The sequence below is a fragment of the Heloderma suspectum genome, chromosome 5, assembly GCF_057233095.1.
Source record: "Heloderma suspectum isolate Gila_16-S chromosome 5, 16-S_ref, whole genome shotgun sequence".
NCBI classification, from domain to species: Eukaryota; Metazoa; Chordata; class Lepidosauria; order Squamata; family Helodermatidae; genus Heloderma; species Heloderma suspectum.
Window position 1 is genome coordinate 221,322,709 of NC_139462.1, and position 71,934 is coordinate 221,394,642.

The window sequence follows — 71,934 nt, forward strand, 5'->3', positions numbered from 1 at the left end:
TCTACAGATACAGAAATTTCCCCTATTGTCAAGCATATCAGGGACAATTCGTAAGCATTACACCAATCCCTTGTTTTACCTCGTAAGGAACTTTCATCTCCAGGCATTCTAAACTGCCACTCCTGATACCCAGTTAACAGCACAGCTACCGATGAGGGCGGAAGCCGAAACATTTAGCTTAAAATATATATATATTGTAATGTTAGTCCTATCTTTCTTGTACATTTTACCTTAAGGCTGACTGCATCCACAGCGGATCCAGAGCCTCCTTGCAGCTTTGCCGTTGTGCCGCTTCAGACCAGCCTCGTCCTCTCTCTCTATACACGCAAACACGCGCGCGCGCGCACGTGTGAACGACCGTTTTGGCCTCAGTCTTCCCACTTCTGGCCGATCGTTTACTCATCTTCATGTAACTTAGTGCTTTGACGGTTATCTCTCTAGCACCCAGAGCCTCCTAGTAGTGCTGCTGGGCTGCTTATAATACATTAGAATATAATCTATAATGAAATGCGTCCGGGGGAGCCAAGCGTTTCGGACGCGATCCTCCGGGGAGCGCCGCCTCCAGCGTGAGCGCGGGCCTTGTATCGCCCCTGCACCTTCTTAGACGGGGGGAGGCGAAGCGGAGGCGCCGCAGCTTCTCGTGCCTCCAGCGCCGCCGCCGCCGCCGCCCACGGCTCAGAGCGGGGACCGGAGCGCCCGGCAACGGTCCGCCCGCGCCGCGCTTCCGCGCGCAAGGCCGCCCCGCCCCTCGCGGAGAAGCAGCCGCCGCGCACCCGCCCCTTCTCAGCCTCCCGCTCGGGATTTGGCCAATAGCGGAGACTGGCCGAACAATCGCGGGAACAATCAATAAGCAAAGAGGAGGAGGCGGGGGGGGGAGACGAGCCGCGAAGCCGCCAATGAGCGCCGGCCCCGCCGCGGCGAAGAAGGCGCCCGACCGAGGGGCGGCGCGGCCTTCCGGGAAGTATGACGCAGCGAGATTTCCACGGCGAGCGAGCTCGCTGGCCGGCCCGTCCAATGGGCGAAAGACCCCTTCCCCGTGACGTGATCACGTCAAGCGTACGTGGGCGAGGGAATGAGGGAGTGAAGACCCATGCGCGCGCAGGGGGGGGAGGAAACGAGCGGGCGGGCTGTCATCGTCACGTGAAGGAAGCGGCTGGTGTCGCGCCGCCAAGTCCCTCAATCAGCCAGCGAGTCCCGCGCAGTTGGTCGCCCCCGCGTGCCGCGCGCTGTCGCCCCCTGTCGCCGCCATCGCCTCCTCCTCCTCCGCCGCCGCCGCCACCTGGCCCGGCCCCGCCTCGCCTCAGGCCAGGCCGCCGCGGTGCCCCCTCGCCGCCGCCTCTCCGCGGTCGCAGGAGCGGCGCGCCCCGTTCTTCCCCTCGCTGCCCCCCGCGGCCGGAGCCCTTGATGTGGTTCGGGGCCCGGCGGGGACAAGATGCCGCCGTCCAAGTCCCGTAAGATCGCCATCCTGGGCTACAGGAGCGTGGGTGAGTCCTTCCCTGAGGGAGAAAGCGGCGCGGGGCACGTACTGCGCGCGGTCGCGCCTCGCCGGGGGCGGCGCCTGAGCCCCCCGCACCTTCGGGCGCGCCCGGCCTCTGCCTGCGGCCCTCGGCCCGAGCGAGGCGCCGCGGCCGGGCGGGCGGACGTGCGCGCGCGCGCCCCTCCTCCCGCGTGGGCTGCCCGGCGAGGCCGGGCGCCGGAGGCTGCCGGCGCTCGGAAGCCCAACGCAGGTGCGGGCCTGCCAGCCGTTTCCCCAGCGGGAAGGAGGCCGCCGCTGCCGCATCCTCGGCGCGGGAAGCGCGTGGGGAGGGCGGCGTGTTCTGTGCGTTTCCCCCGAGGCTGAGCGGGTTGTGCTCGTTGATCCCGCCGCCCTCCTCTGGAGCCGTCGAATGCCGAAGTCCAATAAACGGGCGCATTCCCCGCCAACGGGAGACGCTTGAAACGGCTTTTGCATTTCCCGCGTCTCCACACCCTGCCTTGGCTCGGATATAAATCCCATTTAAAACTGACTCTCCCGCGATCTGGCCCTCCGGAACACTGTTCCGGCTCCTAACTAACACGAGAGCTTTCTCTCTCTCTCTCCCCTCACCCCCACCCCCAGAAGTGTTTTCATGGATAATGACGGATTCCGTGGTGGTAGCTCTGAGCCTGGCCTTCTCCTTCCCGCTCCCTTCGCCTTGCATTGCATATCCCGGGTCGCCCCTTCGTATTAATGAATTTGGTGTAGCTGTCACTCTATGGATGGCAGTTGTCTGTTCTAGCCCATGTATTTGCAGTGAAGGTGGAGAGCATCCATTTTCAGAGACCAGCCACATCCAGAAAGTCGGGTTGTGGTGCTCTATTTTATGCCCCTTGTTTAGTTATTGTAGGCACAAACTTGTATGGAGTGGGTTGAAATAGCAGAGTGGCTGAAGGGGTAATGCATGTAATGTTGTGTTTTGCTTCCTCAAACTATACCACCATAACTCTTCCCCCCTCCCTTCTCAGTCTAATTTGGAGTAGGCATGGTGGGCTAGTGTTTTCATCTGGACAACATCAAATAGAAACAGTATTTCAGCTTCTTAAGGTTTGGAGTGCCAACAGTGTGTTGGTTACTCTACAGAAACAGTAGTGCTGCATTACTAACGCCATTGTGCAGTTTTTCTGGACTAATCCTATGAGGAAAACAGCTAGTGCATTCAATTGCCTGCGTTAAGTTAGGACCTGAGTTCAGATCTCACTTCAGATATTTATTCTGGTGCAAACTTCAGGAAATGGTTTCCTGCGTGTAATGAAATGGGGAAGTAGTTGGTTAGTTCTGGCATGACTAGTTCTGATAGTCTTCTGTTGTGTCTGCAGGTTTATTCTGTCTCTTCTTGAGTATAGTCCATGCACCTGCTTTGCTTCAGTGCAGAAGGACTGTTCTTGGATGTAAAACTAATCCACGCAAATTTCCCAAAATGTCAATAGGAGTTCAGTGTTTTTCACAGAAGCATAGTTAATGCCCCTAAAAGAGACTGACTTCAAGTAGCACTTAGTAAATAATTGTACAATTGCTTAAAGTAGATTAAATTAGGAGGTCTCAAGGTTTGTCATCTTGAGCCTCCCTAAATCAGATTAAAGACTGCTCGAGCTTTGCAAAATGTAACGTGGGGAGGGTGCGATAGAGTAGCAGTTTTGTTGTCTGGATGTAAGAAAACTAAGTGAGCAACCAGAGCCCAGGCTAGAGAAAGTAGACTAGAAAATAGTTATCCCAGACCATTTGACATGAAAATCTTGTTGGAGCATGGAATGAGGGAGATTTTGGAAGAAGCTTACCCACCCATTCTCTAGCAGCTGCCCTAAGGAGGCTACAATCAACTTTAAGAACAATGGGATCAAAGTTATCTTATTCTGCTTACATGAACATTTAGCAGTTCATCTAGTTTCAGACAGGTAAACATAGTAAAGGGTGTGATGTGTGTGTGTGCGTGCTCTTCCATTGACTACTGTACATAAAAGTGCCTGTCTAAGCAAAGTGGTGAAGTGTATTGAATAATAGTGTATTTGCTTGTGTCAGCAAAGCCATCAATGTGATCACAAGGTTGCCATTGGCGACCACAAACCTCTTCCTAGTAACTGCATTTGTGGATGAGCATGAAGCAAGAACCCCCACTCCCTCCAAGTCCTTTCAGTATACTAGAGGGCTCGGGGGCAGCCACAAGCAATGGCCAGCTACTTTGCCAGCCAAAAGGAGCACCAGATCTTTCTCAGATAAATGGGATCACTTTCAAAATATGGTTTAAGGGCATAGAACATTGAACTACTTAATTCTTTTAGGGCTGACATGGTTGGAGACGCATCACACATTCTCTTTTGTAGCTGTACACCTACAAAACAAAGTGGGAATGATGGGTTTTTGCACATGTGTATCATACATGTACATTTGCCAGAGAGATCTGATTGGCTGTAGCTTCCCATTGAACATATGTTTGGTGGCAGACCTTGGTTTGCCTCTATGTAATGTGTGAAATAAGACTGCTTAGCAAAGGTCTCCTGGTAGAGGAATAAATCAACCATGCAGTTTGCCACCCACCTGCTTGCCTGAGACATCTAGCAAATGTTTTTGGATGCCCCTCCATCCACCTGCTATTCATGCCTGTCAGATCAGCAGTTCATAGGTGCCTGACCCAACCATTTAAAGCTAGGACTGAACACCGCCTTAATGTTGTACTCTCTGCTTTCTCCCTTTTGCCCTTAAGGGCCCAAAGACCTTTAAACACTGAAATGATGGCATTCTTTACATATTTTGCTCTATTGTAAACAAGAGTGATGTTAAAGAGCGAGGTGAATTGGAAAATAGATTCAAAGTCCAGCTAAGCATATAAACAAACTGAGGGGCAGCATCCACAGTATAAATCACTTGTGAGTTATATCATAGCATGTATTCAAAGAGCAACTATTTTTAACTAAACTAGGGAGAAAGTCCAAAGTGAAGATGCTGTCAGTGTTCACTTTTGCAGTATGATTTCTGGTACTTAATCTGTATTTCAATTTATCATATAACGTGGAGAGAAAAGAGATACTTAGATAAGCAGGTTACTTTGAGACTTCTTACCTTTAAGCCATAATGATTTTTTTAAAGGCATCATGTTTTCAATTTCTTTTTCATTCATCTGAATTATATCTTACAGCGCGACTTCATTTGTCCTGATGACTCTCCAAAGGTTTCTAAAACCTTATGTTGAGATACATAGGAGTATTTGATTTATAGGTTTGCACTGTTTGGGGGACTTAATGAGAAAAGTATATGAGGGTATACATGAGGTCAGACAGTATTTTCATATCTGCTCACTCAAGCAGGCATTTTATTGATACTCATTTAATACGGGTACCGTCCTACAGAGATAGTTCTGAACTTGGAGGCTGATGACTATCCAATGCAAAGCAGCTGGAGCACAGAAGTGATCTTTGCCTCTGTGCTATGGCTGCCCTGCATTTTTGGCTAGACAGGTGATTTCGCCTGTCTAGCCTGGGAGCTTTGGGGGGTGGGGAGAGACTGCATGGCACATAGGAAGCTGTGTAATATGGCTTCCTCAGTCTCTGTCCTGTCCCCAGGACTGCCCTCTTTTCCCCATCTCCCACGCCAGCTACAAGGGGGATGGGAGCGCTGTTTCTGAGAACCGAGGTTGGTTCCCAGAGATCAAAAAATGCTATGGCTGTCTAGACAGTGTCTAGTGGCCGTAGGATTGCTCCCTAAAACACATGTGAATTGTGTCTGAAAAAATACAATAGTTGTAGCTTTAATCAAATCTTTTCTTTGAAATGGGTGTGGGATCCTATTTATTTTATTACATTTGTTAAACATCTCATAGCAGAGAGACTTTTTCTATCTTTAAAATGGTATATTCAATTCAGAACCCTAATTCCACGTTCAAGTCATTATTGTGCCAGAGTTCTGTTGTACCATTTAGCATATTCTTTGGGGAGAAAGGGGTCTTGAGTTAGTTACCATAGCAATTCCTCCTTCCTTCCTTCTAGTGAGAATGAAGAGAGGATCCAGTGATGCAATGGGGTGAAGCGATATAAGACTGACTTCTGCTGTGCTATGGCATTAATAGTCACTTTTGGTTTCAAAAACCCTTGAGATGCGTTCTCAGTGTATAAAAGAGGCATACCTTAAGGGTTTCTGCATGCCTGGATCAAGTTCTAGTTGTTGTCATTCTCTTTCTCCCCCACCCCCCCAGTCATAGATTATGAATCAGTCAATCAGAATGTAGCTTCTTCATACTCCTTGTTCAAGGAGATATTCAGCATTACTCTGTAACTGAACACAGGAATTTGTCCTACATGTTTGGGCTTTTAAAGTTAATATTGCAGAGAGATTTCAGGGGATGTAGGATAACCTCCACATGGAAGGCTCAAACTAGAGAGACTGTAAGGCAAACAAGTTCTAACTGTGAGGAAATTGAATACCTGGTGAACAACTAATAGGCATGGAAAGTCGATCCAAAAGGTGGTTGTTGTTGTTGTTCAGTCGTTCAGTCGTGTCCGACTCTTCGTGACCCCATGGACCATAGCACGCCAGGCCTTCCTGTCCTGCGCTCTCTCCCGGAGCGTGCTCAAGTTCATATTCATTGCATCTGTGATGCTATCTAGCCATCTCATCCTCTGCCGTCCCCTTCTCCTTTTGCCTTCAGTCTTTCCCAGCATCAGGGTCTTTTCCAGGGAGGTTTCTCTTCGCATTAGGTGGCCAAAATATTGGAGCTTCAGCTTCATTATCTGTCCTTCCAATGAGCACTCAGGGTTGATTTCCTTTAGGATGGACTGATTTGACCTCCTTGCAGTCCAGGGGACTCGTAAGAGTCTTCTCCAGCACCACAGCTCGAAAGCATCAATTCTTTGGCGCTCAGCCTTCCTTATAGTCCAGCTCTCACAGCCATACATTACTACTGGGAAAACCATAGCTTTGATTAGACGGACCTTTGTCGGCAAGGTGATGTCTCTGCTTCTTACTATGCTGTCTAGGTTGGCCATAGCTTTCCTCCCAAGGAGCAAGCGTCTTTTAATTTCATGGCTACAGTCACCGTCTGCGGTGATCTTGGAGCCCAAGAAAGTAAAATCTGTCACTGCTTCCATTTCTTCCCCTTCTATATGCCAGGAAGTGATGGGGCCAGATGCCATGATCTTCGTTTTTTTAATGTTGAGTTTCAAACCAGCTTTTGCACTCTCCTCTTTCACCTTGAGGCTCTTGAGATCCTCTTCGCTTTCTGCCATTAGGGTGGTATCGTCTGCATATCGGAGGTTATTGATAATTCTCCCAGCAATCTTAATTCCGACCTCTGATTCATCCAACCCGGCATTTCTCATGATGTACTCTGCATATAAGTTAAATAAGCAGGGTGACAATATGCAGCCTTGTCGTACTCCTTTCCCAATTTGGAACCACTCGGTTGTTCCATGTCTGGTTCTTACTGTTGCTTCTTGACCCTCGTACAGGTTTCTCAGGAGACAGGTAAGGTGGTCTGGTACTCCCATCACTTTAAGAATTTGCCAGAGGTGGAGTTTTTTAATTCATCGATGTACCTGGACAGTCTGAAAATAGCGATCCTACAACATTTTGCTTATTGATATGTGTTCTGCTTGGACTATGATCTGAAAATGGTCCACAAAACTCTCCAAAGGATGAAAAATATTCCTGAAAAACATTGAACAAATACAGTGAGGAATTTTTTTAGAAGGCTTAAGGTGAGTTGGGGCTCTTATGCTGGCATTCTGAGTTTGAGGTGACGAGAAAGGCAGAAGTAGATTTGTTCCATGGAGGGAATATCTGTATCTTCAAATTTCCTTGATTTTCTGGATGTATCTCAATCCAAAAAAGCAAAAGTAGCCATGTTGGCCTTTAAGAAACAACCTAAAATCATATTGGGGCAATATTATTAGGCCAACTCAAAGGTCACCAAAAATGTGCAGTCAGGATATACTGATCTTGAGGCATTAGTGCTAGTGGTCTTTTAAAGACAGGTTTATGTTTGTGTAAGATTCTGTCGCTTAGTAGTGTATCTTTCCTTAATTATGTGGATGGGCCCAGAAGCATTAGACACATTTTTAAGTGAAAATGATCAGTTGATTCATGAGTAGATTCTGCAACTAAAAGTTACCGAATCCTTAATAATGTAACTAAAACAGCTGCTGAAACATGACTTAAAAGAAGACCTCGATCATTTGTGAGGGGTTTACATTAAGTGCCTGCATTGCTAGAGTCTAGATCTTGCTGTTGAACAGAATGGCTACTCCTGAATAGTAGTCTGAAATGCCAGCTTTAATTAAAAGCTTCATTTTATGCCCGCCCATTTAGTGGCAAATCTTACTGCAGTGAACTTGTTAATGGTAACAGTAAACACTAGAGGCAGTACGCTTGACTATAATATCAAGCCGCTGGAAGGGTTGTTTAAGGACACTGTGCTAGAATTAACTCCTGAGTTGCCTGCCTTGCATTTCTTAGTTTTTCTGTTTTCACTTGCGACAATACTTACTCAGGTAAACAGCTAACATATTTACTTAGAATGCCTTGTTCAAGCAGCAAGTTCTTAATACTCTTGCTGAATTTATATAACGATCAGTTTCTTTAAGCAACTCTATAGTCTACGAATATAGACTCTGATGTAATTATATCTTGCACGTCTGTTCTGTGGAAGCCTGAAATATTTCTGGCTCCTACAATAAAGCAATTTGACACTGTCAAATTCAACTTAGTCCTGACCTTCCAATTTGGTGTATTTGAATAATGTGCACTAGTTCTCTTCCTAAGCTTAGCATGCTGTCACTTATTTTGCATACCTTTGCAGTGAAGAGCAATATAAACACTGGATTGCTTATTCAGGACTGTCTTAAATATTGTGAGCCAGAAGTCTTCAGCAAATTTGCATGTTTCAATTTCTATTTTTCATAATATGGATTTGCATGTATATTGTGAATAAGTGGCCTTGGCTAATGAATATATTACACTTTGCCTGAAATGCGATTTGTGTTCTGGGGATGATAAATCAAGTTATGCAACTCTGAGCTTGCACTCTACTAGCATTCAACAGAGCTTGAAGAGAGAAGAGGCCCCACCTTAGAACCTGTTTTCAAAGTTTGCTCTTGGTTTGGAGAACACACTAATTGGACCATTAATGTATTTGTTTGATACCTCCTGCCAAAGTAAGGTGTGCTGATTTCTTTTTCAGATGCTGCTTTTCCTACAGGGATATAGTGAGAGTTCATTTAGTTCAGTTTCTGTCCTGCCCTTCAGAGACTTTGGTTGAGTGACAGCAGTTTAAGATGGTGGGGAAACAGAATAAAATAGAATATCCTATTTAAATGTAAAGTATATTGAAATTAAAATAGACCCTCTGTATGCCCACTTAATATTGCTAGTTCACTGCCAGTTCTATGTAGTTCCAGAAAATATTCAATCTTAGATCTCTACAAGAATGGAGTCTCTCAGTTTGAAGGCAGCTGTTGAGAGCAACCCTCCATATTGGGCTTCCCCGACCATGTGCCCTCCGGATGTCTTGGACTGCAACTCCCATCATTCCCAGCCAGCATGGGAATGATGGCAGTAGCAGTCCGAGACATCTGGTGGGGCACCTGGCTGGGGAAGGTTGCTCTATATGTCTTTGCTATTTGAACGTGGTACATAGGTAGCAGAGTTAAGAGAGAGCTCTCATCAGTTGTAAAGGCTAAGATATAACACAGGAGAGCCAGCAGTCTTTGAGGTGTGTAGGGCCTCCTTTGAAATGCCGTCACAAATCAGCCCAGTTCACATGTCACAGCAGCAAATCGTGGGTTATGTAACACACGATTTTCAGGGATGCAAGCCACTTCTGGTTTCTGTAAACAACCTCCAATAGGCACAGTCTGAGGTTGTCAGTGTGACGTGTGAACCCAGACTGATTGGTTGTTTAGGGGCTAAACAACCCAGCGGTTAATGCCTGGTTTGTTGGGTTAACCACTGGGTTGTATTGCCCCTAAACCCATTTGTCTGGGTTTGCATGTGACACTGACAACCTCTAATCGCACCCATCGCAGGTTGCTTACAGAAAATGGAAGCAACTCATGTGCAGCACACATCCCCACAAACCGAGGGTTAATTAACCCATGATATGCTGCCATGACATGGGAACAGCCTCATCAAGATCAAGCACCTTGAATTGGGTTCCTCAAATGTTTAAGCCATGGTGGGCTGCAGTATGTATGGTGGCCATGTTGAATATTGAAGCCAATACCACAGCTTGTCATGTCATCCAAACCCAGCGGGGGTGAGTTGTGCAAGGGTTAAACAATGCTTGCATAACCCATGGTCCATTTTAGGGTTATGTGAGGGTTGTTTAAACCTCATACAACCCACCCCTACCAGCTTCAGACAACTCAACAAACTGCAGTTGTGGCTTGAATATTCAAAAGCTGCCCAACATGCACCACAAGTCACCATGGCTTAAGCCACGTTATCATAGATACCAGGTCAGTGTCTTATCTCACTTGCTGTAGCTTCAGATTTGCATTTTGCATATAGTAGCCCTTCTTCCTCATGCTGTATGGAAAACTATTGCAAAAGTGAGGGTCTTTCAGAGCAGTTTGTGGCATGGCGTGATGATCTGTTAAGAAAAGCTCTAAAAATCCTTCTCGACATACCTAAAGAAGTTAATTTTGATCCTGGTGTTAGTGTTCGCACATTTGTTCCAATGCTACTTAGACTTCCAGTGTTACAAGAGAAAGTTCACTAAGAATAAGATCGGGAAGTTTAAGCTGCATTTCAATCTTTCAGAATTACTTAAAATTTTTGGCACAATGATCTGCAATGTTGTTCCATCAAGCCATTTTTAATTCTACCGTCTGATTTGTTCAAAATGTAGCTTTTCCCACATTCTAAGAGACGAGCTTGGGCTACCAGAGACAGCCTGTAGATTGTGAGTAACGTGAGGGGCTTTTGTTGTGGTCTTCATGTTGCTTGCTTCGAACAGAGCAACTTTGCACTTATTCCAGATTTGGAGCTCTCTTATAATTATATAATCTTTAGGGTGTTTTGCAGTATTCTTCTCTGGGAGAGTAAGCTATTGTATTTATAGTTTGCGGGGGGGAGATCCAGAGTAAGTTAGTCACACTGATTTCAGTGGGACTTAAATCATGACTGACTGATGGCTAACTTAAGTCCCTTTGATTCCAAATGGGTCTTATTATGACTTAATCTGGATACAAACCGATTGCTTTCAATGAGACAAGTTCAACTAGCATATTCTAGATCCAACCCATAGTCTGTATTTACTCTTGTGTACTTAAAAAGAGATGTAGGTAGGTAGTGTTCTTTTCCACCAGTGACGGGCTCTTTAAACCTAAGTCATGAGGTCATCTAAAATAATAGAAGAGGCTGCCCAACATTAGAAGAATGTAAAAAGTTGTAAGTTAGAGTGACATGGATATGGGGAATAACAGAGAAAAGTAGCTAGGGGACATGGGGAAAGCCAGAAACACTACAGGGCACAGAAGCAGTTCCCCAAGAGGGGAAGGTCATGTCAGACCTTCCCTCTGACCTAAAAACTGTGCCTACATCCTTGTGAACTGTTCCCTCCAACTATGACTACTACAAACTTTTTTTAAAAAAAGATAAGGAAGGGGAGGAAAGCAGCATTCCAAATTTTAACTTCTAGGTTGTGCCCTAGCAGTTCTCTGTGTCCTCTTGCAGTCCCTCTTTTACTATACTGTCATCACTGCCTTTGTGGTGTTGTAAGAACTGCATGCAGTGTCTTCCCAAAAAAAAGACAAAAAAATCATAGTGTTCATATTCGCAGACTGATGACAGAAGACCAGTGTACACTCCTTCTTAATTTGGTAGTGGATTATAACTGACAGAGGTTTGCTGGAAGCAAAACTGTCTTAGAATATAAAACTCTGTGAAGTTATGGATAATCATGTTAGATTGTCCAGTGCTGTGGCTGTTAAAGTTGAAGAACAGTTATAGTGGAAACACGAAGGGAGAAGTTGTTGAGAATCATGCATTTGGATTATGAAGTGTAGTGATGAGTGTAAAGGGGGTAATCACTTTAAGGTAACGTTCAACTTTCTGGTGAGATTGGATGATATTAGGAGTGGCAAAATAAGACCAGGCTAGAAGTATTGAGCACACATGTTCAGTATTTCCATTGTATATGGTGTGCAGTAGTATAATGCAGAGATGTATTTCACTACTTGCTTGACGGCAAGCGAGAGTGTTAAACTGCCCTGTCCCTTCTGCTGCTGAGGCCTCTGCTGCTGAGGCCGCTACTGCCAAGCTGTTGCAGGTGCCTTTCCCATGCCATTATGTCTGGGAAAGACAGCTCGAATAGCCTTGCACTGTTCCTGGCTACTACCACTTTTTTTGGTAATGCTTCATTAACAAGTAATGAGAAGCTAAAGAACGCAAGGGTTTTAGAGGTGCTTAAAGTGACTTTCTGAAATTTACTTCTGCATACTTCAGTAACCCAAGAACTATTTATAAGTTTTCAAGAATTTATGGGGGAGACAGATAATGGGAACAGGTTGCTTAGAATCAGTGAGGACCTAAATTGTTAAAGACCAGTAAGCATAACATCAGAATAGTTACTGCCTTGAAACATTCCAAACAATCCTGTAAAGTTTAGAAAGAATCCATCTGCAATTTCTATCAGTGTGTGAGAAAGTGCAAGAGGGTATAGTGCCCAAATGATTCCTAGCCTTTTTGCCTTTCCTGCCTATCTCTGTGCTTCCTGCTGCAAGGAGAAAAGATGGGCTTGGAGAAAAAAAGGAGGACATGAGAAAATTAGACCTCCAAAGAAGACTCAAGAAATAAGAAACTGACAGGGTACTTTCTCTCACACATTATCTCTGCTGCTGCAGCATATAGATATATGCTTCAAATCAAAGCTATTCTTTTTAGAAGCATGACATTTACTTGAAGTTCCTGTGCTATCAACAAAACTTCTGAAATTGATCTAAGTGATACTTTTTGTTGAAGGCTATCTAGATGCTTCAGGTTTAATAACTTCAAATCTCTGCGTCCATCAGCAGCTGAATCAGAATAGAGATTAAAATGCTTATTTGATAGGAAGGGAAGGGATACAAGTGCTTCAACTCCACAAGGTTAAGGGCTAAAATCTGGCTGCAGTTGCTTCCCTCTTTCTACTACTGCTATTGCTTTTTTAAATGGCAGTGTTCAAAGAAGTTCACTCTTGGACTTCTCTAAGGGTGCAGTCCTATGCATGTTTAGACAGAGAAAAGGTCTACAACTCTTGTAGGCCTTTTCTCTGTCTAAACATGCAAAGGATTGCATCCTAAATGTACTAAAGGATGAGTTACTTGCTGTATGTTGAGTTAAAGCAACTTTGAAGGCTGTTCCAATTTTGATTCACAGATGGCAGCCTATCATGAAGACAAACTATGCCAACAGTCTTGGTACAGGCAAACATTTCAAACTTAAAGATGCAGTGTTCTCTCCCTCTTCCCACTCAAAATTGAAAGTAGTCAGGAACTATTGTGCTGTTATCCTGTTTGACTACAGTTTTATAATATATGCCAATGCCAGGTGGTCATCTCTGAACTATAGCCGAGCATGCTGCTTGCCTGCCCACCCCTTGGCAAAGAGCCTGGAAGTGTGAATGTTGCATAACTGGCATCTTCTTTAATGAAACTCTTTTTCATGCTAATCGGGTTTGCTGCTTGTTGAGTAGGTAATTCGAGTTGTATTGTCATAGATTGTAAATTAGGATTCCTATTTTTGCTCTAGTTTTTCTAAAGGATCACACTCTTTCTAGAGTGATTGGCAGAATGTTTTGATCTCAGATTTTTGCTGTCTCTGCACCACCCACAAAGTAACTCTAAACATTGAATGCCCCTGACCTTAATATATACACTATTTGGATTTCTGCTTGTTGTTGATTGCTTAAAAATATGTGATAAATGCTACCAAGCCCTGTGAATGAAAAATTGGATTCAGTTCAAAGGGGGAAATGCAGCATTTAAAAGATGTTTTTATAATTAGACCAGCAATAAATATTTTGGTGCCCACCAAACTGAACATAAGCATTTCTGCCAAAATGACCTCTGAAATAATTGTACAATTTCTTTGGTGTATCTATAGGCATTGAAATAATTGTAATAGAAATGCAGGGAGAAGCATGTTTCTTCTTAGTCTCCCCTTCTTCCCTTGCCTAGTTCTTTCAGGGAAGAACCAAAGCTCCCTCTGTCACCAAAGCAATCACGTGCAAGGGAAGGAGGATTGGCTGAGACAAAAATTGAATTAGCCTTTCTTGCACCACTGAAACAAATGTGAGTGGGAATTCCACATGTATTTTTTGTCAGTTCCCAGTTAAATTAGCAATATTAGCAGTGATATTGTATATTGACCACGCATCTCACACTCCCCGCCCCCCCGGTAAACTGGTATACGTAGAATGGTGTTGTCAATATGGAATAATTTTAAAAATCCAGGCTTTATACATCAGGAATTGTGCAAATAGTGCCTATTGTTTGCTGGGATCCTTAAAAAAAATCTTCTGTTAGCTGGACCTTGATCAGACCCAGCATGGTACCAATGATGATGTTATGCAAGAGGATGCTACAGATCACTTAACAATAATAACTGTTACGTAATAGTTAAGAAATCGCAAGTATACCATCTTGCTTTGTATACTTAAACACATTTGTATAACATGGGGTGGGGGGGGGAGGTTCTAATTTTTTTAAGTCATTATGCAGGTCTGAAGTTAGCCCACCCCATTGCTCTATAATAGTATATTGAAATGTTATTTGTTATCCTGAGTTCAATTAAAGTTTTATTTTCAATGAACTGTTAGAAACATGTTTAAAACACAGCTACAGTGTGGAGTACGATAGTGCTTGAAAAGCATAAACGTCGGCCCAAAGTACCCAGCATACCTTGTGACATTTAATGTTGGATCATATTGCTTGGTCTTGGCAAACATATCAGGCAGATTCTAGCAGCTATTTCACATTACTGCAAGTGCAGCTATATCATAAAAGTTTTTCCAAGTGCTTAAAATGATGGCGGGTGACTTATGGTCTACTTAGCACTGATGTTACAGTGCTCCATTTTGCAGTATCTTGAAATCTGTAATTAACTGACTGGGCAGAGACCCAAGTTTGGAAGTAGGCATAACACCTGGTCATAATGGGTCAAAAAACTAAAGCCCAGTGTATGGCCTACATCCCATTACATATAGAGTAGCCTTCATAATTAATAATAAAGTGGCTAAAGCAGTGCTTGGATACAATCCAAAAAACAACAGAATGATCTCAATTCGAATTCAGGGTAAGCCATTTAACATCACAGTGATCCAAATATACGCCCCAACCACAGATGCTGAAGAAGCAGAAGTAGATCAGTTCTATGAGGAACTGCAGCACCTACTGGATAATACGCCAAAATGAGATGTTATTTTCATTACAGGAGTCTGGAATGCTAAGGTGGGTAGTCAGACGTCACCTGGAATTACAGGCAAGCATGGTCTGGGAGAACAAAATGAAGCAGGACATAGGCTGATAGAATTTTGTCAAGACAACTCACTGTGCATTACAAACACTCTCTTCGAACAACCTAAGAGACGACTTTATACATGGACTTCACCAGACGGTCGACACCGAAATCAGATTGACTACATCCTTTGTAGCCAAAGGTGGCGGACATCTATACAGTCAGTAAAAACAAGACCTGGAGCTGACTGTAGTTCAGATCACAAACTTCTTATTGCACAATTTAGAATCAGACTAAAGAGAATAGGGAAGACCCAGAGAGCAGTTAGATATGAGCTCCCTAATATTCCTCAAGAATATGCAGTGGAGGTGAAGAATAGATTTAAGGGACTAGATTTAGTAGATAGGGTCCCGGAAGAACTATGGACAGAAGTTCACAACATTGTTCAGGAGAAAAACATCCCAAAGAAAAAGAAAACCAAGAAGGCAAGATGGCTGTCTGCTGAGACGCTGGAAGTAGCCCAAGAAAGAAGGAAAGCAACAGTGATAGGGGGAGATATGCCCAATTAAATGCAAAATTCCAGAGGTTAGCCAGAAGAGATAAGGAATTATTTTTAAACAAGCAATGCGCGGAAGTGGAAGAAGATAATAGAATAGGAAGGACAAGAGGCCTCTTCCAGAAAATTAGAAACATCGGAGGTAAATTCCGGGGGAAAATGGGTATGATCAAAAACAAAAATGGCAAGGACCTAACAGAAGCAGAAGAGAGCAAGAAAGGTGGCAAGGATATACGGCAGATCTGTATAGGAAGGATAATAATATCGGGGATAGATTTGACAGTGTGGTCAGTGAGTTAGAGCCAGACATCCTGAAGAGTGAGGTTGAATGGGCCTTAAGAAGCATTGCTAATAACAAGGCAGCAGCAGATGACGGTATCACAGCTGAACTGTTTAAACTTTTGCAAGATGATGCTGTCAAGGTGATGCATTCCATATGCCAGCAAATTTGGAAAACACAAGAATGGCCAACAGATTGGAAAAAATCAACTTATATCCCCATACCAAAAAAAGGGAAACACTAAAGAATGTTCAAACTATCGATCAGTGGCACTTATTTCACATGCCAGCAAGGTAATGCTCAAGATCTTGCAAGGTAGACTCCAGCAATTCATGGAACGAAAATTGCCAGATGTACAAGCTGGGTTTAGAAAAGGCAGAGGAACTAGAGACCAAATTGCCAATGTCCGCTGGATAATGGAGAAAGCCAGGGAGTTTCAGAAAAACATCTGTTTCTGTTTTATTGACTGTTCTAAAGCTTTTGACTGTGTGGATCATAACAAATTGTGGCAAGTTCTTGGTAGTATGGGGATACCAAATCATCTTGTCTGCCTCCTGAGGAATTTGTATAACGACCAAGTAGCAACGGTAAGAACAGACCACGGAACAACGGACGGGTTTAAGATTGGGAAAGGAGTACGGCAGGGTTGTGTACTCTCACCCTACCTATTCAACCTGTACTCAGAACACATCATGAGACGTGCTGGGCTTGATGAAGCCAAGGCTGGAGTTAAAATCGCTGGAAGAAACATTAACAATCTCCGATATGCAGATGATACCACTTTGGTGGCTGAAAGCGAGGAGGAGCTGAGGAACCTCAGGGCGAAGGTGAAAGAAGAAAGTGCAAAAGCTGGGTTGCAGTTAAAACTCAAAAAAACCAAGATTATGGCAACCAGCTTGATTGAAAACTGGCTAATAGAGGGAGAAAACGTGGAGGCAGTGACAGACTTTGTCTTTCTAGGCGCAAAGATTACTGCAGACGCTGACTGCAGCCAGGAAATCAGAAGACATTTACTTCTTGGGAGGACAGCAATGACAAATCTTGATAAAATAGTGAAGAGCAGAGACATCACACTGACAACAAAGGTCCGCATAGTTAACACAATGGTATTCCCTGTAGTAACCTATGGCTGAGAGAGCTGGACCATAAGGAAGGCTGAGCGAAGGAAGATAGATGCTTTTGAAGTGTGGTGCTGGAGGAAAGTTCTGAGAGTGCCTTGGACTGCAAGAAGATCAAACCAGTCCATCCTCCAGGAAATAAAGCCAGACTGCTCACTGGAGGGAAGGATATTAAAGGCAAAACTGAAGTACTTTGGCCACATCATGAGAAGACAGGATACCCTGGAGAAGATGCTGATGCTAGGGAAAGTGGAAGGCAAAAAGAAGAGGGGCCGATCAAGGGCAAGATAGATGGATGATTTTCTGGAGGTGACAGATTTGACCTTGGGGGGCTGGGGGTGGCGACGGCCGACAGGAAGCTGTGGCGTGGGCTGGTCCATGAAGTCACGAAGAGTCGGAAGCGACTGAATGAATAAACAACAAAAGAAGTGAGTGTATCAAGCTATTTCCCAGTGAGAACTATAATAATGTATGAAGTTTACTTGAGGTTATTGCCAGCTTCTCGTTACAAGATTATAAGATTCCTGGACTGCTGGTCAAGGCATAGTTGAAGTAGCTAGACAATAGCTATAATAGACTCCAGGAACAAAATTGGTTGTTAAATGAAATAACACATGTTCATAATTTCATTTCACTTGGAACAAAGATTAGGGTGTCTGTATCTCAGAAATTCCTTTACACTTCTTGCCGCTTTTTCATTCAGATGTTAGATGGTGAAATGGGTCATTGTGGAAGGGACATAGCTCAGGGTAAAACTCATGCTTTGCACGCAGATAGTCCCAGGGTCAGTCCCTGCCATATTCTGGTAGGACTGAGAGAGACTCCTCTCTGAGATCCTGGAGAGTCACTGCCAAGCAGCATAGACAGTACTGAAGTAGATGGACCAATGGTCTGCCTTGGTGTAAGGCAGCTTCTTCTGTTCCAGTTGAGCTCTTGAAGTTGGCTTTTGGTGAAGTCACTTTAATGTGAGTAGTGCTCAAACCCAGTATAACTTGAATGTGGGTATCATGGCTTTGTTATCCCTTTGCATTTCAAGAAAGCTAAATACAGTTGAGGGAGATGTTTGTAGTTTGGTGTCTACTACAGTCTGTGAGTGTTGCCCAGTATGAGCCCTGTCACTCAATTATCCTCTTCAGGTATTCATCAGCAAGAGTGCTGCCATCCACAAGAGGGTCCCAATCCATCATTTGGAATTTACTTGGCCTAACAAGCAAACTGTACTGTATGCCTCTGTATGATATAATTGAAAAGACAGGAAAGTTCTTCTCATTATATTCAGGATTTTACTGTTTTGTAAGCTGTTGTAAAGATTATACTGAAAGAGTGCATTCATTTTAAACAATTCTAACAGGAATACAAGTGCTACACTGAAATATAATGGCATACTTTGTACAAAGATTGCTTGTCATATCATATAGCTTCTGTTTTGGATTGATCGACTTGTCTTCAGAAATCAAGGCTGAAAATAGGAAGACCACTGAAACAACTCTTCTCATCCTCAGTCAGTGTTTAATAGGTGTCTGAGATTTCCCATAGCCTTTATGAAAAAAACACATTGGATGTTTGTTGGGCACTGCAATTTGTACGTTTTAGTGCATATTGGTCCTTCTGCTGCTTTGGAAGAAAAAGGACACCATGGCCAATTAGACTGGCATCTGCCCACTCTAGGATGTGCAGATGCTTTGTCAAGATGCTACCTTCTTCCCTAGGATTTAGGATGGTTATTTTCAGTAACGGTGGCTTAACTTGTCTGCATGAATTTACCACAACTTAGAAAGTTTTTGTTCATGGCAAGGATCCAAGAATTCCTGCAACTAGTTTAAGTCAGCTTTCAGCTTCAGTTTGTTGAAAAGCACCCTTTTATTCCCTCCCCCAAATGTCTCAAACTGCTTTTGAAACAAGGGTGAGGGTTCCCTAAATGCACTCAAATTCTGCTTGCCAGCAGCAAATATTCCTCCCCTATCTGATGTGCATCCCTGTGCTTCCACCAAAAAGCCCTGGCCCTGGGAGAGAAAGTACCTCTCCTTGCCTCCCCTGTTCTCTGTGAAAGACCGGAGAGGTAATTTATCTCCTGCAAGTTTGTTGTTGCCTCCTGCAAAAATCTAAGGGGAAGGGAAGACGAACACCTCTCTGTTGTTACCCATTCTCTGTGGAGGAAAAGAGGGGTAGCTTCATTTTCTTCCCATCAGATTTTTGAAGGAGGCTTTACTGAGGTACTCACAGTAGAACTGCTTTTTGCAGTTCTGTGAAGGACATAACTATCACTGCAAGGTGCACCTGTATGCCGCTTTCCTTCTTATATTCTACCTCCTCCCTTTAGTTACCCTCTGGCTTGTGTGATGAAGGGAGCCCCAAAACCATATGGATTGTTAACTTGGGAGAAGAGGTACCTCTAGCGGAGTCCCCAGGCATCACAAAACGAGTTCCAACTGTTACCTCACTGAGAACAGCATGTAGTATAAATTGAGCATGCAGGCACTTGGGTGATCAAGATATACAGTCAACCCCCAGATTCTAATCAAGACACTTGTATAAAAATTAAAGGAATGGGGTCACATAGAAATCAAGCAAGGTTGCAATTACAGGAGGAAGAGGAGGTAACATCTACACAGCCCAGCCTTCCTCAACATGGTGCCCTCCAGATGTTTTGGACTACAACTCCCACAATTGAACATGCCGACTGGGAGTTGTAGCTCTGCTCAAGACATCTGGAAGGCACCAGGTTGGAGACAGTTGTCATAACTTTTACTGAGTAATTTTAAAGCTGGAGTCCAAACTTACATGCAGGTAGACCCAGGTCCTCATAGATGTTCAGAGGGAAACCCAAGACATAGGAAAGCTGCCCCACCTTTTGGGGGAGGGATTCAGAAATTGACTGGTGAAGGGCATCCTTTTAGTCAGGAGCTGGCAAAGGTGTTTGGAGTAAGAGATGTTGGCCAGTGGCGCCTAAGGCAGTGGCCAATTAACACGTGCTGTCACAGTAAGACAGGAAGGACAGGTGAGAACTGGGTGTATATTTTCCCTCTGTATCTGGTAGATCATTTCATTAAGAGAGATTTTCCCTATGGAGCTGGGGGGAAATGGCAAGAGATACACGACACAATTGTCCTGGGGAAATGAAGTAGGCAACTGTGGTGGGTCTAGGGATCGTAAAGGGGCTAATCTCACTTGCTCACAGGAAAGAAATTACCTCTTTTATCTCTTTTCTTCTTCTACACAGAGCAGGGCTAAGCGACTTCAGGAGGGGGTGTGTGTGTGTGGGGCCATTTTTGCTCCCTTGGGCTGCATTCCGTGGGGGTGGGTGGGGGGGAATATGCCAGTTTGCCATCGATTTTCACTACAGAACCACTATAGAAGCTTAAAATGGCCAAATCTTGCTTAAAAGCAAGAGATTTGCCTGCTTTAGATTTTCTTAGCAGTTTGCCACCGAAATGGGGTGTTGCCCATTCCTGCCATAGAGGAAAGGAAGGGTAGCATTGGGGGTTTTCAGGAAGCAGCAACAAGGTGGTGCTTGCATCTTCTATAAAAACCCAGCATGAGGGCAAGAAGCCTTCATTCTCTCAGTTCTCTGCACATGCTTCAGGACTTGGAGAATGGAGGATTCAGTGGCAGCCACAAATAACAGCAAAGAGTCTTGTGGCAACTTAAAGACTAAAACAAAGCTTTTGTAGACACTGTCCACTTTGTCAGATGCATGTGATGCATCTTGCATTTGATGAAGTGGACCCTATCCATAAAAGCTGAATTAAATTTATTAGTCTTTAAAGTGCCACAAGACTCTTCATTTTTGCTCCAACAGACTAACATGGCTACCCATCTGGAAATTGTCACAAATAACAGGTGTGGCTAGTAAACAAAGACAAAATTCATGTGCCCCCATGGAGGAAAATTTCAGAATCAGTTGGTGATATGGTATGAGGGTCTGCTGTTGAAAAGGAGAAAGTCATCATCAACTTCTTAAATTAGTCTTCAGACATAATGAAATAGACAGATGCAAAACAGATGTGTGTGTGTAAAAAAAACACCAAAGCTTTCACAGGATACACTCAGGCTCAGCTAAGTAGCTTTTCAGATCCCAGTCCATGTTTTATGAAATACAGAAGCTTTGGCTCCAAGTCTGGTGGCCAAATATCAATATGCAGCATGGTTTTAACATTTACTTTGCTTTCTTCACAGGGAAATCGTCTTTAACTATTCAGTTTGTGGAAGGCCAGTTTGTTGATTCATATGACCCTACTATAGAAAACAGTAAGTAACTCTGAACTATTTTTCTTGAGCATGCAAGAAGAGCTCTTTCCTAGCTAGCGCAACAATTTAGGGTGGTTTAAAAAATATCACATTTTTCCTCCAAAGAAACCTTGGAGCAGCTTAATTTTTCTCAAACTTTTTCAAAGGTTATTTTAATCTGAAGTTGGATGTTCAACCTGAAATTCATTGGCTGTAATGTTCAGTGTGATTCACATTCTGTTGCCACTGCCACCATTACTATCCTTCTGTCTATGCATAGTTAAAACGTAGTTAACCATTCAGTCTAACATAGAGTAACCAGGGCTGTAAACTGGGGAGATTCTAGGGATAAAGGTAGGAAGAAACTTGAACTCTTTCTTACAAGTGTTTCGCACGAATGTTCTTGATGTAGTGGGGTACAACATGCTCGGCCCTGGGCCATCTACTCAACAATTTTATTAATGACTCTGAGGAAGAATGCTTATCAAACCTGCAGTGGAATAGCTAATACCTTAGAAGACAGAAGCAACATTTAAAATTATCTTGATAGGTTAGAAAACTGGGTAGAAAATAACATAATGAAATTTAATGGAGGCAAGTGCAAAGTTCTTCATTTAGGACTTTAAATGAAGAAATTTAAAAGAAATAAAATGCACGGGTATAAAATGAGTGATGTTTGATTTGGCAATAGTGTATATACAACTTGTAGTTGTAGTTGATCACAAGTTGCAGGGTGAAGTGGCTGCAAAAATGGCAAAGGTAATTTTAGGTTGCATTAATAGTTTCAAAATCACAGGATGTAACAGTTCCACTCTCCTGTGCCCTGGTGGGACCTCACCCAAATCCTGTATCCAGTTCTGGACACCACACTTTAAGAAGGATACAAATAAATTGGAATGAGTTCAGAGAAGGGCAGCAGAGAGGATCAGGGGACAAGAAACTAAGTCCTCCATGGAAAGATTGAAGGAACTGGATCTGTTTCGCCTTGAAAAAATAGAAGCTCGATATTGAACCTGGTAAGCTGCCATATTGAGTCACAGTACTGTTCTATCTAATCCAGTATGCCTTCCCCGACCTGGTGCCCACCAGATGTTTTGGGCTACAATTCCCATCAGCCCCAGTCAGCATGACCAATAGTTAGGAGTGCTGAGAGTTGCAGTCCAAAACACCTGCAGGACACCAGATTGGGGAAGGATGCAGTTAGATCTGCTCTGACTGGGCAGCACCTCTGTGGGATCTCGGGCAGAGAACTTTCCCAGCTCTGCTACTTCTAACTGTAGCTGGTAGGGATTGAACCTAGGATGTTCTTTATGCACAACATGTGCTATGTTCTCTGAACAATGGCTCTGTTATTGTGGCTAATACTTCAGCAGCAAAGGGTTAACAATGTCTCTTCTTTCACTTGATGAAATCTTTGGAGGTCCTCAATTTGTATCCAATCCATATTGATGATAAAAGTCTGTTTCTGACTAGCATTTGAAAAGTTCACTATTTTATGGTGAGTCAGATCAGAATGGGAAATGTTCAGAAGCAGAAGACCCAGATAATTTTAATATACTTTTTGTTATAATAAAGTGATTTGGATAGAAAACATTGATTTCATCAAGCACCCACTGGCAGGATTCCATTCATGTGCTGTAAACTGTACCTCTTGTCTGTCGCAAGACAGAGGTTTTTAAGTACCTTAAAAATACATTATAAAAACTGTTTATTTACAAACATATAAACAGACAGCACACACAGAGAGTGACCTGTGTGTAAGCAACATCACTCTGAGGGCCTTCATGTGCCAGGAGCAATTGCAGGATGATGATGTATATGCCAAGCCCCACCACCCAATTGAGGCGGACTGAATTGTAGCAGATTTGGTTCATCAGTGAGTTTCAAGCCTAGGAATGTGCTGTTACTGAACTCAATTATCGTTATAATTAAGGTTTCACAATGGTTAAAGAAATTATAATTGATTACTCATGAGTTCAGTCTATTAATGTCTCTGAAGCATATTTTGTTGTTTCATGCCTGTGTGCATTGTACCAGACATCTTAGAGGAACGATCTCTTCTGTGTGTGAGAGATGCAAGAATGCTTCTTTTAACATAGTTTTCATTTTCTATTTAAAATATAAAAATCAGATGCACCTTTTTATCAGTTTAAAATTTTAATTGATTAATCTAACTGGTTACTGAACATTGCAGTTCTACTTAGAATTACTTAGTTGGTAGGAACCAAAAAGCCATCTAGTCCAGTCCCTTCTGTAAGGCAGAGCCATCCATCCACCAGTCCCCACAGCATAACTTGTGGAAACCTAACCATAGTGTGCCCTGAGCAAATGAACTGCAAACTTCTTAATGATACATTTTTCTGCCTCTATCAATAAAGTAAAAATATAGGACTATCACAGTCCTGACTTCATTTTACTATCCATTGACATTAACACAAACACCGCTGATTTTTTTATAAGTTCTGTACTTAATGGTACTGTGTGTCCTTCCTTTGATAGAAGTAAACTACATGCTGTGACAGCTAGTCTGGTTTCAACGGTTCTTTGTGTCTAGTGTGCTCTAACATAGCATTAATGCTCACTGTAATCCCTTTGTAGGGTTTTCTAGTCCTTAATTTTGTATCTACTCTGTGTATAGACACCAGTGACTGAAATTAAATATCTGATTAGGAAGTCTTTTTTCTGTAACAATTTCAATATTATATAATATTTTGTTTTATTATCTGCAAAACCTTAAAATGAAAGTATTTGGGCTATTTAATATCTCAAAACATTCATAGTGAAGCCTTTTTTTAACCCTGATACTAAGGATATGACCCATCAAATGACAAATGTATCGAATTGGCAGACTCTGCATGTGAAGTACTAAAGTACCCTTTTCTCATTTGTCCAGCATTCACAAAGCTGATTACAGTAAATGGGCAAGAATATCATCTTCAGGTAGTTGACACAGCTGGCCAGGTAAGTGAACTCTGTTGCCCTGGTAGTCTTTCCAGTGTGAATATCTTAAAACTGGTATGATGGTTTAAAACACTTGGGTGAGAAAGTTATGGTCTTTAAGCACTACTCAGATAGAAATTAGTCTTCATCCTATACAATCTGGTTAAAGATTGCTTGAAATCTGCTAAGAAACACAGCATTAGTATGCCTTCTTTTATAATTATACAAACATCTACAAATGCACTAAAGATTTGTATAGCTATTAAATGAATAACACCAGGTGACATTTTTAGTGGTTAAGACGCTGAACTGCAGACTGGAAGGTCAGCAGTTCGAGACCCGAGTGCTGCGTGACGGAGTGAGCTCCTGTCTTCAGTCCCAGCTCCTGCCAACCTAGCAGTTTGAAAGCAAGAAATTGCAAGTAGATAAATAGATACCGCCTCGGCGGGAAAGTTAACAGCGTTCCATGCACCTCGGTGTTCAGTCATGCCGGCCACATGACCACGGAAGCGTCTTCGGACAGCGCTGGCTCTTCGGCTTAGAAACGGGGATGAGCACCGCACCCTAGAGTCGGACACGACTGGTTAGGGACACCTTTACCTTTTTAATACATTTATATATCACCTTATTTGCTATAAAGCCATCAAGGTGGTGCACAACAACTTAAAACAATAAAAAAGAACATTAAAAACAGCAAAACACTAAAACATATGAGTGATAAAAGAAATCTTAAAAATGATAAGCTTAGATCCTAAGATTGTTCAGGAAAGCACTCCCCTCTCCCCAGCCCTTCAGAGAGGCTTTTTAGGGGGCACAGGTGACTGAAGAAAGGAACAGAAAACTTTCCGCATTTGATGTTCCTTGAGTTAACTTATCGTAGAGTCCAAGTCATAGAAAGGAAAGAGGGAGTCAAGTTTGCTTTTATGATCTTATAATTGTATCTGAATAAGTAAAATCAAAATCATCAAAGAATATTAAGAAAGGGCAGGGTATGTTGTTTAAACTGGTCCACTCGCATTGTTCATTAAGAAAGTCTTTAACTCTGATTCCTGTCTTTGACAGTAGAAATATAATAGTGATCCATTTAAGTACAGAAATAGTCTGTTTTGGCACATTGTGTAAAGTTGGTACACAACTTTCAATAGCACTGCATAGGAATTATAAATTAACAGTTCTCACATTTCAGTGGAGTCTACATTAAAACTGTTACTTATAAACGTAGTGAGTGCATGAGCACATCATGCCAGTAAAATGTCAACTTTCCTGTTTGGTGCCCTGTATTTTCAGCTGGGTCATTGCTGCTTTTCTAGACCTCTGTATAGGAATTGTAATCCTTCAACTATGCAAAGAATTCAATAGAATGCAAGACAGAGCCATGAAAGGATATTGGTACATGTACACTCATGCAGGGCATTTTAATAGTGCAAGGATTAAATGTGTTTAACCCAGTTCTTCAAACTTATCAACGAGCTTGTGTGGCTACAGAACATTAAAATGCAGCTTTATCTTCCAACAGGATGAATACTCAATATTTCCTCAGACGTATTCCATAGACATTAATGGCTACATTCTTGTTTACTCAGTCACATCAATAAAAAGGTACGTCATGCCTAATATTTTGCTGTCAAGATAGTACTGCCTTTTAAATTTTTCAGCTATTTCAATAGAAAATAAAAGCACACACTGACCTGGTTCACATGATCAAAACAGCCCACTGTGAGTTATTTAAACCACAGTGTGCTGTGGTGCATTCCCAGCAGGATTTGTATATTCACCACCTGGCCACACTTGTCATGTTATGTGAACCCGGGGACTGTGGGTTCACATGACATGATAAACCACAGCCGGGTGATGTATATTCAAAATGGCTGCCCACAGCCCACCATGGCTTAAATAAACTTGCAATGGGCTGTTCAATTGTACGAACTGGCCCAATATGTCTGAATATTTTGTAGGATAAAGGTTGAGTGTACATCAAAACTATATTTCATCATTATTCATCAGTGTGACTCTTCAAGTTTGTACTGCTTCTGTGATGTTTTGGGCGTCACAGAACATGAGCTAAATCAAGAAGAACTATAAAAGTGCAGCAACCAGTTGCTCTCCATGAATCATAGATCATAAAATTGGAAGGCCTAGAAGGAAAAGGAACTAAATAGTATTTCAGGCAGTTTTAGTTCTTTCCTCTGGCTTTGCCTTCAGCCGAGCTAGTAAGTAGCTAGTTCCAGCACTGCTCTTTCATAAGCAGTGTAAAGCTAAAAGAGTAGGTTTTGTGGTCAGAAAAGTATATACACTTGTTAATATACATGACTTAACTCTATATAATAATAGTTGCTCAAAATCTTGGCATTCCATAAAGTTAGAATATCATATGGTGTGGTTGAGTAGACACTTGTCATCATAATCACATTAGTGATTTAGGGCACAATCCTGTGGCTGCTAAACGGGCATAGGATTTTTTTGTTTTCTGCGAACCAAACTTGGAGCCAGCGCTCCAAGGTCGGTTCTCAGAAAACTGCCTTTCTCCTCCTCCTCCCCCCCCCCCGCTGCCTTGTAGGTGGCGTAGTTTGCCCCCGGCTCCATGCTCATAAGAGCAGCACGGAGCAGGGGGAACAGGGGTGTTCCTGGGAGAGGGGAGGGGACAGCAGAAGCACCGTTACAACTCTTGCTATGCACTGTTTGGCCTCCCCCCCCCACCCCGCTCTAAGGCACCCTGGCTAGACACCTGAAATTGGCTGTCTAGCCACAAATGCAGGGTGGCCGGAGCGCAGAGGAGAAGATCCCCTCTGTGCTCTGCTTGCTCTGCATTCGATAGTCGGTCGCCTCCAAGTTCAGAGGCAGCCAACTATCCCCATAGGATTGTGCCCTCCTTCTTTTTCAGTTTCAATCAGTGGCACCAGCCAGTATGGTTTCGCCATCTTGCACATGAATGGACACCAGTCGGATTTATATGCCTGAAGCATGGGCATCTGATATTCCCATAACCAAAATGCAGCTGACTCTGAACCGCGAATGTGCAAATGTCAAGCATTCTGGTGGCTCTCTGTTATTTTAATTTCTAAAATGCAGAGCATTTATCTGATGAAACAAAATAATAACCCAATGTGGTACAGGACTTTAAAGAGGAACTTGCAGGCTTGATAGCGTTTTGCACTTTCCACCACTGAATACATGTGGTGAGGACTGAGGATTTGTTTCAGAGTGGAATTGTCCACTAATTTGATGTTGGCCCTTCTTGTCTCCTGCAAGAGAAACAGCACCATCACAAGGCAAATAGTGCTTGATAACCTAAAGCCTATTACTGTGGGTGGCATGCTGCTAATGGGATATAGAGCCTTTCACCTTTAGCTCACTCACTTGTCTTGTGACATTACTGAACTACAACTGTACAGTGGCCTGTGTAAAGTGAGAGGTCAGCTTGATCCACTTGCAGTACACTATTACAACTCAGACAGATGTTCTTACTGGGGGGAGGTATATGCAGACACCCTGTACAGGGCAGCAGAGGGTAAGAGTTTAACAGAGTGGGTAACCTCGAGTTAGCACTGAGGCATTTTTTCTACATGAGAAATTTCCTTTGCTTGAGCTCCACTTTCTGTGACGGAGCTCAATTATCACTTTCTCATATGTGTGTATTCTTGGCTGCAGGGCGGATCATTTGCTTTTGTAAAAAGGATTTAAAAATAGGTTTCTTGTATAGCAGGCTTAATAAAGGCATTGATGTTATTTTAAAAGTTTCCAAATTAGTATGCTGAAAACTTTGAGGTACTCTCTTCTTGCATAGACTTTTTGTATGTCTTTTTCTTACCATAGTCTAACTTCCTTTTGAGACCACATATTGTAAACCTCATTTTATGGTGAACCTCAAGATCTGTCTTCGTGGGTTCCAGAGATCAGCATAGTTAGGATCTCTTCTCTTGCAAGAATATTTTATCTTGATCAGCCTGCTGTTCTGTAACTTCAGCTTTAAGCTGCCACACACACAAATTGGACTTCTTCACTGATGCCTTACTCAGCCTTGCCGAGTTGCCAGTCCCTGACTTGGCTGTCTAAAGTAGATTGGGAAGAGCCCAGAGCATGATTAAAAATAGTTACCTCAACACATGAGTTGGGCTGGGGCTGTGCCAACTAGCCCCTCCCCAGTGTTGAGCACGTCATTGTAGACCCTCTGCCAGGCACCTGCATGTACACCTTAAATGTGTGCAGGGTGGAGGCCTTCATGCATACAATTCTGTTCCCATTTTTGTGTTGAGATGACTAGTTTTAACCACACCCAAACAGGGCTTATGTAACATCTATACATGTACAGAGTCTTGGTCACTCGCTCTAAAATGTAGGTGTGCTACTTTATTTTTATTTTTTCCATCTCAGCATTTTTGTGTGTAATTGTAGGTTCCTTAATTTCCCCTGCTGTATCTAAACGATGAGTGACTAAAGAACTAATACAAGTTTTTAGGAAGCAAGCAGTCCTCTTCTTCCTTGTGTACACTTGCTCCAATTTGAAGTTATTGAAGTGTCCTAACTTAAAATCCCAAATTGATATTGCAGAAGATAGACCCATTTCCCCAACTTTGTATGCTGTCCCTGCAAATTGCTTATGCATGTGAATGGAGGCTTTGATAACCTTCACCTCCAGCTGCAGCCCCCTGTGTGGTAGCAATGGTAAGAACAGACCACGGAACAACGGACTGGTTTTAAGATTCGGAAAGGAGTACAGCAGGGTTGTATACTCTCACCCTACCTATTCAACTTGTACGCAGAACACATCACGCGACATGCTGGGCTTGATGAAGCCAAGGCTGGAGTTAAAATCGCTGGAAGAAACATTAACAATCTCAGATATGCAGATGATACCACTTTGGTGGCTGAAAGCGAGGAGGAGCTGAGGAACCTTATGACAAAAGTGAAAGAAGAAAGCGCAAAAGCTGGGTTGCAGTTAAACCTCAAAAAAACCAAGATTATGGCAACCAGCTTGATTGAAAACTGGCTAATAGAGGGAGAAAACGTGGAGGCAGTGACAGACTTTGTCTTTCTAGGCGCAAATATTACTGCAGGCGCTGACTGCAGCCAGGAAATCAGAAGACCTTTACTTCTTGGGAGGACAGCAATGACAAATCTTGATAAAATAGTGAAGAGCAGAGACATCACACTGACAACAAAGCTCCGCATAGTTCAAGCAATGGTATTCCCCGTAGTAACCTATGGCTGCGAGAGCTGGACCATAAGGAAGGCTGAGCGAAGGAAGATAGATGCTTTTGAAGTGTGGTGCTGGAGGAAAGTTCTGAGAGTGCCTTGGACTGCAAGAAGATCAAACCAGTCCATCCTCCAGGAAATAAAGCCAGTGTCAAGGGCTCCTTGGAGGGCTCTCTCAGTCTAATCTAGTAGCCAAGTCCAGACACAGACAAAGGGATTCTTTTCAAAGCTTTATTCTTCTTTTACAACTTAATAACTCTACAGGTAGCAACTAGATCTGAGCAGCAGCATCCCTCCCAGTCTGCTATCTGTGCTGAGTCACTCCCTGGACTGCTTTCTAAACTAGGAATGTGGGTGGGAGGAATCTCCGTCAGCTGTTGGTCCTGGGAAAAAAGGAGCGTGCTCCTCTCCCGAAGGAGCAACTGCTCTTCCTCCGCATCAGAACTACTCTGGGATTCTATGGGCTCAGTGTCCACCCTGACAGCCAGACTGCTCACTTGAGGGAAGGATATTGAAGGCAAAACTGAAGTACTTTGGCCACATCATGAGAAGACAGGATATCCTGGAGAAGATGCTGATGCTAGGGAAAGTGGAAGGCCAAAGGAAGAGGGGCTCACCAACGGCAAGGTGGATGGATGATATTCTGGAGGTGACGGACTCGACCTTGGGGGAGCTTGGGGTGGCGATGGCCAACAGGAAGCTCTGGCGTGGGCTGGTCCATGAAGTCACGAAGAGTCGGAAGCAACTGACCGAATAAACAACAACGAGTGGATTTCACCTCCATCCTCAGATCTTCAGGAGTGGCAGGGAGGTGAAGTCTCTAGTGAGAGGAGAGGCCTAAAAAAGTCCTGGTATGTCTATGTAAGGTTACCTGTAGCCCTCTGGATCCTTGCTTGTTTTTCCAGAGTAAGCCATGTTTTCACACGAAGGACAGACACTGGCATAAGCTCAAGTTTTACTTCTATAAATTCACCTAACTTGAGCATTAATTTGCCCCTGTTTTTGAAGACTTCAGACTTAGCTTTGTTCTTTTACTTGGAAGAGAAAAGGAAATACAATTTTGTTCCATTCTAACCTGTCCTATCTGACATCCATCTTGTTTCAGACATGACTATTGTTCAGGATGTCTTCTGGAATCCTTTTACAAATGATCTCATTTCAGTTTCCTTGCTATGTGTAAAGGTGTTTATTAGCTGTGAACAAATCGAGCCTTCCTGGGTGGGGAAGTGCTGCAAACCGCAACACCTTGCAGCATAACAGGTGGGGAGGAAAGATGAGGAAAGACTTCATGAGTGTGTATCCAAATCTGCATTGACGTGGGAGGTTAAGGAAAGTGCAGCAAGCTGGGTGTGTCTGAAGTATCACATTGACCAGTTTGGTTGAGAAGGTGGAGGTCATGAAGATCATAGGGCAGTTGGTTAGGTTGCAGCAGCCTTGCAGCTATTAGCTGCTGATGCAGATTGTGAGTAGGGACTTTAGGGATCGATGATGTCAAATGCTGAGATTGCAATGCATACATAGGAGGTAGGGTGATGTGAACTTGGGCCACTAATGGGAAATGAAAGAGGAGGGTGGGTGGAGCACCTGGTGTGGGTGCAGTCAGGCACCTCCCTTTTTCGCTGTACTGTTTTAGAATTCTGCCATTTGTGTTCTATGGATTGTCTTCCATTTTCATGAACAATCAAAGCATCACAATGACAGTTCTAGTTTTTTCAGTTTCTGTTTACTTGTCGGTGCTAAAAAGAAATCTTGACCTCACTGATCCAGTGGACTGGTTGTAATATGGCTTTCATCCTTCATGTTCAAGGTCACACTAATGGAAACTTCTCCTGCATAAACTCTGATGCAGTTGTGCAACTTGCTTCTATTTCAGTGAGGCTTGTGCAAGGGAATTTCCCAGATTATTCTGCAACTAGTCTGCATTAAACATAACTGCTTTGGAAGTGACCTAGCATATAAAAATACTGGGCTCATATTACGTTTGGAACAGCCCCCATACTCTGAGTTGGCAATTTTAAATATTTTGTTGTCATGGGATTTAATGCTCAACTGTGTCACTTTTTAATTCCTAAAAGAAATCAAATTCATATGCAGCTCAGCTAATGTCTCTCTTGTCATGGATAAGCTGGGGCACAGACTTTAATTTCTCATTTTCAGTTTGTACAAACATGATGAGGTACCATTGGCATTGGGTTTTCATTTATGTTTTCCAGGCAAATAGATTTCCTAAGTGTTAAATAAAATTATATTTGCTTGTGGCTTTGATCATTGAAGAATTATTTGTGGGCTGGGTAGAAATGTTAGGGGGTTCAACGTTGGAGGGCGTGTATGATGTCATCCTTTTATTTTGCAGTTTTGAAGTGATTAAAGTTATCCATGGCAAGTTATTGGATATGGTGGGAAAAGTCCAGTAAGTAATAACACTCTCATTTCATTCCATGATTCATTTTGCTATCGTATTACTCCCTATACTTTCGCTTCTCCTCTGAAAGGAGTTTGTGTGTGTTGTTTCTTCCATAGGATCCCCATTATGTTGGTTGGAAATAAAAAAGACCTGCATATGGAACGGTATGGAATATTTCCCTTAAAATTATTAAAATCATGTTAAGATTAAAATAACTGGAGCACCTACAGCATAATAGTCTCCAGATAGCCTGTAGACATTTACGGTTGCATGTTCCTGTAAATGACCATCTTTCCGTCTGATGCATCACCTCAGATACCAGTCCTATTCCTGACCCTTGTTTGCCTGTGCATGTAAATTCAGCTAAGGTTGGAGTGCTGGGCAGTTGATGACCTACTTAACTGCAGACAAGTGTTGCAGGGTGCCAAGAATGTACTGTATTTATCACATTTGTGTCCTACCCTTCTTCCAAGGATCTCAGAGCAATGTATATGGGTTATCCTAGTTCATCCTCACAACAGCCCTGTGAGGACAGTTAGATCAAGAGAGGCAGTGACGGGCTCAAGTTGTAAAGTTTTTGAAAAAGCTTCTTGCCCTCTGATCTTGCAGGAGTCAGCAGGGCATGCGCATGTGACCCCCCCCCCCTTCATTTAGTTCAGGCAAGAGAGTCTGTCTCTTAACTATATTCATATTTTAAAATGGGATGGTTATGTGTATTTAAAAATATTTGCAACTATTTGGGCTATCCCCAGAGCTCCAGGATAAGAGCCAAGAACAGTTAAACGCATTTTCTATTTGCATGACGCTTACTATAAATAATACTTGCATAACAGCCAATAAAGTTATTTTTTAAAATTAGCTTAACTGTCTTTGTTGCATTTGTAATGAATTGCTGCATTAAATGCTTAACTGTTTACTAACAATATTTGATCCAGAAGCAATCCTAAATTCAAGTTCTTAATTTTGCTCCTCCTTGCTGTCTTGGGAGTGCTACTACCTGGAGGGAGCAACCCTATGGTCGCTAGACAGCAGCTGGACAGCCATAGGATATCTGGTTTTCCAGGAACCGACCTCCCCCCACTTTTGCACTGCCTCAAAGGCAGCGCAGAACAGCCCTGTGCTCCACGCTCGCAAGAGGAGTGTGGAGCGGCTGAAGGGGGGCGTTTCCGGGGGGCGTTCCAGGGCAGGAAGGGCGGAAATGCCTGTACAACGCATCCAATTTGTCATACAACAGCCTTCTCCCCCGCTATGCCCTCCTGTAGCTAGGCAGTCACAATCAGCTGTCTAGCCAAAAATGCAGGGCAGGGGAAGTGTGGAGGGATCGATCCCCTCCGTGCTTCTCCTGCCCTGCATTGGATAGGTGGTCGCCTCTGAGCTTGGAGGTAGCCATCTATCTGAATAGGATTGAGCCCTATCACCCTCTCCCTGCATTTTCTTAGACCCTTGAGGAGAAGTCTTTATGAGTGTACTAAGCAGCCACAGCCTTCTGGCCCTTTTGATCAGGCAAGTGGGCCTCCTGAACCCTGAGCCCGTCCCCACCCTCAAAGGAAAGGCTAGAAGAAGACTGCTGGCAGACAGATATGCAGCCTGCAGTCCTTTTTGGGCAGACCTTTTCATGCATTTCAATGGCACTTCAGAGTATTTGTTGCCATTATTACATTTGTGATTTTTTTTCATTATTAAGACACTCAGAATTCTGGCAGTTTTGTGGTTGTTCAGGTAGTCAGCTGGAGTAATTTGTTGCCTGGCTATTTCTGTGCCTGCTCTAGTGGTTCCTACTGCTAGCAGGGGCATAAAATGGTTCTTAATTTGACTAACGTGTGCACTACAACAATAAAATTCACTGAACCTTTTACTGGTTCCATTTGCTATTTGGTAAAAAGTCACTTGCTATCAAACCATTTATATATTTAAGCTTGAACTGGAACTCCAAATTACAGTAATAGACAAAATGCTTATATTGCTACCTCTTCTAAAATGTCTCTCTTGGAAGAGAAACTGCTCAAATAATAGCCCTTTTCCTTAGTGGTCAAGCATGGGGTGCTTTCTAGTCTGTGAACAGGCATGGCCTTTACGTAGTTATTATTCCAAGTGGCTGTACCCAAAATAATACACAGCAGAGTGCTTGTTAAGCTGCTGTAATGTGTAATTGGAGACAGTGCGTAAGTGTTCATGCCAAGCAGATGTGGTCATCAGTGGTGCTTTAATGTTACTATCTGAATAAGCCTTAGTTTTCATTATGTATCTTCTAACAATACTTTCCTTCAAAGCTAGGTGTCCGCTGCTTATTTTTCTAGTGAAAATGAATATAAAGCTTTCTCCATGAACGGTCGATAATTCGAAATTGTAAAAATGGCATATCAAGATCTCGGCGTCTGCTGCACAACCTCTCATAATGCTACATGTTATGCAGCCTGATGAGTTTTCAGCAGTCAAACTGCTGGATCTTTAATCTGTTCAGGGTTCCTTGTTTTAAGCCCTACTATAAATTTCTCTATTGATTCTCCCCCCCCCCCCCCCCCGCCAGGGTGATCAGCTATGAAGAAGGGAAAGCTTTAGCAGAATCCTGGAATGCAGCTTTCTTGGAATCTTCCGCTAAAGAAAACCAGGTAACAAATTCACTTTTTAAGTTCTGTCATTGAAACAAGAATTGCTGCTTAACTATAGTCCTGTTCAGGAAGTATAGTTCCTATTCAGGAATGTGTGAATGGGCTCAGGCTGAGTAGCTCCGCTGCAACCCTCTGCTCATTAAGTAACTACTCCCCTTGTCTGGAAAGGGCCTTCACGGGTACAGTTGTATGAACACAGGCCTCCGTGCATCCTGGAACCCTGATAGCACCAGGTTCCAGGTCGTGGGGGGCCCTCTGCACATACAGTTTACACACAAAGGCCCCCACTCTGCAAGTGCAGGTGCCAGGGGCTACTTCATGTTGACAACATCAAGGGCAGAGGTACTTGGCACAGCTCTGTTTACATGTTCGGGTAACCAGTAAGTTTAATGCCTGAATAGGGCTTATGTGTATGTAGGGAAATGGGAAGGAAGCTCTCCAAGCAAGTCTTCCTTCAACCTGCTAATGACCTGTTTGAGTGGTGGTAAACTCATCACTTGGGTGCTTGCATCCCATTGATAGCTATTCTTAAGATTCCTGTGGTGTGTCACTATATGATGAAAGCTTCAGACAACAAGAAGCTGTCATTTAACCACTGCAGTCATCTGTTAACACGGTCACATGTTTGTAGCTGCTTGAAACTACAAATGAAATCAGTGTGAAGGTGGGAACCTATTAAAACATTTATTTTCCTCAGACCTTGACTGGGCCAATCTACCTTTAAGCTGCAGCAGAAGGGTGAACTCCAGCTTGCCAGCACGGAGTGGGAGCTTTCTAACTTTCTACAATGAAAGGGGTCAATTAAAAACAATATTGGCAGTTTTAGTCATTAACTTGTCGTTATTAAGATGGGAGTACAGTTTTCCTGTTTCAGAATACCAGAGAGGATATCGGAATATGTCTCACTAAAACTGAATTCCTGCCTTCCCTCTGCAGTAAAGCAACGGCAACATATAGGCTGTTAGGATGTAATGGCTGCATCCAGCAGCAAATTGTGGATTAATTAACTCACAAATTGCAGGGATATGAGCTGTGCAAAAGCAGCTTCCTGGTTCCATTAACAGGCCTTGAATGCTACATTTGAGGGTTGTTAAATGGAAACGGGATGCAGCTTGCATGCATCCGTGCAATTCGTGGGTTAATTAACCCACATTTGCCACTGGACACTGCGTTTACATCTGAACAGGGTCATAGAAGTGAAACCACTGTAGAGGAAGCTTTAATTGGCACCCAGTGCTTTTTGGGACTGCTAAAATTTAATTTGCATGGGAGATATATAGTAAACTAAATAGCTACTTGTGGACTACTTGTGCATGTAAAAATTCATTATACTGATACATACCATTTGATTTGATATTAGATTTTAAATGTCACACAAGGTACCATACACATCTGGTATTAAATGAGATTCTTGTTCAATTAACTGTCATTGCAGTTTTTAAGATGCTGAAGGGACCATTTTGAGGCCAGTGGAATAGTTTTGGAAATGAGCCCAATTCAGAATTGTACCTTGTTGGCAAATAACTCTTGCTAAACAGAACAAATAGAGAGACAAGCACTGGATTCTCCAGTTGTTGTTAAGTCGTGTCCGACTCTTCATGACCCCATGGACCATAGCACGCCAGGCCTTCCTGTCCTCCACTCTCTCCCGGAGCGTGCTCAAGTTCATATTCATTGCATCGGGATGCTATCTAGCCATCTCATCCTCTGCCGTCCCCTTCTCCTTTTGCCTTCAATCTTTCCCAGCATCATGGTCTTTTCCAGGGAGTTTTCTCTTCGCATTAGGTGGCCAAAATATTTGAGCTTCAGTTTCAGTATCTGTCCTTCCAGTGAGCAGTCAGGGTTGATTTCCTTTAGGATGGACTGATTTGACCTCCTTGCAGTCCAGGGGACTTGTAAGAGTCTTCTCCAACACTACAGTTTGAAAGCATCAATTCTTCGGTGCTCAGCCTTCCTTATAGTCCAGCTCTCACAGCCATACATTACTACTGGGAAAACCATAGCTTTGATTACACGGACCTTTGTCGGCAAGGTGATGTCTCTGCTTCTTACTATGCTGTCTAGGTTTGCCATAGCTTTCCTTCCACGGAGCAAGCGTCTTTTAATTTCATGGCTACAGTCACCGTCTGCAGTGATATTGGAGCCCAAGAAAGTAAAATCTGTCACTGCTTCCATTTCTTCCCCTTCTATATGCCAGGAAGTGATGGGGCCAGATGCCATGATCTTAGTTTTTTTAATGTTGAGTTTCAGACCAGCTTTTGCACTCTCCACTTTCACCCTCAACAAGAGGCTCTTTAGATCCTCTTCGCTTTCTGCCATTAGGGTGGTATCGTCTGCGTATCTGAGGTTGTTGATAATTCTCCCGGCAATCTTGAATTCTCCACTGCACCAACCCAAAAATGTCGAGAGACCGTTCCACACAAATGATTTGGTCAGCCTCATTACCAGAGCAAGTATTTTCTTATCATTCTTTAGTATATTTTCCATGCAACTGTTCCTTCTGAAGTCACACATTTTTATCGGGTTTCAGTGGATGAGTTTTAAAAACAGAAAACGAAGGAGGAAAAAATGAAACTAGAAAGTGATGACGTGCTAAGAGATAGCTTATTGAAATCTGCTGAAGGGCAACATTTTGGGGGTGTAACAGCCTTAGCCATGGGCAGTTCTCCCTGTTCTTACGTAAAGTGATGCCTTTCTGTGCTACCTTTTAGCCCCCAAAACAGGCAAGAGGCTCCCTTACATCCAACAAACAAAGAAAATAAATACATGACCAAAATAAAGCAGCAAAAAGAATCCAAAGAACCAGAACAAAGCATATAATAACTTAAAACAGCAATAGAATCAAAGGCTTGCTGAAAAGGAGAGAGCACAGGACAGGAAGGCCTGGCGTGCTATGGTCCATGGGGTCACGAAGAGTTGGACATGACTAAAGGACTGAACAACAACAAACTTGCTGAAAAAAGAAGCCCAGTTGCCAGCAGAACATACGTAAAGAGATTGCTAATCTAAGCACTTGGGGCAGTCAGTTCTGTGAAAGGGGTGCAGCCACAGGAAAAAGCTCTATTGTGCGATGCCACCACCCATACCTCAGAAGGCAACCGTGCGTAAGAGTGTTACATCAGCTGATTTTAACAGACAGGCAGATTCATATATTTATTTATTTCATTTCTATACCACCTAATAGCCGAAAGTCTCTGGGTGGTTCACAGAAATTAAAACCGCAAACTACAGCATAAAGCAAATAGAAAGAAAGAGTCCCTTAAATAGGTTGTCCCCAAGCTGTAAAGGGATTTAAAGGTAACCAGCACCGTGAATTGTACTCTGAAATGAACTGGTAGACAGTGCAGCTGATACAGTAATGGAGTCACGTAATCCCAGCTCTTTGGGGCCCCAGTCAGAACAGCTAAAATTTCCGTGAGTTTTTTTCAAGGTCAGCCCCACTCCCCAGACATGTTCCAATTATACAATCACAAGGTAACTAATACATGTGTGATCATGGCCCAGCGTGACGGTGCCTGGGACAAGTGCAGCTGGCACACCAGTCCAAGCTTGACCAAAGCACTCCGAACCACAGCCATCACCTCAATATCTAAGTAGCAGAGCTGGGTCCAAGAATACACCTAAGCTGCAAATACCTCTTTCAAGCTGTGAGTGAGAGCAGGCTGACCACCTGTCCCTGGAAAGACCACCTGTCCCTTGCTCCTGTCCCATAACACCTTGTCCGGATTTCATTTTAGCTTGGGCTTCAAAAGTTTATTTCAGTAAACTGTCTCTTAGCACCCATTGACATTGCCACTTCTTGTTTCCCAGATAGCAACATTTATCTGGCTTTAACAGTGTCCAGCTCTGGAATTTGCTTCTGATAACTAGATACTAGTGAGTTAGAAGTTATGGCTCACATCTCTGGAATAATCAGGCAGCTTTTCTTTTTAAGTATATGAGCTTACCTGCGCAGCTGCACAGCGTCCTGTGAATAGGGTATCCATGAGATTTTTAATCTGGCCCATCGCATTGCTCAGGGCAGATAATAACACTACCATCCAATGAAAAGCCAATTAGTTTTATTAATGAAGAGGTCTTAACTACACTTTGAAAAGCTATTAGACTTCACCTTGAATCTACAAGAACATGATGGACTGTAAGGGTCTAAGGCAGCGTTCTTTAAAGTATGTAAGGCCCCATCTGGGTGCATGTTAGATTGTGACTAGAATCCTAGTCACAGCACACTACTAGGAAGCTAGTGGCGATGTTGAGCATTATCTGCATATTGTGAGCAAAGGGAGGGACTTACAGGACTACGCTAAAGCGAGGGAGGCAGCTTGTTCAGCACTGAGTGACAGATCAGAAATGCATCATGAACTGGAAGGTGATCTTAATTCTGTTTGTGTTTTCTTTGTTTTTTTAATTGCATGTAATGAGTATAATGTGCATATCCTAGGCTCAAGCACTGCTGATGCTGACCTAGAGACAGACATCTTGCTCTTATCCTTTATCATTGTTTTGAAATAATTACAGCAGCTGCTGTGTATCCTGTGCTTGAGACTGTCAACAGCCCCTCTCCCTTTTTTCCAGACTGCTGTTGACGTTTTCAGGAGGATAATTTTGGAAGCAGAGAAAATTGATGGGGCATCTTCACAAGGGAAGTCTTCATGCGCAGTGATGTGATTGCACAGCGGCTGAAGATTAGGAATATGTTGTTCTACCTAAAGAAGCAAACTGCCTGTTCCCCTCACAGCGAAACTACGCTTTTTCTTCTTCTGTTAACCTGAACAATATACAGTCAGTTGGAGACTTTCCCCTTCAGATTATGTTAAACTCCGACTCCTGTGCAAAAAAGGCTTCACTTCCATTTTCAAATTTTAAGCAATCATATTTTCAATTTATATATTGCATTTCTTAATATTATGACCAAGAATTTTATTGGCATTAATTTTTCAGTGTAGTTGGGTTAGAATAATCATTCAGACGATGCATATTGTTACACTACTATTAACTAGGCTTGAATATCAGTGTTTCTTTGTGTTAAATGTATACTTGTAAATAAAATAGCTGCAAACCTTTGTGTGCCATCTGCTTAACGGATTCTTTAAGATTGCTGTTCATATCACATTAACAACATTTTCCTGCAGTTTCTCAGAAATATATAATTCAACATACCATTTCTGAGCTGTGAGGTGGTATACTTACATTGAACAATCCTCAAAGGATAATTATAGGAAGAGGCTGCAGTATTTGAATTTAACACATTTGGTTGTACTTTCCAGGGTTTGAAAAAGAATTATAACAGATTCTTGCACTATGAGCAGTGTCTTATCTCTTTGGCTGTAATCATGGTATTTTTAGTACTTCAGCAATTGAGGTGAACTGAATACCCATTAAAAAAATTTAAATACCATTTTGGGAACCAGATTTTTCCTCCAATCTATCTCAAACTGGATGGTTTGGGAGCCAGATGGGGCATCTTCATTCCTGTTAATACCATCCAGTTTGGTCCTCTTCACTCACCTGAAATGGTCTCTGGACAACAACGGTATATGACACAATAAACCAATTCATGTTTTAAGGTTCCAGAGCACTACTTGTCATCCCAGACTACTTGACAAAAGCTGGAAAGTAACAGCTGACTGAAGTAATTAATGCTGTTATCACCATCCCAAGAGGGTGGGGGTGTTTGGGTCAGATTGTTGCTTTGCATCCCAAAACAGAGTCAGAATACAGGCTGCAAACAAATGTTTGAAAAACTGTTAACCATCCTACAATAATAAAAAGCATGTTGACTTTTTGTATTAATGTTAGGGTGTGCCCATTTAATAATAGAAGTAAAGGTTAAATCTTTATGTCTAATGTTACAATGTATACTGCTTCGGCGGAGAATTGTTTTGTGCCAGAAAAGTCAAACTACTTTGCTACTGATCCCTCCAGCGTCTGCTTTTTTTCATGCATTGCATTTGCCCCACAAGGTTGACAAAATGTCTTCTCTTGGGATTACATTAAAACATAATGGGAGTTCCTTACTTCCAAATGTTGCAATTCCATTCTTCTCTGAGAACACCGTAGAAGTTACTTAGTCTTGATGCTGAGATCCAGTGTTGTATATTCAGTAAATATTCACAGTAAAATTGGTTCAAATCACAGCCTAGCCATAAACCTTGGGCCAGTCACCATCCTGATATGCAGATAGGATAAAATGGGATAATACTGGTATGGGGTATGGTATGGTATGGTATGGTATGGTATGGTATGGTATGGTATGGTATGGTATGGTATGGTATGGTACCCTGAGCTGGAGGGAGGGTGGGATAATAAATTATGTAGCATCCTCACACCCATTTGATATTTAATTCTGAGAGGATATTCTACTGGTTTTTCTTTACAAACTTGTCCTCAAGTGATGTGTTTCTCTAATTACAGCAATATTTGAGGGTGTATTGGGGTGGGTGTTTTTTTTTTTTGACAAATATAAGTGTGGCTGCACCCCCACCATATGGTAAGTTAGTAATATCACCCAGTTGAATTTGATACTCCTGCTATAATGTAAAATAACATTACTTTTGCTGTCTATCCACATGACTACTCTTGACACTTTTGTCATAGATCTCTCTGTCCGTGGCATTCCTTCTTACAATCTGTATTGCTTATCTTGCATCATGGGGTTTGCATGAGCCTTCTGCAACACTCAACTCCCCAACCAGATAGACCTCACACAAAAACATACTAGCAAGTTTGGGATCATTAAGGAATTGTGGTTATAGTTCAGATTCAACCCCAGGCAATTTTGCTAGTGCCATGACCATGCAACAAGCTTTCCCAAGATTGGAGCAATGAAAACTGGTGCATGGAGCTGGCTCACATCCACACAAGGTCCAGTCCTAGCACTAGAGGGCTAGAACTCACTGTCTTTGCCATGAACTCCCTCTGTGGTCTGGAGCCTCCATTTGGCCCAATTTCCCCATTTGTGAAAAAGGGATGACTATCGTTAGCTCCTTCCCCAGGGCGCAAAATGAAGTTTTAATTATCTATGTCTCTAGAGTGCTCTGAACATATAAAATGTTCCTGCTAATAAATTACGTGCTAGTACAAAAATAGTACTTGCTGGGCTGGTTTGATTTCATTCCATATCTGCTAGTTATATAGGAATTAACCCCATTTTATGAATGCTATAGAATTGGGGATGTAAAAAAGCAATGTGGAAGCTGTTTTGAAGTTTGACAATAGACGTGTGTGTGTATGGATTGTCTTTAGAGCAGCAATTGTGTCTTTCCAGTGTTACATAGTGAGATTGTCTACAAACAGGGTAGCACAAGGTGGCAAGAAGGTGCTTCTCTGAACATAGGCATTCTGTGTTTTACTAGACCATATGGGGGCTTGTTTCCTATGGGGAAAATTTGGATGTAGCTGACCATGCTTCCTGCAGTATCCCAGAGGACTTTGCTGTTTGGGAACCCTTTTGAAAGGCCTCTTAAGTGCTGGAACATATTTATTGCTTCTTGTCTGTAGCTATGGCCCAGTTCAGAAGTAATGTTATACCATATTTTAACATCATGAGAAGGAACCTTGCATGTTCTCTCCATACACCACCCAGTTTACCATGAGGAGATTGGAAGCATTCGCTTCCATTTTATAAACTAGCCCCAGTTTGTTGTTGCATCCAACAAGTACAAACCAGGGGTATTGAATGTCTTTCAAATGCCAAATTCTATTTTGGAAAAACTTTAACCGGTTGCATTCTAGTGGTAGGTAGAAGGCAAAAGACGGCAGGGCCCAGCACATTTTAGCTAAAACGTCTTCCTGCCAGTACCTAAACCTTAGGAGAGGCATTTCAACCTTTTAGGATGGGGAAAACAGCAAAAGTGAGAAAACTGGCCAGTGATGGGCAGTAAGGTGAAAGGGGATGGGGCCATCCAGGGAAAACCCATACAGCAGACTGGGACTCCAGATTTGGGTGATTTAACATCCCTGATTTATATTGAAACAAGCCAGGATTAAATCATTGTTCCTCATCCTGGCTTCTTTCAGCAAACTAACTGAAGTTCCTAATTCAGACATAAGAAACTGGTTACTTTAAACCAGGAAGTAGATGCTTTAAATCTGGCAGCTGTGCTCGAGGAGGGAGCAGGCAGCATGTGAGGCCTAGGCTCATTCCTGTAGTGCTCATCTATGGTTTAGTGTTACATCCAAGTCGGGTCATTCAGTAATTAGCTTCATCCCTCCCAGTGTTAACTTGAATAGGTTGCCAGTTAGTGGAAACATTTAGTTACTTTCACAAAATAACCAGGGATCAAGCAATGTATATGCTTGTGTAAAGCACCCTGTATAAACCAGAAAGTGTCACCAATTCTCTGGACTGTAAATGGCCTTTTCTCATCTTGGTGCTAGCTATACAACACAGATTCACGTGAGCATAGAGACCATGGGCATCTGCTCACAGGGGCAAGGGGGTGCAACTGCCCCCCTCCCCCCGGATTCCGGTTGTGACATCGTTCTGAGAGCAGCAACAGGGCTGCTGCGCGGTGCCTGCCCCGTCGGTCTCGACTTTCCGTTTCCAGCCACACGGGCTCAGGACAGGACAGTTGGTGTTCTAGGGGAATGCAGATGGGGCTGTGAAATTGATTGTGGCAGCAATGCAGTTTGTTAAGGTTTAGAACGGGTTGCTATGTGAGAGACGCATGTGCACACGCGCGCACACACACACACACACACACATAGCTTTCAGAGTGCTGGTTGTAGCTCTCGCAGGAGGCCCACATGGAGCCCCTTCCCATCTCTCTCTCCATGTTGGCCTTGGAGCTGAGATGCTGCCTCCGCAGAAGTTAGTGTTTTCTCGTGTATGGTCGAAATAAAGAAACCTCTTGTGAAGGTACCTGAATCTATTGTGCATTGCCTGTAGAGCAGAAGGGCCATTACAGGGCTGAAGGGAGTCATGGAAACAACTGGGGGTTTCAGCTGTGGGTGGAGACATTGTCTGGACACCTGGTCAGCCCCATGAGAAGCAGCAGAGGGGTGGACCGGGCATACACATGTCTCAGGCTCAGTAGCCCTGGTGCCCAGGCCTTAGCACTGCTCAGTCACCAGATCTGCCAGAAATGGCCGACCTGCTCTCTGATGCCATTAGGGCTTTTTAAAAGTGTGCAACCACACACAAAATGTACAGTTCAAGGAAAAGTATGCAAATCCAAAAGAACTTTGCTGTAGTTCAAAATTCAAGCCTTGGAAAAGTTGTATTGTTAGCTGATGTAAAAAGTGGCTCATAACAGGGTGAATGAAGTGGGTAGTCCAGGCTCCTCTGGAACCCAAAACCTGACAAAGAAGACTCATTCCCCTCCCACTGCTCAAGACACTCCCCACAGGCTCCACTGCTGCTCTCCAGAGTTGCCTTCCCCAACCTGGTGCCCTTCAGATGTTTTGGACTTCCACTCCAATCACCCCCAGCCAGCATGGCCAATGGTCTAGAATGCTGGGGTTGTGGTCCAGAATATCTGGAGGGCGCCAGGTTGGGGAAGGCCGTTCTAGAGAGTGTCCACTAGGGATGGCGGAAAATTTCTCCACGAATCTCCGGGAGGCCAAATGCCAACACATTCGGCCCCCCGAAATTGGTGGAGAAACGGTCCGCCACCCCCGGAATGGGACTTACCTTTGGCGAATGTCCCTGGCGCTGGCGGTTCGGTGGTGGTTCGGCGGCAGCGGCCGGTCTTCTGACCGGCTGCCACCACCGCCATTTCCAAGTAAAAACAAAACAACAACAACAAACGTGATAGGCTACGTAAAGATTTACGTAGCCTATCATGGCTAGATTTTCAAAAAACACCGTGATAGGCTACATAAATCCTTACGTAGCCTATCACGGCTGACTTTGGGGGGGCAAAGCGCATACGCAAATGGTGGCGCCCTTATTTTCGCCGTAGTCTATGTAAATGTTTACGTAGACTACATGTGCCCAAATAAGGAATGCAAATGGCGGCGCCCATGGGTGCCGCCATTTGCGTACGCGCTTTTTTTTTCTCCCAAAGTCAGCCGTGATAGGCTACGTAAGGATTTACGTAGCCTATCACAGTGTTTTTTGAAAATCTAGCCGTGATAGGCTACGTAAATCTTTACGTAGCCTATCACGTTTTGTTGTTTTGTTTCTTACTTGGGCGCCACCATTTGCGTACGCGCTTTTTTTTCCCCCCCCCCAAAGTCAGCCGTAATAATCTACGTAAGGATTTACGTAGCCTATCACAGCTGACTGCAGGGACGCAAACGGTGGCGACTACGGCCGCCGCCATTTGCATCCTGGCAGGAGACAAGATTCGCGGCCGGAGGGACAGGGCGCCTCCCCCCGGCCAGAATTTCGGGGGGAGGGACGGCATGCCTCCCCCCCACCGCGAAGCAAGCTGCGGGATAAGGTAAGGGACTTTCCTCCATCCCTAGTGTCCACTAATGCTTCCAAGAGGAAGGAAATCATTCTAGGATGAGTCACGTGATGTTGCCAATGCTATGATAAGGCCAGCGATGCCATAAAACACACGTTACAATATTCTTAACCTTGCTGTACTGTGTTTGTGCATCTGGGTTTTTTTCTGGGAATGTGATGCTAAGCAACAAAGAGTACACACAAGAAAAGTGCAGAAGTGTGTTGTAGTGGTGCACCCTTTGCATGTGAGTTACAACCACAAACTGTTGTGAAGCTTTCCCCCACCCCTGGAAAAATTCCAGGGGACTCCCATGATAGAGACATAATGTTGTGTACACCACAGTTCCACCTAGGGAGTCTCTGACTGTTGAGTGAAATGCCCTTTCCTTTCAGCCAGCATCAAATACTAAGAGCAGAGGTAGTTGGGCAACTTTTTGTGCCTCAGCAATTTTTGGAACATGTGCATGCACAGACCAAGTTAAGGGCACTTATGCCAGAATTTACGCATGCAGCAGCAGCATTTGATTATTGCATCGCACAATTAAGGTTGCAGGATGCAGCTTTTTCTTGGTGCAGAGTACCATGGGTTGTTTGGGGTTTTTTTTAGCAGACAAGCAGGCATGGCCCTGGTGTAATCAGTGCCGAAATGCAGATGCATCAACAAGGTATGTGAAGGTGGTTTCATTTGCTATCATTCTTAAGCAAAAGTGGCTTCCTGGATTGAATTCCTGGGCATGGGAATACTTTTTTTAAGCTAGGGATTTTTTGAAAAGTAACCTAACCATTCAGTGGGAGTTGGACGCTTATTATCTTTGCAAATCCTAGCCTAAACAAACTCACAATGAAATAGCAAGAAGAACATGGGGGAACTGCCTTAGATGAAATCAGAACATTGGTCTGATGAGATCAGTCTTCTCTTCGCTGATGGGTAGCAATTCTCCAGGGTTTCAGGCAGGAGTATTCTTTCCCAGTCCTACTTGGAGATGCCAGGAACTGAACCTGGGACTTTTCTAATGCTCCACCACCGACCTATGGCCTTCTCCTTTCCAGTGAGCTTGGTCCCATAAAACAATCCTAAAGGAGATCAACCCTGACTGCTTATTGGAAGGACAGATACTGAAGCTGAAGCTCAAATATTTTGGCCACCTAATGCGAAGAGAAAACTCCCTGGAAAAGACCCTGATGCTGGGAAAGACTGAAGGCAAAAGGAGAAGGGGACGGCAGAGGAGGAGATGGCTAGATAGCATCACCGATGCAATGAATATGAACTCGAGCACACTCCGGGAAAGAGCGCAGGACAGGAAGGCCTGGCATGCTGTGGTCCATGGGGTCACGAAGAGTCGGACACGACTTAATGACTGAACAACAAAAGAAAGGTGTCAAAACAGTTCAGCATGTCTAGGGTAGGGATGTATCAATTTTGTTAAATCTGTTCTGCCTGTGTTTCACAGATTGCCAGGCGTCTTTTATTCCGTCCTCTGCTCTTTGACAGAACTGGGTTTTTTTTAACCAGAATTTTATTCTACTTGCAATAATTTGAATTAGTGCAAATCCTCCCCCCACCCCCATGAAAAACTGCTCCAAAAGTCCACAGAATCCACATGACTCAGAAAAAGCTGGTCTGCTGCAAAATCCAGAGGTTGAATTCATAGAAATCCAAACTTATTTGAATCCACTGCGGATTTCTCCAACATCCCTAGTCCAGAGTGAGGCAGTCTTTTGAGTTCTGGGAAGCACCACCTCTTGATTACCAGGCTGGGGCCTCAAACTTGAAATGACACCACAGTGAGGGTCTTCCCTTCTGCTCCCAGTCTGGATTCAATGTCAAGTTTAATTACATGTGTTTGGTAAGTAACAGTCTTCCTGCTATAATTCTTGAATGGTAGTAAAACAGAAAAGATTTGGAGCTATCGCTGAAGGCATCTTTGGTAGGAAGCTCGACTTGGTGTCCATTAAAGGTACCCTTTTATACAACAAGAAAACTGGATAACTGTTCAATGGGTACATTAGCCTGTTCTGGGCCATGAAATTGACCGTGAAACTGAGGGCATAATCCTATGTCTGTTTAGACAGAAAAAAGACCTACAATGCCAAGCATGCTCCAGTACTGGCTGGAGCATGCTGGCATTGTAGGACTTTTTTCTGTTTATGCATAGGATTGCGCCCTAATACCAGTTAACTCCTTAGATGTTGAGAGAAGAGCAACGAAGGGTGCAATCCTATCCAGGCAGGTGGCAGCTTCCAAACTCGGAGGCAACCACCTATCCCATACAGGGCAGGAGAAGCGCAGAGGGGATTGTCTCCTCTGCACTTCAGCCACCCTGCATTTATGGCTAGACAGCTGATTTCGGCTGTCTAGCCATGGGATCTCGGAGCGCGGAAAGTGGCAGCCGGACGACGCATAGGATGTGTCATACTGGCATTTCCAACTTCCACACCCCCCAGGGATGCCCCGTTTTTGCCACTCCGAGCTCCTGTTCCGAGCATGGAGTACAGGGCCGTTCCGCGCTGCCTATGAGGCAGCGCGGGAGGGGGTGGAGGTCAGTTCTCAGGGAACCGTCCTCGGAACGTGAGCTCCGAGGTCAGTTCTCGGGAACTAACCTATCCTATGGCCATCTAGCTGCTGACTAGCGGCCATAGGATTGCTCCCTCCCAGTGTAATCGTACACATGTCTACTCAGAAGTAAGTCCCATTCAGTTTAATGGGGTTACTCCCAGGTAAGTCTATACAGGGCTGCAGCCTAAGTCTGCAATCCTATGCCCACTTACCTGGGAGTAAGCCCCACTGAATTCTTCTGAATAAAATGCATAAGATTGCACTGTAAATGCCACATGGGCTATAACAGCAGATTCCTCTTTCCAGAAGCAATAACTTGGATTTTTCCCAGAACTATTTCTTTTTCTTTCCCCTTCCCCTTTTAACCAGGGGTTTGGGCTGTAGGATCTTTGCCACAACCCTGAAGCCAGGAAAACTGGGTGCATTGTTGGATGTGACCTTTCCGCACTTGAGTTGGGCTCCCCCCTCTCACTGCAAGTAGGAAAGCACACAGTGAAGCGGTTTTTAAGGAGAAGGTTTATAGTGTCGCTATCCAATTGGACCTTTGCGCAGTTTCTAGTAACAACATAGCACTCTGGTTCGCTAAGACCAAAATAATTCTGAATGTGAAAGATATTTGATTCTTATTTCTAACCCTTGTCTCAGATCAGCTCTAACATGACTAATATGCAGCAGATGAAAACGGCAGTTTTGGAAGGGCGTTTTAATAAAATGCCTTATGCCTTCAGACTTTGCCCTTGTCGTGGTGGCAAAGTGGAGGACCTGCTTTATTATCTGTTCTAGTATTCTATCTTTTCCCAAATTCATTCCAAGTATTTAGATACATTTTTTGAGAAAAAGTCCATCTGGTCCAACTCAGACAGAATAATTTTTTTGTTTACATGACATAATAAGACAATTCTCCCGGCACTGGCCAATTTTGCCTTTGCAGCCCAAAGCTATAGAGTAATTTTTATGACTTTGCAAACTGGTTAAAAACGTGTAACATATGTTCCATCTGATTTTATTCATCTATGTTTTTTGTATGCTTGTTGTAACCATTGGCTGAAACAATAAAAGCTTGCTTGCTTGCTTGCTTGCTTGATTGCAGGTCAGGAAAGCCACACAGCAGGAGAAAAACACTGGTGGGCATTGATTCTGTGACACCTCTTCTCACCATCTCTCTCCACTCTTGGGCCAAACAAATTCATGAAGGATGAGAGCATCAGAGACTACTAGGCATGATGGCTATAACTTATTACCTCCGGTATCAGAGGCAGTATGACTCCAGTACTGAAGTGCACTGATAACTGTTGGGGCACATCCATTCCATATACCCCTTTTCTAGTGTTATTTCCTGCTTTTTATTCCGTAGTATCCAAAATACTGCAACAGATGTCATTGGGCTTCTCCACACCACACCTTTTTATCCCACAACTTACCAGGGCCTCTGCTTCTGGATTCTTTGGGGGATTAAGATTGGCTCCTTACCTGGACTGACACGGGCTTTGTTCTGGGACTTCCTTTGTTTGCAAGTTCTACATGTTTCATTATACAACCACTAGATGGCACTGTGATATAGCAGAACTGCACAATTTCATACAGCCATTAAAGCGGAATGACATTTATTACCACATTATCCCCAATCTTTTAAAAACTGGGATAAAGGTCAGAAAGTGTGAGAGACACCCTGGAGGTTGATGACATCACATAAAGGACCCACAAACTTCTGTGTATGACCAATCACAAGCATGCACGAAAAGCCTCATGTAGAAAAGCTCTCTGTGTGTGTTATGAGGTATGATTGTGCAAGAGGGATATAGCGTCAATATTATGGGAGTGTATCAATATGACACGAGGTGTAGATCTGGCTCAATAGTGTATGTAGACCTCACATCCCCCAACCTGGTGCCTTCCAGATGCTTTGGCCGTCAACTCCCAGAATTCCTGATCATTAGCCATACTGGCTTGGGCTGATGGGAGCTGAAATCCAAAACATCTGGAGAGCACCAGGTTGTGGAACAGCTAGTGTAGGCTATCAGCGTTGTGGTGCTTAGGGGCTTCTTGTAATTCCAGTTGCTGGCTGAGGATGCCACAGGAATGCATATCGGAGCATGGTTACTGTCATGTTTGCACTTTTTCTCTTCCTTTCATACAAACGATGCATAATCCTGATGTCAAATTTCATATGGTCACCAGTGGTGTAGCGGAGGCAGGGCTCGCAGGGACACAGCCCCGGCACTTTTTCCTTAGCGGGGACTCTGATGTCATCTGCCACCCCCCCTCAGAATTCCCTGTTCCCTCTGAGTTTAGCTGCGATCCTCACTGTAGCTGTGGAGGGAATGAATTTTCCAAGCAACAATATATTGTTCCATGTTGGAATGCAAAGTATTTGGGATGACTTGGTCTGGAATGGGCAATTAAGATCTATTTGCTTTACCTAAGACGTGCTCCTGGTGGAGATGAAAACTGCTAGAACTGGTTTGTTGATATGGATCGACACAGCTGCCTGTCATTTTTGGACTGCCCTTGGAGACTATCACAGTGAGCTCCTGGATTTCCAAATTCACCACTACACCACTGGGTGTGTGTGTGTGTGTGTGTGGTTCAATCCCGCTAGGTGTGTGGACGTTTCTGTTGGAGAGGGAGGGGGGAGATACAATGAAGGAGCATAGGGAAGGCTAATGGGTAATGTGCGGGCGCTAAGGGAGTGTGCAAGGGGGCTGTTTAAATGAGAAGGGATCTGTCCATGAGGGCTGAGTTGAGAGGGTGAAGCTTCCATAGAGTATCATATTTTGAAAACGTAAAATGTTTGTGAGTGAGTGAGTGAGTGGGTGGGTGAAAAAGATTTTAACACCCCTGCATTTTTTCTCAGACGTCCAATTGAAATACCCCTGCCTTACTCTCAGCTGCACTGTTTTGGGATCCCAGCTGAAGGCTGCATATCTTACAAGTTTGTACCATCTTAGAAGGGGGCGTGGCTGTGAGGGGCATGGCTGTGACTGCCACGAAGGGACCCCGCACTTCTGGATTTGCCCCTACATTACTGATGGTCGCTGTGAGCACAGCCTTTTATGTAGATCATGCCAGACAAGCTGTGCCAAGCGGGATTGGCTGACACTGGTCTTTTGGGGAGGGACTACAGATCAGTGGTGCTAACATAGCGTGCATGCATGAAGTTACACAGCCAGGGCCAGAAATATTGGAACAAGGGTAACTGTTATGGCAGTTGACCTCTGTACACCACCACATTGAAGTTGAAAGGAAACACACCCAGATGGGAGCGAAGTCAGGACTGTCAGCTGTAATTCAAGGGGTTTGACAAAAATGGGGCACTAACCATTCAGGAAGGACAGCCAGTGGCATACACCCCCCCCCCCATCGTTGAGGGCTCATAAGTAATGGAACAAACCAACATAATTTCAAACTGAAGGATCGCCTTTAGTACCTGGATGAAAATTCTTTGCAGTCAATGACTGCCTGAAGTCTGGAACCCATGGACATGACCAAATGCTGAGTTTCCTCCCTCAAGATGCTTTGCCAGGCCTTTACTGCAGCTGCCTTCAGCTGCTGCTTGTTTGTGGGTCTTTCTGCCTTCAGTCTTGTCTTCAGTAAGTGAAAAGCATGCTCTGTTGGGTTGAGATCAGATGACTGACTTGGCCATTGAAGAACATCCCACTTCTTTGCCTTGAGCAACTCTTGGGTAGCTTTTGCTGTATGTTTTGGGTCATGATCCATCTGCAATATGAAGCGGCGTCCTATCAGTTTGGCAGCATTTGGCTGAATCTGAGCAGAAAGTATAGCCCTATACACTTCAGAATTCATCCTGCTGCTTTTATCAGCAGTCAGGTCATCAATAACACCGGTGACCCGCTTTCATTGGCAGCCATACATGCCCATGCCATAACACTGCGTCCACCCTGTTTGACAGATGATGTGGTATGCTTTGGATCATGAGCTGTTCCTTTCCTTCTCCATACTTTTCTCTTCCCATCATTCTGGTACAAGTTAATCTCGGTCTCATCAGTCCAAAGAATCTTATTCCAGAACTGGGCAGGCCTTTTTAGGTGTTTGCTGGCAAAGGCTAATCTGGCCTTTCTGTTCTTGAGCGTTACCAGTGGTTTGTACCTTGTTGTGAAGCTTCTGTATTTACATTCATAAAGCCGTCCCTTGACTGTTGTTGTTGTTGTTCAGTCATTCAGTCGTGTCCAACTCTTCGTGACCCCATGGACCATAGCACGCCAGGCCTTCCTGTCCTCTGCTCTCTCCCAGAGCGTGCTCAAGTCCATATTCATTGCATCAGTGATGCTATCTAGCCATCTCATCCTCTGCCGTCCCCTTCTGCTTTTGCCTTCAGTCTTTCCCAGCATCAGGGTCTTTTCCAGAGAGTTTTCTCTTTGCATTAGGTAGCCAAAATATTTGAGCTTCACTTCCGTAACTGTCCTTCCAATGAGCGCTCAGGGTTGATTTCCTTTAGGATTGACTGATTGGACCTCCTTGCAGTCCAGGGGACTCGTAAGAGTTTTCTCCAGCACCACAGTTCGAAAGCATCAATTCTTCGACGCTCAGCCTTCCTTATAGTCCAGCTCTCACAGACATACATTTACTACTGGGAAAACCATAGCTTTGATTAGATGGACCTTTGTTGGAAAGGTGATGGCTCTGCTTCTTACTATGCTGTCTAGGTTTGCCATAGCTTTCCTCCCAAGGAGCAAGCGTCTTTTAATTTCATGGCTACAGTCACCATCTGCGGTGATCTTGGAGCCCAAGAAAATAAAATTTGTCACTGCTTCCATTTCTTCCCATTTTATATGCCAGGAAGTGATGGGGCCAGATGCCATGATCTTCATGTTTTTAATGTTGAGTTTCAAACCAGCTTCTGCACTCTCCTCTTTCACCCTCAACAAGAGGCTCTTGAGACCCTCTTCGCTTTCTGCCATTAGGGTGGTATCGTCTGCGTATCTGAGGTTGTTGATAATTCTCCCGGCAATCTTAATTCCGACCTGTGATTCATCCAACCCGGCGTTTCGCATGATGTACTCTGCATATAAGTTAAATAAGCAGGGCGACAATATGCAGCCTCGTTGTACTCCTTTCCCAATTTTGAACCAATCGGTTGTTCCATGTCCGGTTCTTACTGTTGCTTCTTGACCCTCGTACAGGTTTCTCAGGAGACAGGTAAGGTGGTCTGGTACTCCCATCTCTTTAAGAATTTGCCACAGTTTGTTGTGATCCTCTTGACTGTAGATGTTGACAATGACATGCCTACCTCCACAAGAGTGTTCTTGACCTGGCTAGATGTTGTGAAAGGGTTCCTCTTCACCATGAGCAGAATTCTGTGGTCATCCACTTTAGTTGTCTTCTGTGGTCTTCCAGGCCTTTTGCTGTTGCTGAGCTTGCCAGTTAATTCCTTCTTTTCCAGGACGTTCCAAACTGTTGTTTTGGCCATTCCCACTGTTTTTGCTATCTCTCTGATGGGTTTATTTTGTTTCCTCAGCCTAATGATGGCCTCCTTCACTCACTTGGACACCTCTTTGGACCTTATGTTGGGAGTTCCAGTGAACAGCTACCAAATGCAAATGTAACACTCAGAACCACCTCCAGGCCTTTTATCTGCTTGATTGGTCATGGGGCACTCAGGAAATAGGCCACACCTGGCCATGCAGCTGCTTGTCAGCCATTCGTTCCATTACTTATGAGCCACCAACGATGGGTGTGTGTGTACCACTGGCTGTCCTTCCTGAATGGTTAGTGCCCCACTTTTGTCAAACCTTGAATTACAGCTGAAAGTCCTGACTTTGCTCCCATCTGGGTGTGTTTCCTTTCATCTTCAATGTGGTGGTGTACAGAGGCCAACTGCCAAAACAGTTATCCTTGTTCCAATATTTCTGGCCCTGATTGTAGGTCTGGTCCCCAGCATTTTGGGCAGCAGATATGGGACAGGATTCTGTCTGAAGCCTTGGAGAACTTCAGTCAATGTTGGTGGTGCTGGGCTAGAGAGACCAGAGCTCTGGCTTGGTGTAAGCAGCTTTACATGCCCTAAGGCAACCTTCCTCAACCTGGTGACTGCCAGATGTGTTGGATGGCAACTCCCATCATTCTCAGCCAGCATTATTCACCATGCTGATTGGGAATGATGGGACTTGCAGTCCAGCACATCCAGAGGGCACCAGGGTGGGGGAGGCTCCCTTAGAACACAGAAAGCCATCTTACACCGAAGGCATGCTATGGTTTCCAGAAAGAAGGTCTTTGATGGAAATAGCCCGTACAATGTTAAATGGGAAAAAGCAGATGAAGAGCAGGACATTCTAAGAATTTCCTTGCTACTTCTTCTAAATAAAGCTTAACTAAAGGGAACTGTCTATGTATACCACTCGCTGCTCAAATCCCCCACCCACTGATTCTTTTGTTAAAGTGTCTGGATTAAATTAAAACTCCCATATCAGCAGAGACTGCAGCTCTTGCCATCTAAGCACAAATCACTCCTGCATTGTTGGGCAGGACCGCCCCCCCCCCCCCGGCCTGGTCTCCTCATTGGTGATATATAGCAGAGCTTCCAGCAGTTCTGCAGATCCCATTTGGGGATCTACTTCCGCTTTAGCTCCAGATAGCATTGCCAACTAAACATGTCTCAGTATTCAGGAAAAGTAAGTAACCTCTTTATTATTATTTTTGTAATTTCACTAGTATTTTAGATCAGTTTTTTTTTTTTAAAGGAGAGACTGCATGGTGGAAAATGAAACCTTTGTAGGCCAGCAGGAGACAGGATGGGTATATTGTGGGCTTGTGTTGTCTCGCTGGGTGGGGTCACATCACTGGGGTGGTCTGAAATAAGGGGACATTCCCTTAAAATGCAAGAATCTGGCAACTCAAGAGAAGGGATTGGGAAATACAATGGAGTGTATCCCAATTAATCTAAATATACCATTTTAAACTATGATGTTTACAAAAGCCCAAGGGGGAGTTTGCATGATGAGCCACACACAGTGTTGTAAGCTGGAGCTGAGCTGCAATTTCTCGTTAAAGATATTCTTCCAGCTTTCATTTATTTCTGTCATCAGATGCAAAATTAAATCCCTCTGACAGCAGATGCCATCTGCTTGGAATAGCCCTGGGACTGGGCAGGGACTCAGCCCCCATGTTCAATGCATGATATGTCTTCTTTCCAGATTGTCTTCCATGAGGGCAAATGCTTCACGGGCATAAAGCTGGAGGTCTGCGGGTCCTGTGATAACTTCCAGGACCAGGGCTTCCTGGGCAGAGTCAATTCTATCTGTGTGCAGAGTGGAGCTTGGGTCTGCAGTCATGCAGACTTCCATGGCCAACAGTACATCCTGGAGCGTGGCGAGTACCCTGGTTTCTGTCATTGGAATGGGCACAATGACCGGATGGGATCCTGCAAGCCAGCTGGGACGGTGAGTGCTCCTTTTTCACTGATGGTTGCTCAGACAGTCCCGGAGGATGGATAGCGGCTGCCATTTTCTCCCTCTTCTGCCATTTGGGGAAATGCTGAGAATGCTTCCAGCAATATTTGAAAGTGCACTCCATTTCCTCCCGCTTCCAAGCTTCACTCATGGAACCCCACTCCCCCCGCTGGCTGGGGATGATGGGAGTTGCAGTCCAACACATCTGGAAGGCATCAAGGTGGGGAAGGCTGCTGTAGAATAGAAACCTCAGGGGAGGCCTCTTGCCTCTAGTGTGCCTGCACACAAATGCAGGCAGAAGGATACAACGTGCTGGTGCATGACTTCCCTCCCTTCCATCAGCCACAAAACTGCCTATCTTGATTGTCAATATGGCGGAATGCGTTTGAGCCATGCAGCTGCTGTATAATAATAAGTGCAAGCTGTCCCATTGTGAGATTATTATACACTTGTAATGTCTTGTAAAGGGAAATGTGTTACAGTACAATCCGATATGTCCACTCAGTAGACATCCTACATATGTCTACTCAAAAGTACGTCCCATTGAGTTGAATAAGACTTACACCCGGTGTGTATAGGATTCCAGCCTTAGCTTACTTCAGAAATCAGTTTTGGACAGGCATTTGTAACGTTCATGAATACAGAAAATGGAGAAGAGCGGTGAATAATATTGGGGGGTGAGGTGAGGGCACTCAGACATGGTCCGTTACCTGGGAACAGGGGTTTTACAAGTGCCCAAGAGTGCTCTCATTTTTGTCTGTGAAACGGGTATCCCCTCTTTTGACATCCAATACTGACATCCCGAAAGAGTCCACTTTTCCTGTGCTAGAATTACAGAATCACACTCTCATGGGCTGCTCTTACCTTCTTTTAAGGCAGAAGTGGGGAGCCTGAGGTCTTCCAGATGTTGGACTACAGCTCCCACAATCCCTGGTCATTGACCATGCTGACTGGGGGCTGATGAGAGCTGTAGTCCAACAAACATCTGGAGGGCCACAGGTTCTCCACCCCTGTTGTAAGGGGATTACAATTCATAGACGATATAGGTGCATCCATGGCCACCAGACTTGCTAGGCAAATGGAATGTCCATGCTCAGGGTTCCTTCACACGGAGCTTTCATCCTGCAGCTGAGATTGCTCCTTCACAGACGTCTGCGGGCTCTTTACATGACACCGTTAACCTCCAAGGCGTCTCCTGCACTAAATGCCCTTTGTTCCATTTTTAAATAGATCGCAGATAATGAGCTATCAAATTACCCTGTTGTGTTTCCTCCATGAAAAGAGGAAAAGCGGCAAGAAGATCAATGAAAGATAATGGAAGACTTGGATACCAGGGAAGGGGGAAAGGAAGTGGGTGAAAAAGGGAGTCGGTGTGATCCTGCATTTAAAACGGAAGCAGAAGCCCCGTTTTAAATGCAGGATTTTAGACTGGTGTAGAGATGCCCTCAGTCTTGGAATAGGAGACTGAATATGGCTGGCTGAGGCATGCTGGGAGTTGTAGTCCAATACATCTGGAGGGCATCAGGTTGAGGAAAGATCCCTTAGGCTGCCCCAGCATCACGTGAAATCCTCTGCAGAGCGGTGACAGGCCATGGCTCCATCCCGTGTTACTTCATTAAGGTAAGACTGCAGAAACCATGCGGGAAGAGGGAGGTTGGAAGGGATGGACCACATCACAATGCAAGCAGGGATGGTAGCATTCGTGTGATTCTTCCCGTATGATCCACCCTCAGGTCTCTATATCCTTACATTGTCGAAGCAGAGTGAGATGGAGTCACAAGGGACTGACAACTGTGCCACTCCTGTAATGTTAGAATTGAACTGTAGGCTGGAAGCAGACAATACATTTTGGGGACTGTTTTTCCCCCATAGAATGGGAGGCAGTTTCAGAGAAGGGTTGCTGATCATGATGTGTGCATTCATCGTACCTTTGCCTCTGGCAAACAGGTTTTGCTGTACGTTTTGCATTCTTTCAAAAACCTGTAAAGGGTGGGGCAAAATAAATACATCTGTTCCCATATCCATGCGCCCAGACTACATGATCTGCCATAGAGATTTTGCTCTCTGTGCCATCATCACAAGCGGTCAAGCAAATGACCACTAGAGGAAGGACCTTTTTGGTGGTGGTGCTGAGGCTCAGGAATTCCAGCCCTGCAGAGATTTGGCTGGCTTCCTCCTTTTTTCTTTTAAAACAAACATTAAAGAACATTTTAATTATTCACACAGGGCTTTCAATACTTAGTTATTGTTACTTTTAAAATTATTTTTATTTCTTTTTTTCACAGCCAGAGTATTTTTTTTAGTTCTGTAGCTTTCATATCACGTCAGTTCTTTAAAGCTGAATGACCTCTCAGAAGTAAATCCTATTTTCTATGGGATTTGCTCCCAGATAGGTGTCTGCGGTATAGGACTGCAGCCTTAGAGTGCAATCCTAGGCACACATACTGGGAAATAAATCTCATTTAACTCAATGGGATGTATTTCTGAATAGATGTGCATAGGAGTGCACTGTTTGATTTTCCCTCTTTTGTAAGCCAGTTTGGATATTTATCAGTAGGAAAGCTGATATTAAAGTATTAAATACTTGTAATAAAATTACACATGGACACCTTGAAGACCAATGCTTCTCCAAGCACTTCCAACTCTTTTAAAACATGGCTGCCTAAATTAGTCCCTTGTAGGAGGCAGTGGAGGCTGGTGGCTCTGATGTCAGCAGGGTGGTGAATCCACTCCAGGTTTCAGTCAGAAACAGTCAGAACCCTAAAGGACTTCTGCAAAGCACCTTGGAGAGCTCCTTTAGAGTTCTGACTGGTTCTGTTGGAAAATCGGAGAGGATTCACTACTCCGCTGACTTCAGAGCCACCAGCCTCTACTGGTAGGAGGTCTCTTTCTCATCTAAGGCTGTCTGTACATCCTGAATATAACACACATGTGTGTGTATCTGTGTGTATACCAGCGTTGCCCAGCCTGGTGCCCCCTCAATGTTATGGGCCACCAGTATCTAACACTGTCGTTCCGCAAGCTCAAACAGCACTAATGGCGCTCCACCAAATCTTTCAGTTGCGCAAGCAGTTGTGCATTATGCTTGTGGAGCCCATTCTGCAACCGGTTGTACGACCACTTGCACAACAGGTTGCACAGGTGTAATGCACAACCGCTTACACAATGAGTTGCGCAAGCATAATGTGCAATTGGTTGCACAATGGATTGTGCAAGCATAATGTGCGACACATTGCACAACAGCTGTGCAAGTGTAATGCGCAACATGTTGCACAAGCGTAATGCACAACTGCTTGTGCAATCGCAACCATAACTTCAGTTGGATTTTCCACTTGCGCAAAGTTCAGAACCTAGTTTCCACTAGCACGTCATTTGCACCAGCAGAATGACACAGTTGATACTGCCGTTGGAGTACACCTTCCAGCATTCCTGACTATTCGCCATGCTAGCTAGGGCTGATGGGAGTTGAAATCCAAAATGTCTGGAGAGCACCAGGTTGGGGAAGGCTGGTGTATATGCACACTCACACACGGCTCTTTTGTGACCGCCGGCAGCCGTTTCAGGCATATCTGAGATTCCACAGCCGAAAGAATGCCGCAAGCTTTCTGGTACCTCAGCTGAGCTTTCTCATGTATAATTCCATTTATAAATATATCAGATATCCTGTAACTAATGGGGGTTTAAAACAGGCAAAAATAATACCTGTCTGTGAACTCCATACACAACGAAAGTGTGGCGGTGGCGAGGCGGCGGGGGGGGGGGGGCATTCCTAACTAATTTACCTCAGTTCACCCTCCAAGATTGCATAGGCAGGCTGCCGGAAACCAAAGAGGGAGAAAGGGGGCTCTTTTTTATGCCCCCCTTTTTTAAAATGAAGTCACAACATTTATACTGTGTAAATAACCACAGACTTCACTGGAAACTAAAGGAAAATGTGATTTTTGGTTTTAAGGCAAACAGTCTTAAGATCTGTGTATTTTGGAATTTCTTCCTAATGCTTCTGTCCCTCGTAGGGTTCTTAATTAGTTCCCCATGTCTGGATGTCTGGATCATTTGCAGATGTCAAAGGTGGCCCTGTGGTCTTGTTTTTGGATTTGTGCGTGGTCATTTTGTGATTGTGTTCCTGCTTAAGGGTCGCATAAGAAAAGTCAGCGTGTGCCATATTTTTGGTGGGTTCACACTGACCATTTACCATATCCACACTGAGATTTGAGCAATGGTGGTTGATAGGAGTTGCAATCCAATGCATCTACAGGGCATCCAGTTGGGAAAGGCTGCACTAAATGTTCAAATAACTTAATGTGTATGATTACATGGCTTTTTCACATGAGGCTGTTAATCTGCTGCATCTACTTAAGATTTCATTGCAGAATTGAGACCCAAGCACTACAGGAGGAGTTATTTCCTTTCCTGCCTTTTGGCTACATAATCTCTAGGTGGCACTGTGGTATAGTGGAATACTGCAAATACACATGTGGAAAAAGCATTTTTAATTTGCTTTCAGAAATAATACCCCATTTTCCCTGCTCTAAAAAAACCCCCACCGAAAGTGCTGCTTAGAAGCGAAACTCGAGGATCACAATGTTGTCAAAGGAACCCATAACAACCCTGGCTAGGGAAGGATGAGCGCACAATAAATGCCTCATGTAGAAAAGCTCACGGTCATCTTTACAAGCACCCTGTTTGAAAGAACAGTATTATTTATTATGTCCATTTTGCAGATTGTGGGAGGCAGGGTGAGACCAAGAAAGTCTGGTTCTTCTAGGGCAGGGATGGGGAACATGTGGCCCTCCAGATGATGTTGGACTGCAACTGCCATCATCCCTCACCACTGGCTATGCTGGCTGGGGCTGATGGGAACTGCAGTGCAACAAAACCTGATGGGCTACACGTTCCCCATCCCTGTTCGAGGGCTTTCCATTGAGTTCATGCCTGATGGAGATTTGAACCAGGGATTCCCTGATTCCGTGCTAATGCTCATGCTATGTGTGATAGCAGCAGATCTCTCTCTCTTCGTTTATTTTTATCCTGCCTTTCCTCCAAGTTGTGCAGAAAAGCACACATGGTTCTGTCCCACCCCCACCTTACTTGATCCTTACAACAAGACTGTGTGGTAGGCTTGGATAAGGGAATTACTGCCTCAGGGTTACCCAGTGAATTTCATGGCTGAGCAGGGATTTGGACCCACATCTCCCCAGTCCAGTTTGACACTCTAACCCAGCCTTTGCCATCCCAGCGCCCTCCAAATGTTTTGGACTACAACATCCATCAGTCCCAGCCAGCAGGGGTGATGGGAGTTGTAGTACACAAGATCTGGAGGGCGCCAAGCTGGGGGAGGCGGCTCTAACCACTGCATTACACTGGCATGTTTGTATAAAGCATGAGTCGGAGAACGTATCGCTTAAAAAAAAAATGAAGAGACCCCTTTGCCGGCCTTGTTAGGGTGAAGAAAGGCGACATATAAATATCCGACTAACTAATATGCCAAAGGCCTGTCTGAAGAAAAATGTCATTCCTGCTGGAAAGGATCCTGCCCTCCCTCAGCCACAATGGAGGCTGGTGGCTCTGATGTCAGTGGGGTGGTGAATCTGCTCTGCACCTTGGAGAGCTCCTTTAGAGTTCTGACTGGTTCTGACTGAAACCTGGAGCAGATTCATTGCCCCACTGACATCGGAGCCACCAGCCTCCCCTGCTCGGCAGGGAGTGCCAGCGCCTGGGAAGGGCTGCTGAGAAGGCCCCCCCGCCTCACGCCACCACCAAGCATGCCTTTGGTGGCCATGGCACAAAGAGACGGGCCTCTCTGCGAGCAAGACCTTAAAACCCCAGCGAGCCCCTATGGGACAAGCCAGTCTTCCCAGTCCCAGGCCATCTGGGACTTTCTAGGCCATAAGCAAGGGTGGCTGTGCAGGGACAATTCGATAACCTCTAGATGCTTCCTGGAGCTCTTTGGAGGAAATGAAGGGTACACATATGATTTATAAATTGTTGTTGTTGTTGCTCAGTTGTTCAGTCATGTCCGACTCTTCATGACCCCATGGACCAGAGCACGCCAGGCCTTCCTGTCCTCTGCTCTCTCCCAGAGTGTGCTCAAGTCCATATTCATTGCATCGGTGATGCTATCTAGCCATCTCATCCTCTGCCGTCCCCTTCTTCTTTTGCCTTCAGTCTTTCCCAGCATCAGGGTCTTTTCCAGGGAGTTTTCTCTTCGCATTAGGTGGCCAAAGTATTTGAGCTTCAGCTTCAGTATCTGTCCTTCCAATGAGCAGTCAGGGTTGATTTCCTTTAGGGTGGACTGATTTGACCTCCTTGCAGTCCAGATGATTTACAAATACATTTTACCTATTGTGTAACACAGTATTTTTTTCTTGCGCTTGCAAAAGTGAAGTGTATTGTTTTTGGTTTCCTTGAAACTAATTTTGGTTTCTCCTTGTCGACAACATGGAGAACATTACCGAATAGAAGTCTTCGAGGGGAGGCATTTTAGTGGTCGGAGTCAGGAATTCACTGAAGACTGCTCTTTCTTGAATAGGCAAGGCTGGGCCAAGAACTGGATTAATGCCATCAAAGTCTATGGGGACGGGGCGTAAGTAACTAAGGCACATTAAAGAAATATAACTGTGCCTTCCCCTCTGGTCTCCATATGCTGACATGAAGCTTGCTTGCTTGCTGTAGCTTTTACTGGTTCCTGTCCTCCTTCCAAATGTGTGAAACTGAAACTGTTCAGGATCATCTTTAATAAGCCTGCTTGAGTTGTTGGGTAAAAACAAAACCTCTCCTTTTTCAGGTGTACATGAATACAAAAGCACTCAAGTAAACACAAATAAAAACATCACCCAGAGAGCTTTATGTTATGAGGCAGCATACAAATGCTGTAAATGAATAAACAAAAGAAAGCAAAAGACACAGCCTTAAGTAATCAAAGAAGGAGAGGACATGGCTACACATTTTTTTATTTAAGATATTTATTTTGCCTTTTGCAAAAATCACTTCAAGGCAGCTCAAAGCATCCTATTGGTTAAACAGGAAAGGATGGTAGGGTGTGGTGAGAGAAGCATATCTTCATGTCAACTGAATCGAATAATAATAATAATAATTTATTACGAAGTGGCTAACGTTTTCTAAAATCTGTATAGAGGTTAAAAAACAAGACAGTCCCTGCCCTACCCCTACAAAGGAAAAGGAAAAAGAAAGGGGAAGAGGGGAAAGCAAACAAATTCAGGTATCAATGTTTAAAGTTCCATAACTGATCTTACAAATGGGACCTGTAACAAAATGTTGTAGTGTGGAGTGCTCCTGTTCAGGGATCCAACCAACCATGCCCTCTTCCAAGATATTCCATTCCATTCTCCCCCCCCCCCCATTTTTAATTACACCCTCCTCAATAGTCACTCACCATGCTCATTCCTCAATGGAGTGACTTTTGTCTCTCACCCTTTAAGGTTTTTTTCCTAAAGATTTTGTGTACTACTGCACACTTTGGGGTTCCCCCAATCTTCTAATACCTTCCTCTTTCTGTATGCATGTGTGTCACTATGTTGACTACATCAGGATCCACCCTCTGAGAAGAAATTTGCGATTGGTGTATATTAGTATATGACTACCTGGAGTGGCTTCAGAGGAGATGGTTCTGGGAGATGAGGAGCAAAAATGGCACTTGGTTCCAGCTGGCCCAATACAGGCATGGGCTTTGCTGTCTCCATCAGACACAGCCCGGTGGAATGGAAATGGCTGCTGTTGGAGACAATCCAATCAAGAGTCACAGATTCCTTCCCCGACCTGGTACCTTCTAGTTGTGTTGGACTTTATCTCCCATCAAATCTCAGCCTGTGTGGCGTGGTACCTTCCAAATGTGGCCAGTGACCATGTGGGTTGGGGGATGTTGCTCATCATTAATGTCGCTCATCTGAGGAGAAAGTCGGCATGCGGCATGATAGGGTCTGTTTAATCAGGGTTTCTTTTCCTGATGTGGATGATTAATACTGATTATATCCTTCCCACAATCCTGTCTTTTTTGCATTCTTGCCTTGTGTTCCTCCTTCGCTAATTGAATTGCCAAGCTGGAGCAGTCTCTCTTCACTCCTTCTTTCCCTGAAATGGTTTTCTTGAAAATGGAGGGTGATGTAGGCTGCCCTTTCGTCATCTCCTTCACCAGGAATGAATGCTGTCTGGGGATGGTGGGGTAGAGGGTGGAAAAACCATCCTTTGTGTCTCTCATGTTTTTGTTTTGTTTTTACAGTGGATGGAGTTGTGGTGTTTATGATGTCACAGGCTAGTTTTCTGGTTTAATTATACCATGCGCTGCCTTTGGACAACACATGCACATCAGAAGGCATGCGTGGGGAATGCGTGCCTGAGAGAGATCTGTGTGTGTGTGTGTGTGTGTGTGTGTGAAGCCCTCTGTTAGAACCAGGGAGTGCTTGACTTGTACACGGCACAGCTGGAGTTCTGCTTTACACTTCCTGTTCTCCTGCCAAGACAGCATCTCTCTAAGGAGGGCAAAAGGCAAAACTTCTAGGCACTCTGGCCAAAAGGTCAAAAATGCCTGCCAAACACCCGTCTGTGGCTGGGGAGGAACCCTTTCTTCTGATGAATTAGCAAAAACCCCGTGATACAGTTTTAATTAAAAGCAGAGGGATTTTTATAGGGTGGGACGAGGCTTGGTGGTAGTGCGTGAGCTTTGTATGCTGAAGGCTCCAAATTCAAGCCTTGGTGTGTCCAGCTGTTTTTGTTGTTGTTTTAAAAAGAGCATGTATAGCAGGAGATGTGATGTCTGTTTCCCTGAAGATACTGGGCTAGATGGAGAAATCATCTAACCTGATAAAGGCAGCTCCCTTGGGACCGCATAGGTGAAAGCAACAAAGAGCCTTGTGGCACCTTGGAGACTAACAGATGTATTACGGCCTCAGCTTTCATGGATTACAGTTTGCTTCATCCACAGTTAGCAGATACATATGGGTATGAGGTGTGTGTGTGTGTGGAGGGGGGATTCTAAACAGTGGGTAAAATCCAACATAAGGCCTACTTAGAATAGACCCATTGACATGAATTGGACTTCTCATTCATTTCAATGGGTCTACTTTAAGGAGAATGTGTGTTGGGCTTTATTCAGTGGGGCCAAACAGCCATGAAATCCAAATAACACAGGGTTGGATCTGGGTTTACAGTGGATCCCCTGCCCCCTCCTTCCCATGGCAGCCCCTCCAGCCCTTGAAAATGCTACACAGAGACCTGGTTCACAGGATCACAGGGTGGTTAATTAGCCACAGTGGCTTGCTAACCACCTTCTACGTGCCAGCTGCACACCGGGGGGATTCTCATAATTTCCCTCAGTAGCACAGCTTGTTGTGTAGTGAAAACCCAGCCAGGGTGACTTGTTTCCATAGGTAACAAACAACCCAGAATGCTACAACAGCCCATGGGTTCTGGGTGACTTGGTACACATGGCAACAAGCCACCCTGGCCGGGTTCACAGGACATGACAAACTGTGCTGCTGAGGGTAACTATGCTAATCACCCCCCCGCCCGGTGCGTGGCCTGCGTGGGAAATAAGCCGCCGTGACTTATTTCTCCAGTCACGATTGTGCAAAACGGGCCAATGAGCCAAGAGACCCTGCAGAATCGTGTGCTCTGTGGTGTGAGAGAATCCCCCAAAACTGGGTGGAGGGACCTTCCGTGAGTCTAGCCCTTCCTCCTGCGGAAGGTAGGTTCTGGATCCAGCCCATTGTCTGTGACAAGCTTATGTAAAGCTCAAGATAAGCAAAGTTACCATTCACAACAGTGGTGATGACACAACCAGCCTAGCTTTAATGTGCCCATTAATACCTGGCAAACCATGTCAAGCCTAAATGAATCGATCCAAACTTCCTGCTAAGTTCTGACCCAGCAATTTGCACATAGGTAAGTAGCTTCTAGTAGCAGAATGTCTGGCAAAGTGATGGTGGAGGCCTGGCCTGAATGCAGCAAGGCCTGTTTCTCATCTCTCTAGAGCAGCCTTCTCCAATCTGTGCCTTCCAGATGTGTTACACTGCAGCTCCCATAATTCCCTGCCAGCACAGCCATTGTGAACAAGGCAGGGTGACTGCCCAATAAAAGCCTCATCTCGAAGCACCCTGGGTGTAACAGGAAATGGTGGTTTCACAAGCCCCAGATGGTTTGCATGATGGCATGTGAGGCCTTAATTTGATTCGCATTATCTTTCTTACCCTTTCCCACCTTATTTTTAAGGAAGGGTTGCTGAGAGAGGGTATGAACTCACCACCATACACAGTGCTAATATCCTATCATTTGTTCAGGAATTCTGGCCTGCAATTATGTAAACTGGCCTCTAATTCAGTATCTCTTTTACCTGAAGTGTTTATGAAAAGACTGTCAGGTTTCTAGATACTTCTGTTTTGCACTGACTTGGGAACCTGTGGTTTCACCCAAAGCAAGAGACAGATCTAAGCTGCAGCTAGCATTTATGTTTTCAGAAATGGAGATCAGCCACTCCTCCTCTGTCCCAGAATTCATTGCTAGGTGTAATCTGATACCTGCTACACCTACCAGTGATTCAATGTTTGGATGTTTCTGTTGCCCCCCACCCCACTCCCCGCGCAGTGTTTTGTACCACCTAGCCTGAGAAAGAGTTTTGGAAAACCTGAAAGCTTGCATGCCTTTGTGGCATCTAATGAAGGCATTGCCCAACTGTGGACTTTATTATGAAGAGAAGGTATCATAAAACACGCTTTCTGTAAACTGTAGCACTAACTTTTTCCTATTGACACTCCCAATATTTAAACACTTTTGTGATTAGCTAAACAGCTAAGTTTGATTGATATCAAGTTTCACCTAATTCAACAGACAATTTAAAAAAACCATATAGTCAGTATATTCAAAACATCTATAAATGTATAAATAAGAATATATCATTAACCAACCAGCATAGATCCAAAATAAATAGGTTTTTTAAAAATACAAAATGATGTGCAAGATAAATATTAAATCAAAAGAAGGAATGCATTCAAATTCACATCAAAGAAAAGGTCTTGTATTTGTTAATATATAAATTGTATCTGGTTTTCATAAAGTGGTTGCTTTTGTCTGCCATCTCTCAAATGTATATATATTTTTTTGTTATTGGGTGGGCAAATAATGCATTAAACATTAAAAACTACCTCTGATATCTCTGCTACTTTCCAAATCTAAGAGTGCAATCCTACATGTGTGTACTCAGAAGTCCTATTGTTTTCACTGGAGCTTATTCCCAAATAAGTGTGTATAGGATTGCAGTCTTCTGCACCTGCTACAGTCAATTTTTAACATCAAAGGTTGCCCCCAAAATTCCAACCACTTGGAGGAAGAAGACAAAACTGGTGCCATACCCAACTGTGAATATTGCTTGGAGTGTTTTGCATATAAGCCACCATTTTGTTTCTATTTCAGATGGGTGTTGTATGAGGAACCCAACTATCATGGCCAGATGTACATGGTAGAGAGAGGTGACTACTGTAGCTATAATGGCTGGCAAGCTCCCGATGCAAACATCCAGTCAATCAGAAGAGTCCATCAATTACTTTTAACCAACTTGCCCGGTGAAAACTAGAGTCTCAAGCCTTCCTGTCTGGTCTCTAGAAATGCAAAATAAAGACTCCAAATCCTGTGTGTGCTGCTTTTGTCTTTCCTCTCCTTGGGCAGGCTGGTCAGACCACGACAGGAGGAATGCATGCACCAACCACTTGGTGCGTGCAGAGTTGTGGGGCTGGTTTAGGGTTGAATTTTATGAATTCAAGCGTAGTCAAGGTAATTTGGGAATTGTGAAGACTCTTATAGGAGCATCTTACATCAAGTCAGGCCACTGGCCCATCTAGCTCACTATTGTCTCCATCCACCTTCCTCAATGTGGTGACCTCTAGATGCTTTAGATTACAACTCCCAGCACTCCTGACCATTGGCTGTGCTGGTGGGCACCATGTTGGGGAATGCTGGGGTACGCTGCCTGGCAGCAGCTCCCCAGGCAGGGGTCTTTCCCAGCCCTAGCTGGACAGATGAGGGATTGGATCCCGGACCTTTTGCATGCAAAGCCTGTGTTGGGCCAGTGAGGTTTGCCCCCCCCTAATGCTTTTCTGTTTCCTGCTCCTCTTAATCTACCACTGCTTTTCCTTAAGTGAAAGAAAAACGGATCTGCTTTGGACTGTTTTGAGGAACCTGGTTCACAAGCTGTCCTTATGACCCGGACCTCCTGAGCAACTCCTTAAGGATCTCTTGGCTCCTTAAGAGTCCCACCTTCCTTCTTTTACCTTCTCCTTCCATTAACGTGGGGTTTAGGCTGTAGGCATGGGGTGATTGACACACCAGAAGCTTGGGGTTTAACCACAACAGTTTACTGGTAAATTAAAGCAAGCAAATCGTAGTTAAAAGTATTTACACAATACAGCTGAGGGATACAAAAGGCATTAAGAAAAAATAAAAGTTGCAAAGCACAAGTTCCTTTACCCTAGCTGCATGTAAACTCCTCTAGGCTGCTTCTTCCTGCTGTCCCTTTGTGCTCTGGTCTCCCTGACTGTTATAGCACGGCTCTCTCACTCAATTTATATACCCTCCTCCCTCAGAACTGAAAGTATTGTTTCACACCCGAAGAAATTAGACTTAACTGGGGAAATGACACTACTGCTCTCAGAGATGCCCCCTCCCAACAAAAAACTCTAGGCCTCTAGGCTTTACTGTTTTTTCCCTTTGCCGCTGTAGGCCTCAAACCTTCACATGAGCACGAGAACAATTTGCGTCCAAAGACAACTAGGTGAAAATGTCTTTTATTAGCATGCTTTTTTTTTTTTAAGCCCCCCACAAGCATTTATGGGGCTGCAGAGCCCCCCAAAACCTAGAGAGCTCAGAGAGCTTCACCTATTGGGAAGTATAGAAATGCAATCAATGTAATACATAAATAAAATCAATAAACTCACAAAACCCTCAATCAGCGGCCCCTACCAGGTCTGAGGGTTCCTTGCCTGTATGAGCCCATGAAAAAAAACCCCAAATATGGAAGGGCCCTAGATACAAAAGGCAATGAAGGAAGGTAAAATGCACATCCTTGTTTTCCTCTGAGAAGTAACCCGGACTTGCTTAGCTTCAGTAACGTTGCTGCCTTCCGTGCCATTAGACCAGGAGTCCCCAACCCCCAGACCGCGGACTGGTACCGGTCCGTGGCCTGTTAGGAACTGGGCTGTAGGGGTGTGCGAAACCCCCTTACCTTGGGTCCGCGGGGGTCCGCAGGGAGGGGGGAGGCGATCCATCCCTCCTCCCCAGAATCCTCACTAGCACCGGCCAGCTCCACTCCACGGCGCCGCTGGTGGACTTCTGGCCACAGGGACGCAAATGGCGTCTGCTATGCGGACGCCATTTGTGTCCCTGTTCTTCAAGTAATAGGCTACGTAAATCTTTACATAGCCTATTACTGCAAAGAACAGGGACGCAAATGGCGTCCGCATAGTGGACACCATTTGCGTCCCAGCAGCTGGAAGTCTGCCAGCAAAACCATGACCCCCCGGTCCGTGGAAAAATTGTCTTCCATGAAAGCGGTCCCTGATGCCCAAAAGGTTGGGGACTGCTGTGTTAGACCACCCAACTGAATTTGTTTACAGAAGTCAGAGTTTGCATGGCATTAAATGGGGAACAAACAGCAAAGGCTTTGGAAGACTTCGGCATCACAATGCGAGTTCTCTGTGCTGCCTGACTCATAATGCTATTTGGATTCTGAACCTCCTCCACTTGCTCAGGCACAGCCAGGAAATACTCTCCTGCCCCATTTCCAGTTAAGCCTGTGTCCTCTCATAACCAAACACACTTTCTTCTGTCCTGCAGCAGGCTCTGCAAACTTAAAAACTTGCTTTGCGGGTCTTTGTTAAGGTTCTGTTTTGTACTGGGGAAATTTGGCTGTAGCAAGTGCCTATTGGCTAGCACCTGTGATATCACCAACACTGCCGCCTGCCCCACTCCTTCCCCCACAAATTTGCAGAGCAATTTCGCAACTCTTCTTAAAATGTGATTGTTGTTGTTGTTTTGAAAGATGAAGAATAAATGTAAATACCTTTAAGTGAATACATGCCTTAAAAAAAACCCCAACACAACAAATTAAGTGGAGAGCCTGCCTAGGGCATGAGGGGATTTCAAGTTCATATTAAATGAACACCTCCTTAGCATGAAAAGCAAATAATTCATCTAGAACAGGGCATAAAGTAGATCTCCAGATGTTTTGGACTGCAACTCCCAGCATTCCTGACCAGTGGCTGTGCTGACAGGAGCTTCTGGAAGTGGAAGTCCAAAACATCTGGAGATCTACTGTCGGCCCACCCTGATCTAGAGTGTTTGACTTGTAGGCTTGTACTCCTGAAACACAAATTGCAATGCTGAGTTTAGACTGTTCGAGTTGGTGTGGAAATGTTGCAACCGTACTTGGAGAACCATTTTTTGTGTGTGCTGCCAGCATTGAAGAAACGAGAGCAAGAGGCAGGCCTGGCTCATTTGAGGGCTGCCCTGGAGGCTTACCCAGCAACTGTGGCAAACAGCAGCAGTGCTCCAAGTGGCACCAAATGGCAGGAGGCTGCCATTTTGATTTCCCACTATGCCCAAGAGTGATGCTACATTAGAGGCCAAGCCAGATCTACACCTCGTGCCATATCAATACGATCCCATCATGGTAACGCTATATCCCTCTTGTGCATGTATGGGTGTCTCTACATTAAGCAAAAAGCCCGCAAAAAACTATATCCTTTCCCAAGCTTCCTGCTTTCGGTTTCTTTGCGGGATTAGGAAGGGCTTCTTTACATGGCAGCCACGTGGTTTGAACTGAGGGAGCGCCTTCCTCCCTTCCTGGCATGTGTGCAAAGGAGGTGGGGAGTCTTGTTTTCGTAGCTCGAAGCCCTAGGAAACCTCTGACTTACTTCTGAGTAGATATAAAATGTAAGATTGTGCTATAAGTCTGCAACCCTTGGCACACTTATGTGGGATCAAGCCCCGTTGAACTCAATGGGACTTACTTCTGAGTAGGCATAAGATCACCCTGTAAGTCTGCAGCCTCAGCGCTTACTTGGGAGTAAGCCCCATTGAACTTAATAGGGTGCTCTGAAACAACAGAGGACATTGCTTCTGAGCTTGGTGGGTGGGGGATCAGATGCGTCTCCCTTCATTGCAGGGAGGCATTTTACCCTCTTCTCCCTCCAACTGAGAAATGTGGAGGTAGGAGTCACAATCAACAAGCCATGCTTGCCCTCGCGCCTCTCAAAACTGCTTGGGTCTCCTTCCATGCAACCCCACTCCCATCCTCAATGCCGTTATCATCCTGACCGCGCCCCCAACAACTGAAAACAAACACCCACAACAGGCAGACTCAGTGGTTTCTTCCACTATTGGAGAAGTTCACGGGAGGTCATGGCGCTCCTGTTCCGTGGGCTGGAAAAAATACCACATTTTTTGCCTTTGGGGAAAACATGAGATAGGCTGGAGGAAATGGTGGGCCTGGAGACATCCTGGAGGGTAACGGCGTCATCTACGGAGCCTGCAAACTTCCAAGAGAGAGCCATCTCAATAGCAGGATAAAAGCTCCGTGTGATGAACCCCTATATCTCATAGCACATACAATGACATCTGTTGCAGTATTTTGGGTAATACGGAATACAAAGCAGGAAATAATGCTAGAAAAGCAGTATACGGAATGTGTAATGTGCCCCAACAGTTGTCCGAGCACTTCAATAATGATAAAAAGCATTAGTATAAATCTAGCCCCAGTGGGGAATTAAAATGGCAGTGAGATGCAGTTGTCATGTGCTGCTTCAGGTGCCTGGCTGGGAAATGTTTTTAAAGGGGGGCAGGCAGGTCTTAGTGGCATCCCCTGCCAGCACCCCAGCAGCTGCCCAAGCATGCCAGATGGTGGTGCTGGCCCTGGCCCTGGCAAGAAGCCCCAGAGGAGCATGGGAGGCATTCAGTGTTAGTTGCACTCTTCTTCCTCAAGGAACTACATTCATGTCTTAAATCAGGAGACCAGCTGGGAATCCTTTTAACATCCTATACTGATGTTAATTAAGAGAGCAACCCAATGCACATTTAGACAGAAAAAAGTCCTACCATTCTTTGTAGGAATTGCTGGGAATTGTAGGATTTTTTCTGCCTAAACGTGCATAGGATTGCACCCTAAAGCTGCTTTGCTTTCAAATTGGGGGTGAACAAAGCGCAAGCTGGCAAGGTAGGAACAAAAAGGTCCAGACATGAGAAGCAGGGGGCTATGTTTGGAAGCTCAAGGAATTCTGGCAGGCAGCAGTCATGAGGCTGGAACCTGAGATGTTCATGGAAAGATAAGGAGTTAATAAACGTGTGTTTAAAAAATTGACAGACACAGGGCTATCCCATTTTATCTTCGTGACAGCCCTGCGAGGTATGTTAGTCTGAGAGACAGCGACTGGCCCAGAGTTCTCCACTGAGCTTCATGGCTGGTCAAGGTCCAGCCAAAGTCCAGCCACCACACTACACTGGCTCTGTAATTGGAGTGTGGCCTAGAGACAGGACTCAGGCCCAAGAACCTAGCCAGGCAGGTATTTGAACCTGGGTCCCTCCAATCCAAGTCCCCCCACTGTACACAGAACACTGCTCTGGCTCTTAATTTTGGCTTCATTACATCCAGTGTCAGCGCTAGGATGTCCTGGAAGGGAAAAACATCTTCTGCTGTGTGTGGATGTGAAGTTTTTCTCTTTCCGCAGAATTCTCGGTGTGTTCCTCCACTGCAGCCTTCCACTACCTGGTTGCTGCCAGATGTTTTGGACTTCAGCTCCCATTAGCCCCTGCGAACATGGCCAATGGTCAGGAATGCTGGGAGTTGTAGTCCAAAACATCCAGAGAGCACCAGGTTGGGGGAAGCTGGTCTACTGTATGTGCTGGGGTGATAATGATGATTGACTGCTATTAATGCTGCAGAATCAGCCATTAACCCTGAGGGCCTGGGATGTTCCAACTACAAATTATGAGTTGTATCCAATGTTAGTCCTACTTAGAGTAGACCCATTGAAATGAATGGGACTCAAGTGAGTCATGTCTCATTCAAGTCCCATTTGTTTCAATGGGTCTACTCCAAGTAAGACTAACATTGGATACAGTCCCACAACTTGTCCCTCCTGACTATCCCCTTGGTGAAGCTGGGCTGTTTGGCGTTGGCTAATGAATTGGCCTCTGAAGCTATGTCAGAATAGTCCTGTTTCCTCATATAGGAAGGGAACTTCTCCTTCATAAATGAGAAAGCAAATATGTTGCAGGAAGCGGGTGGGAGAAGAGGAAAGTGACTCATAACCCTGA

The 71,934-nt window shown here is 44.4% G+C and overlaps 2 protein-coding genes across 5 annotated transcripts; both read left to right on the forward strand.

Moving 5' to 3' along the window:
• Nucleotides 1-1,108: 1,108 nt before the first annotated feature.
• Nucleotides 1,109-39,328, forward strand: RHEB (Ras homolog, mTORC1 binding). 4 transcript variants are annotated; one of them, XM_084859373.1, is made up of 8 exons: nucleotides 1,109-1,484; nucleotides 21,072-21,143; nucleotides 24,016-24,083; nucleotides 25,579-25,661; nucleotides 31,609-31,665; nucleotides 31,776-31,823; nucleotides 34,187-34,268; nucleotides 38,841-39,328. In XM_084859373.1, exons 1-8 carry the CDS (start codon nucleotides 1,433-1,435, stop codon nucleotides 38,931-38,933), a joined length of 555 nt encoding a protein of 184 aa, XP_084715499.1. In that variant the 5' UTR covers nucleotides 1,109-1,432; the 3' UTR covers nucleotides 38,934-39,328. The 4 variants fall into 4 exon arrangements, with proteins under 4 accessions (XP_084715499.1, XP_084715501.1, XP_084715497.1 ...); XM_084859375.1 differs by lacking the exon at nucleotides 31,776-31,823; XM_084859371.1 differs by lacking the exon at nucleotides 1,109-1,484 and having other exon boundaries at nucleotides 20,893-21,143.
• A 14,495-nt stretch (nucleotides 39,329-53,823) lies between these two features.
• CRYGN (crystallin gamma N) lies at nucleotides 53,824-66,179 on the forward strand. The gene is given in 5 exon segments (XM_084859377.1): nucleotides 53,824-53,844; nucleotides 54,367-54,612; nucleotides 61,059-61,204; nucleotides 66,043-66,163; nucleotides 66,165-66,179. Coding segments are annotated over 5 exon segments (549 nt in total).
• Nucleotides 66,180-71,934: the final 5,755 nt, after the last annotated feature.

What these genes read in the sequence shown, in the direction of transcription:
- RHEB (XM_084859371.1), top strand. Translation starts at nt 20,978, where the DNA reads ATGTTTTATGAAATACAGAAGCTTTGGCTCCAAGTCTGGTGGCCAAAT. An exon ending in TAGTTGACACAGCTGGCCAG is followed by an intron (nt 24,084 to 25,578) that starts GTAAGTGAACTC and finishes ATCTTCCAACAG; the next exon opens with GATGAATACTCAATATTTCC. An exon ending in CTTCCGCTAAAGAAAACCAG is followed by an intron (nt 34,269 to 38,840) that starts GTAACAAATTCA and finishes CCTTTTTTCCAG; the next exon opens with ACTGCTGTTGACGTTTTCAG.